The 72089-nt window shown below is 38.0% G+C and overlaps 2 protein-coding genes across 4 annotated transcripts in view; one reads left to right on the top strand and one right to left on the bottom strand.

Annotated features, from left to right (window-relative positions):
* Positions 1-10927, bottom strand: part of LOC115918885 (arachidonate 5-lipoxygenase-like) — a 15957-nt gene extending 5030 nt beyond the window's left edge. Inside the window, exons 1-6 of the mRNA XM_030993398.1 lie at positions 10235-10927; positions 4307-4351; positions 3084-3209; positions 1486-1583; positions 1001-1133; positions 383-478 (exon numbers count right to left, since the gene is read on the bottom strand). Of these exons, the coding sequence (XP_030849258.1) occupies positions 383-478; positions 1001-1133; positions 1486-1583; positions 3084-3209; positions 4307-4351; positions 10235-10735 (999 nt within the window). The 5' untranslated portion in view covers positions 10736-10927. The remainder of the gene's footprint in view (positions 1-382; positions 479-1000; positions 1134-1485; positions 1584-3083; positions 3210-4306; positions 4352-10234) is intronic.
* A 23370-nt stretch (positions 10928-34297) lies between these two features.
* Positions 34298-71440, top strand: LOC581718 (solute carrier family 23 member 1). 3 transcript variants are annotated; one of them, XM_030993383.1, is made up of 15 exons: positions 34298-34435; positions 52157-52496; positions 56320-56553; positions 57157-57314; positions 58321-58412; positions 59196-59293; positions 60006-60151; positions 61079-61199; positions 61815-61971; positions 62423-62676; positions 63139-63268; positions 64785-64934; positions 65718-65813; positions 66812-67024; positions 71119-71440. In XM_030993383.1, exons 2-15 carry the CDS (start codon positions 52437-52439, stop codon positions 71166-71168), a joined length of 1959 nt encoding a protein of 652 aa, XP_030849243.1. In that variant the 5' UTR covers positions 34298-34435; positions 52157-52436; the 3' UTR covers positions 71169-71440. The 3 variants fall into 3 exon arrangements, with proteins under 3 accessions (XP_030849243.1, XP_030849235.1, XP_030849249.1); XM_030993375.1 differs by lacking the exon at positions 34298-34435 and adding an exon at positions 39505-39617; XM_030993389.1 differs by lacking the exon at positions 34298-34435 and adding an exon at positions 39969-40237.
* The last annotated feature ends 649 nt before the right edge of the window (positions 71441-72089 follow it).

Here is a 72089-nt window from a genome sequence, read left to right as displayed (position 1 = left end):
TGGGGAGCATTCCAGCCAGTCGTTGCTTGACGCTCAAAAACTGTTTGACCAACAATGAAACATCCAAATCGTTAATTGGATAGAATTCACAGACAAGCCCCCCCCCCCCCCCCCCAATAAGTTCACATTCAGTGATCAGGCTGAGATGGATGGGAATTTGATGATGATGATGATGATAACGATAGCATTTATATGGTTCCATATTCATATTTAAAACGCAAACGGCAGGTGGCTCATGTACGTGCTCAGGATGGGAGGGGGGGGGGGTACACATTAGTAGGAAGTGTCGCTTTACAGGACAGTCTGTTGAATAAACAAGTTTTGGAATGAATGATTCTCTGCTCCCCCCTTGCCACTCTGTCATTTCTTTTTATAAACTCACCGGGTTATTTTCTGAAGGATCTTGAAAGAGTTGAATTGCAAGGGGCATCAGGTTCCTATTCTTGTTGACGACAAATAGGCACATGGGCGCGCAGATCTACAGGGTGTTGGAAAATGAAAAGTGAGAAATAAAAAACGATACGTGTTTACAGGGCCTGGTGAGTATATCATATTATCTTGCAATTCTGTTCTTTATAATCTCAATCTTTCTCTCTCTCTCTCTCTCTCTCTCTCTATCTATCTCTCTCTCTCTCTTTCTCATTCACGCACCCTTTCCTCTTCTTGCTCTTTCTTCTCATCCCCCCTTTCTCCCTCTTTTCTCTATTCCTCTCCCATTTTCCCCTCACACACTCTATCTCTCTCTCCCCCACCCCTCTCTCTCCCTCTCTCTCCCTCCATCCCTCCCTCTCTCTCTCTCTCTCTCTCTCTCTCTCTCACTTGTATAATTATTTGAATACATGTAACAAATTAATTGGATGAGATATATTTATTCATTTTCTACGAAATAAGAGGCAGTTTTGAAATCCTGCAACAGTTATAACATACACTCTCTGAATGTATCGAAGTATACAAAATACATCCCGGGTTCCGTTTTGGCGGATTTCAAATTGCAATATACCTTTCTGCCTTTTGTGCAAGGAAGATCGTGGAGAATCTCGTAGTCTAAGATAAACAGTCGTTTCTTTGATAATGCATCAGCTATAGTCATGCCTTCTAATAGGGGTTCTAACATTGCGTCTGTCACCGGAAATCTAGGCAAAGAACAAGGAAGGAAAAAAGAGACCTCGATATTCCATACTTATGATAAAGGGGTAATTAGACATATCTTTTTTACAAAGATTTTTTTTGAAAGACTGAAAATACTAATTATAAAAAATTGGCAAGAAAATTTGTTCTTTTTCGCAACCACCTCATGTTGAATCACTCATCCTTTTGAGATAGCCTATGATGAAAATAAATTTGAATAACATTGATCCTATCTTCATTTTTATCGGCATATTTAAAACGATGATTTGAACTGTAGTAACCAATAACTCTGATTCAGATATTTTTACATTTTCCATGGTATTATCGGTCGATCAACCGGGAAAAAAGTTCACTTACTTTGTGGGAATTTCAGTGCATAGTCGGATATTTGTCGCATTACATCCGGTCAGCCGCTGGTAACCGAACTCTTTATCCGATCGCCAATTGTTCATGCCCTGTATAATTCAATGAAGAAGGAAAGGGACAATCAGAGGGTGTTCAATATATAGACAGGGAGATGTGGGTTAAATACAGCGTAAGTAAATCACACTTTTAAATGAGGCGTTGTGGCGTGCGCCTGTAATCCAGCTAACAGTGGAAGTTACAAACTGATTCAGCCGAGGACGTAGGTTCGAAACTGAGTCAGATCTTTCGGATGGTGACGTTTAAAGGTCGGTCCTCAGACGTAAATATTCATATCTGATTGACACACGTCTGTAAAAACACGACACACACACTCCTGAAGCCATTGAAAAAAACCCACAAATGGGGTGGAATGACTTTTAAGGGAGGGTGGGAAATTTAATTACGCTATGGAAGTTTAACCAATTCTAGAGAGATGGTCTGGATATATCTATAAACATAACATTAACATCTTTAAAGGGTGGTGCAGTATTTTTTCCTTCAAATAAATACTTTCTGTATCTGATCAAACACAAATAAAAGCAACTCAACTAGTTTCAAACAAATATGACATAGTGGTTGAAGCAAACATGGTTACAGCACCCGTACGTGTGTCAAATGTTTTGCTTTTAAAATGATATTATTAGAGCTACATTGTTTGCCATCTGCGAAACTAAACAAAATTGATTTAAAAAAAAATCAAATGCAATTTATTGTTTAGGAGAGAGATTTTGGAAGTTATTGATGAGTAAAAGGGCAGTTTCAAAATAAAAGTGAAATAATTTCAACATGGATTATTAAAGGCTAAGTCTACTCCAAAAATAATTTGCTTTAAATAGATGCTGAAAAATAGGGGAAACAGAGCAACAAGTTATTCATTTGTGAAAAAGTATGAAAAAGTATGAAAAAGTATGGAACTTAGAAAATCACTACACAAATTGCCAAGTTGGTTATCAGATTGCGACGTCATTGCCTTATCAATTGCTTTACATATTTTTATCCCATTAATTTCCCTTTTTATCCCCCAAAACTTGATGTCCCTACGCCTTTGCCCAGGTTATATGATTTGTATCATATTGCGTGCATGACGTTTCACAAAATCATATATAAACTTTGAAGAATTTATACTTTTTTCTGCATATTGTATATTCATAATCATTGATTTTTATTAAATAGTTTATCAAAATTAGCATTTTTCATGATTTAACTGAAAAATATTACTCTTTATTATAAGAATTTATGAGAATTGGATGCTTGTGTGAGGAAATAATATTTTGATGGCGAAAATTGGAAATTTATATTATCAATACAAAGAAAACAATTAGTGGATAACGAGGCAATGACGTCATAGACTCAAGAGTGAGTTGCCAATTTGTCTTGTGATTTTCAAAGATTTTTATGCATTAAAAATTCATAACTTTCTTATTAGTTATCCGATTTTGCTCAAACTTTTTTGATTGATTTTTCTGATTTTTCTGCTTCTATTGAAAGTAAGCTATTTTTGGAGTGGACTTGCCCTTTAAGCAAAACGTACAAAAGGGCGGGGTACTTACATAAGGTATTGGCAGGATCCCGGTGTACAGCTCCCCAATGTCATCCAGCTTTTCCCAGGATTTGCTGGTCATTTTGATGGTTGCTGTTTGAAGCATCAGTTTAGCTTTAAGTGTTACGATGTCCCACTGAGAAAGAAGAGAAGATGGAGAAAGAAATGTATAAGAATATGCGCAGTGCAATCGCACTTCTAGAATTCCATATAAATAATACATTTTTGAATAAGCAATCAATATTTTTCAACCGCCACCCTAGTAGTTATAGCAGTGAGTATGGGTTTTGCCATAGGGTTTGTCTTACACGAATTTTTAACGAAAAAAAACAAGTCCATAATAAAAAATCCTTAAGTAAAATTCAATTTTATCGAAAAAATGACCAAGTCCAAAATGAAAAATCCCTATCTAAATTCAAAAAGTCAAGACCCCATCAAAAACCCCATAGACACTCGTGTTATAAGTCCGTTTTTCACAAAAATAGACTATGTCAAAACTGTTGTACACGAGTCAATTAGAAATAGTATAAGTACGAACAAATTCGTGTACAAACCCTTTAGCAATACCCATACTCACTGCTATAACTACTCATCCTAAAATGCACAGAAATACGACTAAGCAAAACAGTACGACAATAAAAGATCTAGTAATGAGGAATGGTTGAGTCCAGTACTACAATTCAAACAATGCTGTGGCGCATACACTTTGTAAAAATAATCCCCACAAAATGAAGATTTCACAATATCTCCTTTCATACAATATCTGGATGATTTTTTTGCTTAATATCATGGACTAGTTTATTGTATGAAACCGAGTTTTGATTAAATTATATTCTTGCATATTAACTACTTTAGAAATAACGTAAAGATGACTTCCAAAAAAGAAATCGGATTAATGAACTCATTTTGCGATACCCCTAGAAATATAATTTCCATGGAAAAAACTTTATAATAATAATAATAATAATAATAATCTTTTAAACCCAAATAAAAATTCTTTTTGCCCAATTGATCGTGAGCCCGGCAGCCACTGAGCAGCGCCAGATCGACGTTGCTCTATCCCTTATTGTTGAGCGCCAAACAAGGTAGCAACAACTCCCATCTTTTAACGTCTTTTAGTATGACGTGGCCGGGGATCGAACCCACGGCCTCCCGGTTGTGAGGCGGACGCTCTACTGACTGAGCTAACACTCCGGTCTTATTATAGTTATGTAATTCGATTTGAATACATACCTGGTAATCATTTGAGAATGATTCATCCATCGGAAACGTTTTGATCTAAACGAAACAGAAATAATTAGTTTCAAGTTTAGTTTCAAATTTATTTGTTTAACCTTTAGTTTCAAGTTTATTTGTTTCACATTACACGAAACGGAATTCTCATAAATGACAAAATTATAACAAATATGAACTGTACTCAAAGTATGACATTATATTATAAAGTCTTTGTAAAGACGTCGAAATTAATTGTTTTTAATTCAATTCAATTCAATTTGTTTAATTAAACCATTTAAAAAACAAAATACAAATCTTGCATGTCTGAACATTATACAGTGTAAATGGTCAGGGTGCCCCTAAAAGCCAAGGCTTGATTAATTGGGCACCCAATAAATGAATAAATATACATAGAATAAACATGAGATACAAAACAAACTTAGTTAAATCGTTAAGCACTAAACATATAGGTAAAAGGAAATAGGAAAAGGTGAAATAAGAAAACGTGAGGAGGAGAGATGAAATTACATGTTTATTTGACATAGGTAGTTATTATTGAACGTTTGAGTTTGGTTTCGAATGAAGTAACATTAGTGCTGGAAGTTACATCAGAAGGGAGGGAATTCCATATTCGAGGACCAGCAGATTTAAATGCAATAAGAGTTAACTGACTGAGTTAACTGTCCAAGTAAAATTATCATATTAGATATAGGGAAGTAATAAAGAATTATAACAAAGCATTAACAGGTGTTTTTCTGCAAGGGTACTACGTTATTTAGATACTATACCTATGTTCTTTGACATCTTATTTATAAAGAAACGGTGTTCCTTAAATGATAGATTATCATCAAGTATAAATCCTAGTAATTTGACAGAGTTAACCAAATTTAGAGTAACATCTTTCATTCTCATATGAAAATCTAAAGAATTTTGTAATACATGATGTTTTTTTAAATACATAACATTATTTTTTTCATAATTAACAATCAGTTTGTTAGCATTGAACCAATCGGCTATTTTACAAAATTCATTATTGGGTTTTTTTTCTAACAAAAAATGAAACTACTAAGTGTTGAAATGATAGTTGTATCGTCATAGAATAAGACTTAATCAAACAATGAAGATGCTGTACATACATCATTAATATGAATTAGAAAGAGGAGCGGGCCCATTATGGAGCCTTGGGTGACCACATACTGGGCTGTCGAGTATTGGGAATTACAATTATTAAATGACGTATAGTTACGTCGATCAAGTAAGTAGCTCTGAAACCAGTCTCCCACTGCTCCTATTATACCATAATAGATAATCTATATAAAGGTATGTTATGGTCTATGAGGTCGAAGGCTTTTGACAAGTCTAGAAATATACCAAATGAGTGATAATTATTATTAATATTAGTTCAAAGAGTGTTATTTAAATCAATTAATGCATGTCCACAAGAATGTTGTGCCCTGAAGTCATACTGAAAATTATTTGAAATAAGAAATAATTCTTTTGGTGTCAATGGGTGTATCCATGTTTCACTGAATCCATTATTGAAAAATTTGTATTTATATGTTTCGTAATAAAATCATGTATATTATCAACATTTTTGTTTAGGCTTCTTGCGTTAAAATGGATTAAATCATTATCAAAGTTCATTTCAGAACTAAATTCAGCTGATAGCCAGTATCCATTTGGATTACAGGACAGGACAGTTAACAACAGGGTCAATATCTGATAAATTATCTTCTTCAGTCGGGTTCATATTCGTACCATACATGTTGTTTTTATTACTATAATCAAACTCATTTTGCGTATCTTGGAATAAAAAGTCAAATTCTAAGGTGGATATTGGTTACTATAAGGGAAAGGGGAGTCACAAACTACCACTATTTAACTACGTATAAAGGCAAAAACAAAGCAAAAATAAAGTAAGGTAAGAAGGGATAACGTAAAACGTGTAAAAGTTATTTTGCATGCAAGGGTGCAATTGAAGTAAGAAATATTTAGAACATTAACCACAAGGATATTTCTTAACCATGAAGGGGGGGGGGGGGGTACTCATAAGATTAATAAAAGAAAGCAAAAGATCATTCAGTCACTACCCAATGATAAAACAGAGTTCAACGACCAGTATGTGCAATATGACGTCCTGTAGCGTTCGATCCCTTTGTCTGACTTGGGTGAATGATCCTATAGCTTTCCCTGAACTATATAAGGGTGCTTTCTTTATTTGATCATTAACAGAAACAAAACTCTAGGCCACGATCGAAGCGTGACCAGATTCAAAGTATGCTTAAATGGGGGCATTGATGTATGTAGAAAAAACAGGATTAAGATCCCATGCAACGCTCCGAAATGTAAAAGAAGAATAAGAAAAAAACAAAGTTAATATTCGACCTTTATGTCTAGACGTTGCATAATGCATTTCGTATTGATCTTCCATCTCTGAGTGTGATATACGTTATTAATCTGGATAATAATGATTAAGCTGTCAGGTTCTTGGAGGATAATGCTTCAAAACAAATCGACCGAGCTGTTTTTTCTTTATTCGGGGGCTATTTATACTGTTTATTCTACTTTCATTGCCGACCCTCGAAAACGAATTTATTATGCATTTCATGGAGGAAAGTTTACATAGGAGAACTATATATATTTATATACATGAATTATTTAGTAGGCTTATTTTGCTTTCTGATGGATCCGTACAATATGGCAGCTAAAGCTTGAGGGGCATGGCAGAGCCCCTGACGGGGGTTCCGGGGCGGAGCCCCAGGAAGCTTTCGAGTTTATTTGACTTTCAAGAGAGAACTCGTTTTAAGAGAGAAAGAGAGCTAATTTTAGAAATAAACTCTAATCCATCTCTTGATATTTAAATTGCAATGCTCCTATTGTGTCCTCTTTTTAACACACTCTCTGATCTATATAAAGGTGCTTTCTTTATTTCATCATCAACAGAAACAATAATTTGGCCACGAACTTTTCGAAGCATGACGAGATTCAAAGTATATGCTTAAATGGGGGCATTAGTGATTTTTGTAGGAGAACAAACAAGATTGAGACCCCATGCAACGCTTCGAAATGTAAAAGAAGAATAAGAAAAATAAAGTTGAGATTCGACCTTTTGATGGACCGAAGCGTATACGTTTTTCTTGTCCAGCCAAGGTCTCTTTATAATGAATGATATTGATAATAAATTTATATAGCGCAGCTTTTATACTAAAATATATTCAGCTGCACTGGTTCAGAGCTCCTTTTTTTTAAACTAAATTTTACAAAATAGAATCTCTTAATTGAAAAAATATGTTTTTATTATGGATTTGAAGACATTAAGATATGGAGTACTTCGTATTTCTAATGGCAAGCTAAAATCCATAGTTTGGGGGCAGAAATAACAAAAGCACGGTCCCCGCCTGAGAGTTACTTTACTTTTGCCATGGGGAATCTTTAGATCATTTTGGGCGCCATTTTTGTAGTTTGAATAAGGTCTAATGTGTAGCATCTGAAACACATTATGTGGATTTTGACCAGTCTTCGTGCAATGATGAGCTGGATGCCCCTATCTCGGTTGATGAAGTTATACAGATTGGTGTAGATTTGGTAAGAAATAAGTTTTTGAAAAATTGTTCAGCAGCTGTCACTGGTTGTATTACTGGTTATTTTAATGTATTACTGGAGAGTGGTCTAGTACCAAGAGACTGGTGTCTAGGTAGTATAGTCCCTATTTTCAAAAAAGAGGGTAGGATACAGATCCAGATAACTATCGTGGGATAACACTTTTAAGCTATTTGAGCACCAGGGGGAGGGGGCCCGTGTTTAAAAAAAAAAGAAAAAAAAAAGGTAAAATCACCGTGTTTTACCTACCCTTGTATATAATTTTTCTTCTTCCAGTATAGACAAAGTACAGACCGCCATATGCGTATAAAATTGTACCTTGGCTTGTCAAATGCCGAGTGTACAGCAAGTAAAAAGGTTCTACAAGAATTCTATGTGCAGCTAAAACCAGTCTGAAGGTCAACAGATCAAATATATTGAATACATTTATTGAATATTGAATAAATTTTCTCTGGAAAGAAAAAAAAAAACACCAACCATAATAATAGTTATAATAATAATCGTTGTCATCATTAGCCTATTGTCTTACTGCTGCTAATACTACTCCTACTACATAGAAGAAGGAGGGGGAAGAGGAAGAATCTTATTTGTTTATTTTCTGTATTATCGAGTCATACAAATGCACATGGAGGTAAGAGAGGGAAAAGTAAGGCCATAAAGAGGGAGAGAGGGAGAGAGAGAGAGAGAGAGAGAGCGAACGAGGGCGGGTTCAAATTCTTTTATTTATTTAACCCAGTACTGATGATCATAATTTTATCTACCATGTGATTGCCATGTGTACGCCACACCGAATAGCACCTCATTTTTGTTTATTGTTGTAAAGAACTTGAGTTTGATTTTGTTATTGAAAACAAGATCAATCGCATCATCATAATCTACAGAGTGCAACCAAAAATTTCTTAACAACAATTGAATTGAATTGAACTGAATTGGGCAAAAAGAATTTCCGTTTCGGTTCAATAAAATTTGGAGTGGACTATTAGGCTATTATTATTATTATTATTATTATTATTATTATTATTATTACATGTAGGAGACGATGAACAAATAAGAATAATAACACAACGTCGTTAAGCGTGAGATCGTTCACTTCCATCTCTCCCCTCCAAATAATCCGAACAAAAGAATCAACCGAGGGTAAGCAACTGTTAAACGAATTTATCATGAGTCCTTGAAAATTAATTAATACTGCTTGTCAAGTATTATTGCAGAGCAGCAAAGGCGAACGCGATTGTCGCTACAATTCAGAAATCGTTGTTTGGATTGCTTTTCTCTCAAAACTACCATAAGATATCAAGCTACATAGGACTATGATCGACAACAAAGATATTGTCTTGAACACAGTCAGAAACATTAGTAATTGAATGAATAAAACATAATGCAAACGAATAAGACTAGAATAAATAGGACACAAGTTCATTTTTACCATTTAAATCATCCAGTACCAAACACCTAAGCAAAATTCGAACCAGATGCATATAATGGTAAGCGTAAAGACAATGATTCATGACAATTGTCAATTGCCCCCCCCCCCCACCCAATAACACCTTGTTGGTGGGAAATATCGCAACTGATCTCCCCTACCTTTCTTCTTACGTCGTCAGATATTTCGTTCAGTGGCCGGGGGGGGGGGTTGAACACTTTTAATTTTTTGTGCTTTCTTTAGCACCCAAAAAATATATATATAAAATATTTCCCTCTTTTTTATCCTTCCCTTTTTCCCTTCTTTTTTTTTGCCGGGGGGGGGGGGGAGGGCGGGCCCCTGCCCCCCCCCCCCTGGATCCGCCACTGGTGTTAATGTACGTTTTGCTTGAAAAGTTCCGAAGAGGTGCCATATTTAAGATAATGTTGAGTTCTTGTCATGCGATTGCTTGTAAATGAAACGATGTGGAATCGATCAGAAAAGGTTGATCATCTAGCAAATAAATATTGGTGTGTACTGCACGGTTCTGTAATCATCAAAATGATAAGAAATTTGGCCCAGTCTTGGTAAAGGTACTAGCACTGTACACAAACATATGGATATGGGATTACACAAACATGTGGCGTAAAAGTCTGTCCCGATTTGTATGCTGTTACATAATGCCATATTTAGAATATGAAGGCATTTAAAGAGCCATGCTTTTCAGGAAACATGTTTTATCTGATGTTCTTCTACACTTGCATAATAACAATGATAATGCTCACAAATTAGTGTTCACCTCTTCCAAGAACTCAACCTTCTTTTTAAGCGCTATAAATTGCTATGTTAACTATTAATGATACTAATAATACATGTTCTATATCATGATAAGATTTGATAAGAATGAGAAAAAGGGAAGGCCTATAATGCAGTATTATAGTTACCTGCGGTATCAAACCTTCTGATTTACATTCAAACTCATACAGGCTCCTTTTCTTGAGCAGCTCAAACTGCCTCTGCTCCTGTTTGAGATCGTCCTGTGGAAGACTGATGTCGTTTTCATTGATGAACAACTTCATGACATCCCTTACCCATCGATGTAGAGGAAAGATATACCTCTCCTTCGACCGAACATGGTCTACGGTCACAGAATCAACGTACCAGTCATCATTCAGGCCAGCATCATCCCGCCATAGTTCAATCATCGAGATCCGCCCGAAATTCGGAAGGTTGGAGACCGGGTACGTGTCGACCTTGCCACGCTCGAAGTCGTTCTTGAACTTGCAATCGAGCTGGATGTCGCGCGAACGCTTCCCCTGGTCGTTGTGGAGGGCGATATAGACGTTGGCATCGGTGCCAGCGCCTTTGCGGTCGCCAGTCTTGACATGGATATTGTAGTCTTTTGTCCTGCTGAACCCGGATGATTTAGAAGATCCCGTCCCCATTTTCTCCTCAAATTGTGAAATTAATTCTAGTCGATAATGCCACGGAGACACCAACAGAGATGGCTCATCAACACTTGAAACAGTATAGATATCGTGGTATGCTAATATGTATACCACGTCCAGTTATATCCAACCCAATCAATAAAACTCTTCATCCATTCATTTGGTACCGTCCGAGCATGCATTGTTTACAGCTTCGGGTTTCCACGGTCACAAAGCCTATTGATGAATCCAGGGCTTTTATGTTTGATCGTTGAACGGTATCAATACAACTAACTATATGTATTGGCTGAGGAAAGGTGAACGTGATTTTTCAAAACGTGTCTGAGAATTACCCTATTTACATAACTGCAGAATTCCCGCACATTGGAGCTGAGCATGCGCACACATGGCATCCGGTAGCGGGTTAGTGATAGGGTATATTAATATGCAGGATATTCTGCAATTATTGTTCCCCCCAAAACGAAATGAATTCCTGCTTTTTACAAATATAAATGCAGATTTCTTGGCATGATGACTGTAATGCCTTTTATCATGACATGGGCGCAGCCATTTCCTTGAAAATGGGACGTACCAGGCGAAAAATATGCACAGGTGGGCTGTACATGTATCATGCACCAATCTTTAGTTGGAAAGACTTTTGATTAAAAAACAAAACGTTTATTTTTCAATGAGGGAAAATCATAGCCAAGAAGGTAAAAATTAAATTTGGTGAAAAATTCATAATATGGCAACAAATGTAACTCATTTATTTGAATAAAGCGGTTGAAAAATCTATTTCATTTATGCGAAACCTTCGCCCAAGAACAGTACCAACTTAGTTATACAATTTGCGTTATGGCAATTGGAGTACAAAGACTAATAATATAGCAGGTGAATGAAATGCATCAACACCACAATCAGGTGGTGAGAAGGAAGCATCCATCTACTTGAACACATTTAGTTGATAAACTACTCCGGATATAACGTCATGCAATCAAGAAAATGGCGATGCCCGTCTCTTGCTGATGAGGAACTGTACCTTATAAGGGAGTTTACAGATAGCACATGGTACAAATGACCCCAAATATCCACAGATCTTTTACTCAAGAAGAAGTTCCACTTTGAGCATATTAGAATAATAACTGCCAAAGTCCTAGATGTGCTTCATGAATACCTTTTGTTTGCCATCTTGAAAAGAATACTTCCACCTGTGTATCATAGAATGTACCGTTGGTGCATAAATGAATAATGTTACATCACTCTCATGAGCGCATATCCAGTATTCATCTCTGTGGGTTTTACCTTTTTGGTACAAATGACCTGTATCTGCCCATGCGCAGATTGTATTTGTAAACTCCCTTATTCTTGCTGGCTGTATGCCTTTCTGATACACTAAATTGGTGGGGAATCTTGTAGATTAATGGGCAAGAGTGCAATAAATCTCTCACAACAAATAAAATTATTCTTTGGGGTTGGTTCTCCTTTAATGAGGAAGGAAAAAGAAATAACAGATAAAAACTAAAAGTGGCAGAAAAAGTCGTAAACACTTTTGGAGGTCTTAGACATGCATGGTTACGATTGTTTCACTTTATTGTTCAAACTTGCACAACAGTAGAATATACAATAGCCCAGGACACTTCCATTTTACTGGAAAATGCAGGGCATTAAAATATATAATTCGTAAAGACGGGGACAGCGAGGCGGCAAGCGGGCGAGCCAACCAAAACATTAATTACATCCAAACCTCTTTAGACGGGGCCATGTCATGATCTTCATTGTATTGATACAGTGAAGGATAAATGGGACAGGGAGAGAAATAACAATTATTTCAAAGAGAGAGAGAGAGAGAGAGAGAGAGAGAGAGAGAGAGATAGAGAGGTGGATATACAGTTAGATGGAGATAGATAGATATAGAGATATATAGGGAGGGAGAGAGAGAGATTTGGGAGGGGGTTGTGTAGATAGATCAAGATAGCGATCGAGAGAGAGAGGGGGGTATATAGTTAGATGGAGATAGATAGATATGGAGGGAGAGAGAGAGAGAGAGATTTGGGAGGGGGTATGTGCAGATATATCAAAATAGCGATATATAATAGATAGAGAGAGAGAGAGACAGAGAGAGAGACAGAGACAGATGATGATGATGATGATGATTCACAGCATTTCTATGGCGCCATATATCTATTTAAAAAAACATTAAAAGGCGCGAGCTCCTCCAATAAAGTTAGCATTTAAATGTCTGAATTAAGATGTGAGTTTTGAGTACAGAGAGGGAGAAAAAGGAAGGGGGGGGGGGCTGAGTGGGCTGTTAGAAAGCCTCACCTCAGACTTAGAGGCAAAACATTTACGTTACTTTAATCAAAAATAGAGGTGACCCTTGTCCTCAAAATAATTATGAAATCTGCTTATCAACTTTTTAGTTTCGTTTGGTTACCTTAATTGATACGAAACCAAATTAAATGTTCTATTTCGATCGTAACGGACTGATTCATCCATAGGGTTATCCAGGCGCGTACGCATGATTTTTTTCGAGGGGGGGGGGGTTAAAATTTAAAAATCACGCCGAAAAATTGGTAACGACTCAGCCAGCCGCTGAATAAGCGGGGGGGGGGGGGAGGGGTTTAAGAGCACATTTTTGTTGTGTGTCTCAAAATTTGGCCGATCGATATTTCGTTTCGTTGGGGTGGGGAGGGGGGGGGGGGGGGTAAGGTCAATCAATAGGGCAATCAGTGTTATCATTCGAGATATTAAAACAAAACTGAGTCAACAAGGAAAGTCAATGGAGAGACAAGTGTCCAATTACGAGCCCCTTCACGCTCTGCTTACGATGTCGAAAAGGCGCTATTATTAATGGGTGAAGGACGTAGCGACGGTATTGAAAAAGGTATGAAAACTAAACAATATAGACATTGAATAGGCAATGACGTTAGTCTATGAATACCGATGAATATGCATGGAAGGGGGTGGGGGTGGGGGAGGAAAGATATTAAATGAGTGAATGACGTAGTGACGGTATATATTTGAAAAAATATTTCTGCCAAAACTGAACAATACCCAAATATAACAAGGGGAATTAACTGTTTGGATGCCCTAATCCACGTTCAAAGTTTTTTTTGTTTTTCGATTTCATATCAAATCGGAATAGACTAAACCAACTGCATCGATCCATACGGTTAAAGGTAAAGACCAGTTTTGGAAAGCCCCCCCCCCCCCCTCTCAAAAAATGAAATGGAAGCTCTTATTACCAATCATGTGAAAGAATATGTTTTGACTAATACGTTACGGTATAAATTTTGCCGAGAAACCGCCTACAAATTGATATATTTGGTAAATTATTATATCTATTTGGACCTGATATATATCTCGCACATGTCGCGCACCTGGTGCGTAGTCCCATAGTGCTTGTAACTTTACCAAGACTGGGCCAAATTTCTTATCATTTTGATGATTCCAGAACCTTGCAGTACACACCAATACTTATATGCTAGATGATCAACCTGATCGAATCCACAACGTTTCTTTCACAATGTTATCGCATGGCCATAACTGGTCTTTATACTTCACTTCTCTCCAATCGAAAGAACCCACGATGTACCATTTCCATTTATTTGATGATCCCTTCACTAAACACCTTGACCTACCGTCCGTTAGTACTCTCAGTCTAAGAATGAAGAACAAAGAAAAGTCAATTACTACGTTCACTCTCCTGCCTTAAACCTACGAACTGTCAATACCCTATGCCAGTGGTCAATAGCGCATTCTTTGAGATACCTTGACCCTGTTATTGTTGTTATATAGGCCTATATATATATATATATATATCATTCTTTAGTATACCGGCATACAAAGAACAATAAAACCAGAAAGGTCAATAACTAATTTCACTATCTGGCCAAATAAAAAAACAAACCATATGGGTTCTCAATACCAGCGGTCAATAGTGCATTGTAAAACCCTTCTCAGTGAAACCTCGACTCTCTACATCTACCTCTACCTCGACGACTCTGCGCATTTGCGTCTCTGTCACGTATCAAATTAACCTTCGTTTCGTGCGGATAACTCTCTAATTTTTTTCATAGTCACTTAAAACGATGAAATAATCTGCATCAAGAAAACTTCAATTGAACGAATGCACGGGTCAGTGCCAGTGGCGTTGCAGCAAGGGACATGGGGTATATAGGTGCCTCCCAATCGAGAGTTATAATACATAACCAACAAAAGGGAAGGGAGGAAGGGAATAGGCAGAGAAAATATGGAGCCTTGACAAACTCCCGTAGGCTACACCCCAACACCCCTCATCCGTAGCCTTTAAATTCGCATGTAGTAGTTGTAGTGGTTGTATAGCGGTGGTTATTCACCTGACTGCTAAGAAAGCACAAATGCTTGTTAGTAAGCAACCAGAGGACCGACGTCTTAAGGTCCTCTCCGAGAGACCTGGTAATGAGAATTAATGCCTTACCAAAGGGCAGTAAGCGCATCGCCTTGGTTTCGAACCCGAATGTCATTTTGCGAGTAAGAAATTATTATAAATGGTTTGTTTTATTGAAAATCATCTCGCAGCCCGAAGGCTGAATTGTGTGACTTTTTACAAATTGATAAACAAATTACATTACAATAAATACATGTGAAATCAGACATTACAAGATATAAATTCAAAATTCGTTCAAGTTCATAGTAAAAATATATAATATAAAGATATATATAAATATGAACATGCAATAATATTTCCTCTCCGATATTCATTGATTTTAAACGGGTCGTGTCTGTTTGTAACCAGACAGGTTTATGAAATAGTTGCAATAGATTTAAAAAGTGAATAATTGCGTGATTTTAACAGATAAAATTTAACAGATTAAATTAAATATGCCCCAAACGTTCCACTGCATGCCCCCCCCCCCCTGATGGGCAAACTCGGGCTACGCCACAGGTGGAAATACTTTGTCCGCTCGGATGACTGAACAACATCTCTATAATAAATTATTTTGTCTATCCTCAATCTCCTGATGGCGTCGTTGTTTTTAGCCAAATTAATTGGCAAGAATTCCTTTTGGTCAAGCTTTCTGGGGGGGGGGGGGCGTTTCACAGAACTTGTCATCAGTGTCAAATGACAGTTTTTGTTATAAGCTACTGAAATCCTTGCTTCTGATTGGTTATCAGCTGATTTGTCACTGATTTTTGACATTTGTCATTGAAAAAATGTCTTTGTGAAACGGGCCCCAGGTCTAACCATAATATGGTGAGGCTTTACTCCATTTCATTTCCCCTCTCACACAACCTCTAAGTTTGGATAGAGCTACTCAAATATTTTTTTATTGTGACGAACTCTCATCAGGCTTTTCTCCTAATGGTACATGTATAATAACAGGCCATCATCAGGTGTAATCTCGTTTTTAGGCAACAGTTTGGGGAGTAATATGGTGAGTTATTAATTTAATTTTAATTCAGTTCAATTTAATTTGAGTCCGATCCAATTCAACTCGATTAATTACACTTCACATCATGTCAGATCCGTTAGATTAAAGTTCATTTGAAAGGTTCAACCATATTCAAATTATTCTAGTTTTTTGCATTAAAGTTAATTCAATTCATTCCAGTATGACATAAATCTCAATTTGCCACACTCGACCCAGGTGATGTAAGTATGTACCTGGCAGGAATTAATTCCTTGAAATACTACAGTGCCATAATGACAGCAATGCTAAAGCTGAGGTAATAATGTTGAGCAACAGGAGTGTCGAGTCCGACAGACAAGAGCGCTGTACAAGAACTCACTATTATTATTATTATTATTATTATTATTATTATTATTATTATTATTATTATTATTATTATTTATTCAAGTCAACTCAATTCGGTTGTACAACACAATGCTCCGGCGAAAACAAAAATCATTCCGCGGTCAATATAATATAGCAACAGAATTCCGGACTTCTAATCTGGCCTAAACACTTTACCTATATAACCCAAAGCCTAACCCTAACCCTTATCGAAACAAAATAAACCTAACCGTAACCTTATTCTTTTTATGAAACAAAGCACGGAGCAATTGTTGTAGGGGCAAGTATCGGAACAATTGCTCCGGGCTCTATTTCGTCAAAAATGAAAGGTTAGAGTTGGTGTTGCACTAAGGTATTATTATTAGGTTTGGGATTTACCAACTTTTCCTAAATATAGAGTACCGAAGCTGTGACGTCATAAAAATCTATTTTTAGAATTTCTCAATTTTTTCTTCATATTCCGAAAGAACATCAAAAATAATGTCGAAATGTCGAAACCAATTGAATATGTTAAGTATTGGCTGAGATATGACCATCTGAATAAATATACTCCCCATAGGAACTCAGTGTTATATGCTCTGGCTCCTAGTGGTTAGGAGCCAGAGCATATAACACTGAGTTCCCATAGGACATATATTCATTCAGATGGTCATATCTCAGCCAATACTTAACATATTCAATTAGTTTTCGACATTTGGACATTATTTTTGATGTTCTTTCGGAATATAAAGAAAAAATTAAGAAATTCTAAAAATAGATTTTTGATGACGTCACACTTCACCACTCTATAGATACTTCACAAGGCCATTAAAATTGCCCCATAGGTTGATTTATCGAAAGTATTTGCTATCGAGTTACATACATCTGGGGGGGGGGGGGTGTTTCTTTCTATCTATCTGAGTATCTTCTCCCGGTTCGGAGGTTGATTGCAACTTCTCTCCATTTCACTCTATCTTCTGCCACTCTGGTGCACTCTTGCAGTTTTAGTCCACTCCAGTTCTTGACATTCTCTTCCCAGTTGATTCTGGGTCTCCCTCTAAGTCTACTTTCTTCCACTCTTCCTTCCTATACATCCTTTAAGAGGCTTTGGTGCCTTTTAACATGACCAAAGTATTTGATTTTCTTTCCTTAACTAATCCTACTAGTGCAATTTGTTTACGCCCTGCCATGTGCAATATCTCTTTGTTGGTTTTCATTCGTTTCCAGGATATTTTCATCATTCTTCTGTAGATCCACATTTCAAAAGATGTTATTCTATTTTCCATGGCCTTGTTAATTGTCCATATTTCCTCTCCATGCAATAGGACAGACCATACATAACAGTTTACTAGTGTCAACCTAAGCGCAAATTTCACCTTTCTATTTGTGAATAATCCTTTCATGGCCAGAAATGTATTCCGAGCAATTTCTATTCTTCTTTTTATTTCTGCTTCGCATCTGGCATCGTCTGTGATATTTTGTCCTAAGTAGATGTAATTACTGACTTGCTCTATGATATGTCCATCGAGTTTTAAACATATTCTAGGCTTATTCTCTGTTCTACTAAAAATCACTGACTTAGATTCTTGACATTCATGCTTAGACCAAACTCTCCACTTTTGACTTTTACAATATCCAATACATGTTGTAACCCTGCTTCATTCTCTGCGCAAAGTACAGTGTCATCAGCATAACATAAATTATTAATATTTACACTCCAATACTCACAGCTTTCATATCTGAAATTTCCCTGAATACCAGCTCTGTGCACAAGTTGAACAGATTTAGATATTACGTTCTGTCAAATTTGACACTCAGTTTTTCATTATCTTACAACAACAAAAAAATTGTGTAGCGCCCTCTGCAACAGAACTCAACTATCCCTTTAACTACATTATTCATACCCCTTTTGAATTTAATGTTTTTTTGTGTGTTTTACGTAACTCAAGAATGAGAGGTGAACGGGTTGAATTAGGGCATTTGTTGAATACCTTTGAATGTAAGCTTTGATATATTACATTATCAAAAAACATGAATCGGGACAAATACATTTTTCATCATACTTCACAAAAATACAAAACTTGAAGGCGGGTAAGGGTATAATTGACTTAGTAGTTAATTATATATCACTGACTGACATTGGACTGATTTTCTCACTTTCTCATCCATAGGCAATCGATGGAAATAGAACTCATTTCTTTATCATCGCCGTGCTAGCTTTATCATTTAGAGGTATGTTATTATGACAGAGATAATACAGATAACTTATTAAATGTTCTTATAGACGAGAAGATCGCTTATAATTTCAACTGGACAAAAGGGGAGTTGGGCAGCGGTTTGATTCAGGACTCGGAATCCACGCCTGGTCATGTTATGAAGAAAATATGTTTTATCATGAAAAATTAATGAATTTTGCCTCCAATATATTATTTTAACATCCTTATTATACTACGTTCATAAGCACATTCACAATATTGGTGGATATATGTATACAACATAATAACAGCTCGATCAAGTCTGTACCGTGTATTGTAATTAATGTTATGTTTATTTTAAAGATCCTTTAATATGAATGTTTATTAGAAATTAATTATTATCACAATAATCATTATCATTTCAATCCCATTGAGAATATTTTAAAAGTCTGCCCGGCATTATGTTCCTCTCCACTACCAATAAACAAATTAAATCCTCTATAAGAAGATCACTGAAACAACACGTTTATTTTTTGTTTTCAGCATGCCGTTGTCATGGTAATCTGAGTTGCTACGGGTCATTTCCAAAATGCCCATCGCTGGTGCTGGCCAATGGATTTTCAGTTGATCTGGTTCAAAAGGTCGTAAACTCCTCTGGATATCTTGGGGTTTCGACAAACCTTCCAGGATTGGCGAGTATCTGTAGACTTCCTGGTAATTATCACGAATTTTAACAATTCTGAACTTATTCTCGATTTGATCTGTGGTTTTGTATTTGTGTTTGTTTTACAAGGAACAATGGAAGAAGTGTACCAAAGTATTCATCTTGGATACGTTCTTCTATAACTTCTGTGTTTCATGGCATTGAGATAAATTTACAAGCGATAGAGACAGAGGACAGAGAAAGACAGACAGACATACATAAATACACACACATTCTAAATATAAATATTAATATCATATAATGTTGAAATGTTGTCATAGGGTGAATCATCAAAGTACTGGCAGTATTCGATTGTATATAGTTTGAAGAAATGAATGTTATGTGAACTTTGTAATTATCCAAATTTATGAACCCCCCCCCCCCTTTCTGAACGTACGTTTTTCCGAAGGTTCATGATTCCGAACAATGAAATAGGGTTCGTTACTTCAAAGGTTCGTGATTCCGAGAAAAGATAAGTCATTTCCGGAAATATGAACGTTCGGACTTATAAACGAATCTTTTTAGAATTATGAAAGATGGTATGTAACTACTTGTTCGATTTTTGGTATTTTTTAGATTGTATCAGCAACCCTTGCGTGCACGGTGATTGCATTGAGACCGACTCTGACTACTTATGTCGTTGTCCGAGCAATTACAGAGGCAAAAACTGCGACCAACCGACAGGTAAGGTTTTGCAGGCTAGTGGAAGATTTTTTTATTAAAAAAAATAAATTAATTGTCATTATTATTATTGTTATCATAATTTTTTTATTTGTTATTATTATCATTATTATTTTTTTTTATTTTTTTATTTTTTTTGGGGGGGGGGGGGCAGGGGGTTTGGGGGGGGGGGAGAACCGGCCTTTGCTACCTGAAACCTAATAGGCATACCTTAGGTAAAAACAGACAAAGAACATTGGCCCATCAATGTGGAATTTTTCCAAGAATGTACCATCTTGGAAAATTTTGTGACTGAGTGATAAGATGACGAAATTATGCTTATCATGGCTATGGAGAAATAGAGAGAGAACCCTTTTCTTATTCGTAACATAAATTTCTATAACCCTCTAATCAGGGGCGAGATCCTCCCCGAGATACTGTCCTTGAACATGTTGTGTGTGGGCACGGGGATAAAGACATATATGTTATAGACTTAGATCAAAGTTTGATGCCCTAAAACTTTTTTTGTTGTTGTTATAAACCCAGTGTTTCATTCAATTTATTTTTAATTTACAGATAGCGATCGTGAGTGTTACAATTTTTATCAGGTGCAATGTAGTGTCAAATCATCATATAAATTCTCTTTGTGTTTCTATAGGAGAACCGTTCATGTTTGTTACAGATGCAGACAGGATTTTCGTGTCAGCTCTCCCAGACCTCAATTTCACCGCATTCATGAGTCTGGAGATTAAACTAAAGAATTTCGTTTTTGATTACCCAACACAAACACTGTACTGGACCGACAATAATGGCACTGATATTTGGCGAACAGACCTCATCCGAAAAACGCCAGAAGCTGTTCCGAATGTACCCAAAGGCCCAGGTAAACATGTAGCTTACTTATAATATTGCAGGGGCGAATTTCACCGGTAACACAAGATGGGGAATCTTTGGATAAAAGTAAAATGATATCGAATTTGCAGAAACTGGTTGAGCAGTTGTTTTGTTCTAGACGCATTTTCATGCATCAAATTTGGAGACACCAACATTGCAGAACAGATACAAATAATTTTTATGACATCCTACTTGCATTTCTCTTATATATCAGGTGCTTTTAATGACTCGTTAAACACAAACAAACAAACACGAATTGTCTCAAATGCAGTGCCAGTGATACCGGAAGAATTTGAACTATATCTTTTGAACGTATTATTCTTTTTTGAAAATGTATGGAAATTGGACATCTGATCTGAACACCGAGGGGATGTGAGTTGGTCTCGTTTCTATGGTACGTTCAGCTCTCTTTTTTTCGCCTACAAAATGATTCTGATCGGACCGAGATTCGAAGCTCACTCACGTTAATATATTTATAATCATTTTGATTGATAGACGTCTGTAACCCCTCTCCCCCCCCCCCCCCATTATACTCATACACAACATGGAAGGATAATGACGGGGTATCCAAGTCTTCAGCATTTATAAATATAATCACATCTAGTTCCAACTACAAGCTTGAGCGAACCACCCCCTGCCACCACTACCTCCTAGGAAAATGTTCAATATCTTTTTGACGTGAAACACGGGTATGATTATTTTTCCCTTTGATTTGTTGTTGTTGCGCCTGTCTGAGAATTTTTGTGGGGGTGTAAACTGTCCGCCATCCTACGACATGTATTAGGGGCCTCTGTAATAACACATTCCTGGATATGCCCTTTGCGGGAGGGAACCCCCTTTAAATAGATTGTACACCCTTGGTATAACACTTACATGTAGATCTGTAATCATGCACAGGAATCATATTGGATGTGTACATCCCAGAACTGTCCCGGATGCTCTTCGTTACCTACTTTAGCTCGACAGGTAAAATCGGCGCCCTGTCTCTCGATGACGATCGCGTAGGAAATTACAAGGATTTCGCCCTGGATATAGCTTTCTGCAAAGCCATGGTTGCTGATGATGCCAACAAGTAAGCTTTAAATTCGTTTGCATGATATTAATTCCTTTAACTTAATACAGTCAGACCTGACCGCCTAAGAGAAACACGAAAAGTGGTCTTTGTAGACAGGTTCCTTTAGTAGGTGTTTCAAAGAAAACCATTCTCAAGGGTAAAACATGTGGTCCGCTTTGTAGACATGTAGTTTTTCTAGACAGGTGGTCACTAAAGCAGGTTTGGCTGTAACTTCACTTGCCTTCTATTTCTTTAGTAACGTTTCGATGGGCCATATTAGCCATTAGGCAAATTCGTTGGGGTGCCACGAGTGTCTATCGGTGCAAATATTAGGTATTGATTAACAATTGTAAATTTGCCACGTATTTCTCCATATCCTCAAACACTGATATGCCAGAAATCCACTCTTAAATCACTTATGGAAAAGCAATTGATACGTTCTGTAAGAAATATAAGAGTACGAGAAAAGATGAAGATAAAAAATTATTTTAGAAGAAAAAAAGTGGCACAATGATATTTCGTTTCAGTGGCACACAAAGAAAAAAACACTTACATGTTAACATAGGTCCAGAGCCATGGTTGCGTGATGGAGAGTGGAGGAGGGGAATCGAACATATTCAAGATAAAGTTGAGTTCTGGTCGTGCGATTGTATTGTGAAAGAAACGTTGTGGAATTGATCAGAAAAGGTTGATCATCTAGCATTTAAGTATTAGTGTGTACTGCAAGTTTCTGGAATCATCAAAGCACTAGGGGGGGGGGGGGGGAGGGTTCATCAGTGTAGTTTCTTCTTTTCACACTCCCTTTCCCCTTTTCCTTCTGTTTCTCTCTCTATCATTTTTCCTTTTAGTATTCCCTATCTCTCTATTTGATCCGGGGAAGGGGTGCGTCCGTCCGGACTCCGAAGGGTAATTCTTTCAAAGGTTCAAGAACATGAATTTCCCATATACCAGGGAAATAAAGTTCATAGTTCCGTATATTTATTGCATTAATCCGAGGTTCATTAATCCAAAGGTTTATAATTCCATAAGTGAAAAGGGTCCATTATTCCGAAGGTTCGTAATTTCGAAAATGAAATATGGTTTGTTACAACGGAGGTTCGTAATTTCGAGAAAACGATGTCGAATTCCATATCATTTTCGGAATTATCAACCCTAGTCCATTTTCGGAAATACGAACCTTCGAAATGATAAATCTTTGGAAAAGCGACATGTAACCCGTGCAAATATCCAAATATCCTCCCTCTAACTATGTAACGATTGCATTTATGGATTTGTTTTAGCTATCTGTACTGGACCAAAAAAAATGGCATCGATCGTAAGAAACTTGATGGAACAGGAGAAACAGAAGAGGTGTACACAAATCTTGCCATCCACAACTTCTCTGGACTCACATTCGACGCAGAAGGTATAGAATCCAAAAGCGTAAATTCAGAGGGAGGGGTAGGGGTAAACATCCCTTCACAAATTCAATTCAATTCAATTCAATTCAATTCGATTCAATTCTTTAGGGAGGGAGGGGAGAAAACACATTCTATCCCACATTCAAAGTAAAATTAAAGGAAATCTGATTTTAAAATAAATCAGTTGTTGAAAATACTAATAAAGGTGACTCTAATATTGGTGACAATTTCTCTTTACAATGCTATTTAATTAAGGGAAATTTTGATTTGAATTTGATTTGAATTTATTTCCGTATAAAGAGAAATACAATATTCGAAACATGACACAATATGTACACATACGAGATAAACGGTTGGATGGCCCTGCTCAGCATCCACCAACATGGTGGCGCTGTTCCACCGAGGGATCCAGAATTTGATACAAATATATAGAAACAGGTATAGAAGGTCCTAAAATGAGTCTCTTTTATGGACAAATTCTCACATCCATCTCTTTGAAAGTCGTGTGTCAATTTTTTCATTTGTCTTTTCTTTGACTGTTCACGGTATGGTCGTAGGAGGTCGCATCTTGTTCTGCGATGGCAGTACGACAGATCGTGCCTTCTATCAGGACGTATCCACGACCAGCGGGGAAATCGGTCCTGCTGTCGAGCTGATCCCTGGTCATTCAGGGATCTCCTTAACATTCAAACCGAGGGATGTTGCCATCTTCAATGGGAAAGTCTATTGGCTTGAGGCGCCAGCAAAACTTGGAATCATGACCCATTACGATAATGTAGAAACACTCAGCTACACTGAGTATAATATTACAGCTTTCCAAAGTGTCCGTCGTTTGTGCATCGTATACGTAAACTAACAATTTCCAGCCATAACCTAATCGGTTGCTTTAAACAAAATTGAGAAACTGATCAAAAAATTGTTTGAGGAAAACCAGACATCAGCTAAAAATTGTTATGAATGTTTAATGAAATGTAGATCTGCTATCTTATTGAGAACAATTGGCAACTTTTTATATAGAATGAATAACTCTGAATACAAAAAGTATCCACAATATCCCTTTTTAGTGTTTATAGGTCGAAAGGCTTACTCGGAAGAACCATGTTGGGCCAAATGCACAAATCAGGTTCGTGTGGAAAAATATGATATTTAGGATATTTAGGATATTATAGGATATCAAAATCGGACATCACGGCTGCTGAATAGAGAGCCTATGACCCCCACAGCCTCATGACAGAGTTGCCCATTTGTCTGCATAAAAATGGCGATCTAGTATAGAAAATTGGTCTTTTCCTGGTTGCTTTTTTGAAATTTGCATGTTTGTATTGAGCATATAGCTCCGAATAGTCTCATTGGACAACGCCCCCTATCGTCAGAGTCCAGCAGCCTAACATGTTAGCCTGTGGACTTTTACCAACGAAATCGATATAAATTCATTTTTTGTTTAAACGAAAAGCACATCCACCCGACGTACGTTGACACCAGCTCTTTCATTGGAACCCTCATGTCCCATTGTCTTTTGAAAGTTTACCCACCGTAATTTGGTCAAAATAGGTCGCCAGCTCGCCATTGCCTATATATATAACACATGTGCAACAAGTCGAACTTTAGACGCAATTTTCCACGCGAATGTAAGGTTATAGGTCAAGCACATGAAGGATAACAAGCATGAATTATCCTAGATCATTTCTGACTGGTCCACTTCAGCCAACCCCCACCGTATTTTTTCCATTTTGTATAGGCAAGCATTTTGCCGAGGTAAGCAAAAACATGAATATTCATGAACGCCATGGACTATTCGATTATTTACAGAGGGGTGCAATTGTGCACCACATCAAACTCCCCTACATTAAGTCAAGTATTTCATTGTATTATTAGTTTGATAGGTTTATTTTACTAACTGTTTAATTATCAGATATCAATGATAGTTTAAAGACATGGAAAAGATTGTTGTATTTTCTATTTAGCAAAGCAATCTCACATACAAAATCACTATCAAGTGTCATCTGATCCGCCGATTGCCGTCTGCTACATACGTTCAGGTCACATGTATCTGTGGACTGTGATGTAGACAGTTTACTCGTTAGTCTTGTTATTAGTCTTTAAGTGTTGACACACATACAATTACCACACACACCCACAAACACCTTCACTTCCCTTCCCCAACACACCATTTCCGCACACCCGGTTCACCCAATGGCATACACACCCTGCAACATAGTGGAACATTCTAGTTTGGTAGTGCCGTCGAACTAGCTACATTTGTGCTGGCAATGGTCCAGCGAGCGAAAATGAGACAACCGGAGCAATATGTTGTAGAAATAAAATTGTTTGAATTTAAAAATGGCAAATCTACAACATTTTTAACCTTCATTTTGTAAATCTAAAATTTTTATTTTGAAAATGTTATCACTCCTTAATTATTGAGTATTAGCGTGTATATATTGCGTTTTACAGTAATGATTAGTGACAAGAACGTTGAATTTTTATTTATTAATATCAATCTTTGTTGTGTGCAAATAAATTGGAATACGGTGGAAATTCATTCAATTGAATTCAGTATAGAATTACACTATTTTCGTCAATTTCTTACTTTTTTTATAATAACAACATTGTCAGGTAATACATGTATTCATACGTAATGCTATGCGCCTAATAGGCAGACTAGGCTATTTGTTGAGCTCCGGCAATGATCGCATTTATTGCGATAGGCTATATCGTGTGTTTCCTCCCCATTTACTGAATGTATACTGAATGTACTGAATGAATACAATACAAAATGCTTTAAAAAATGCTTTAAAAAAATGCTTCAAAATTGTTTTTTTTAAATATGAATACCCGACATTCATTACCTTTAATTTTATCAATGTAAATAATTTTATGTAATTTGGTTTTTAATTCAATATTTTTAATTCACAACTGCAATTTGCACTCATAACGTATTTTAATCTTTGTAAAAACCTGTATAATTCAGTCTTCGTACTGCGAAACATGTTCAAATAAACCTTATTGAATTGAATTGTATCGAATAGTTTATTGAATCTACACAAGTAAGAAGGCATATATCCTAGGAAGCATAGGCCTGTGTATATATATATATATATATTTTCTCCAAAGGTTCATTTTAAGTTTTAGGTAATGCAAAGTTTTGGTATGGGGTCGTGAATTTGGTTCAAATGAACATATTGGAAGCATATGCGATCCTACAATATTCATTGAATTTTGTCGCTGTCGAAATCGACTCTAAAGTTATGAAATTGTAAATAATAAACACTTTATGTTGTATAGCTCCCTCTCAAGGTCAAGTTATTAATTTAACTATAAAACAATGTTTCTTGACTAAAATCGACCGATTAGCTATCCCCTTTCGGAAATTGTATACCTCAACTACATATTCTGAGATTTTCATGGTGGCAGCTACCATTGTACGGCCTTAGGAGCTATTTGAAATTTATCAAAATTTACCGGGAGCACCGGTAAATCTTTATATTCAATTTTTCTCAAAAGCAGAAGTGTTGTAGGGGCTAAAGATTCTAGTGTTTTTAATACATGTACAGGGGCATCCAAATATATCAAAATTGTAAAGAATCACTATCCACCCATTTTTCAAAATTTCCCAAAACTTTGTAATACCTTTAAGATTTTTTTTTTTTTTGAGGCCGCCATCCTTGTCAAGCTTCGCTAATGATTGCGGTCTCCTGCACTTTTCCAACAGAATAGTTCGGATAATACTTTAATTTATGATAATATGTTATGGAAATATCAAGCAAAAAAACATTTTGACATGAAGAAATTATTGTTTGTATATGTTGTATTATACTTTACATTTATATGTACTTTGTTATTCAGTTATATTGTATTTGGAAAAAATGCAGAAATAAAATCAAATCAAAATCAAGTCCAAAGATTCGTTTAAATACTCGTCGTCGTTCCGAAGGTTCATAAATCCGAAGGTTTGTTTTTCTGAAAATGAAATCGGAACATTCGTTTCGTTAATTTGGAGGTTCGTATCCGAAGGTTCATAATTCCGAAAGTAAAATAGGGTGCATGCTTACGAAGGTTCGTAATTCACGAATACGATACAAGGTTCTATGTCACTTTCGGAATTATGAACCCTCTGGTATTTGATATTTGTGTTTTGGAATTACGAACCTTCGGAGAAAAAAAAACTAGTGCTATCCGTATATAGGATCCGCCTTGTAGAATGGTACGATTTAAATATAACAACGGAAGACTGACGTTAATAAATGAGGAAAAGAAAGGAAAAGGAAAGAAAATGAAATAAATGGAAAACTAATTTAGAGTGATAAGATTGGAAATGTGCTGCAACAAAATACATGGTAGCGTAAATGGCTGAGCTGTATATAATGGCGATAACATGTCAATATTTGAGCGAAGAGAACACCATTATCGAATGATGCTGGGAAAAAAATCAAGTAAAAGCAAAGGCCCCTTCCCAGCCAGTCAGCCAGCTACGTATTATACGCCTTAAAGTAATTTGGTATTGATAAGAGGTTCACATTAACAACTCATTTCAACTCGCAAAGCCTTTACTTTTTCCTAAAGTAAGTTCACAGAAGTAGTCTTTTGAAATTTGTAAAAACACCTTTCTCTTCATATTTTTACTATAAGGTTAAAGGTCAGGAAATTTGTCTAGAAGATGTTTGTGATAACAACCATTCCCATGGCTCACAGTATGTAGACATTGTGAAGCTGTTACCATGGTATTTTATGCTTTTATTTATTTATTTGTTGTTCTATAAGAACGGACCAGTAGCGAAGTGGTCATCCATATGCTCAGAGGAGTCGAGCAACCTATGAAGAATTTCTAACACCAGTATGGTATTGAATTTTTTTGACACCATTGGTGTTATTTTTAACACCGGTCAGATTTAAGCATGCATTAATAATTACTTGCTGTTAAGTAACATGGTGTTGTTTTATGCTCGGTGTTGAAAGTATCATCACGCGATTATTTTAAGGTGGTTGATTGGTCGAATAAGTTTTTACTTAATGATTACTTCACACGTGTTCAAAGAAGAATACATTTATCATGATTTGTTAAGCAAATTATGACAATGCACATCAATTTTGTGATTTGTATTTTCCTTTGGCAATTATTGACCAATAGATTATTTGTCCGATCTTGTTACAATTACCTTAACGTTTTAGTAATAGATATATTGATTATAAGATTACCAACCAAGAAACAACATGCATATTTATTATGTATTCGTGTACCAGCCTGTATCATTTAAATGTTAATCTTGAAATTACTTCAACTGATCTATGTGATGGAGTTAATGCAATGGAGATTAGAGTATACCTATTGGTGGACAGTTGCCAACATCGATTATGAATTATCAGTTTACCACTGGTTCTTCTACCCTGGTCGATAATGGTCGATAATAGGAAATATGGAATGTAGGACCATTGGATCAACAAGAATACAAACACCAAAAGTGGAATTAAATTTGTTATGATTCCAGATATTGTTGTTAATCTACACCAGTAGGAGTTGTCAAATATTAACACCAAAAGTGGAATTGAAATAACCTAATTCCAGAAAATGGTGTTTTAATAAGTAACACCAGAGGAGTTGTCCGATATAGATACCAAGAAAGTGTTAAATTGAACACCCTTGGTGTTAATTTTAACACTCTGATTTTTGCAGTGTGAACGGCTCAGTTTACAACTAGAATAATACAATATATAAAATAATATTATAAACATAGAATGAACAAAAGAAATGTAATACAGACGAAACGAATATATTCTATTCTATCTCTTTTATGATATCCCTCACGTATTAATCACACATTGAAAACCGTTTTACCTTGCATAATTCTCCTCTCAGACATTTAAGTCCATTAATATTTGTGTTCTTTGTTGAACTTTGCCGGGTTGAGGGGGGGGGGGATTTTGGGGTACCTGAAAATTTGAGGGGGCATAGTGCCCCTCCCCCACCGGGAGAGCCACCTCTGGCATAATGGGCAAAAATGAGAGAAAAAAACCGGAAAATCATGTCATTTCAGCAACATTTGTAGATCACTGGTATCAAATTAGAAAAAAAAACACGTTTAAAGTTTATTTGGGGGGTCAACTGCCCCCAAACCCCCTATCAGTAAGCCAGTGAAAACGATTATGAGATCATGATAAATATGCCGAGTGATCTTCCAAAAAATAATTTAAAACATTATAAATCGTAATGAAAAAAGGAAGAAATGCAACCACTCATATATCAGGTTGGGAGATATTTAATCAGAAACATTGTTTAAAATGAATGTCATCCTCTACGATAGGACACATACTAAAAGGCCCGAATTCACAAAGCAAGGTTTGAGCTCAGACCAAGGTTTGAGCTCAAACCTCCTTTTGTTTCGCCAAACCTCCTTTTGTTCTTTACAAACCAGGTTTGTAAAAAACGCGTAAAACGCGTCATATGACGTACGAAAACCAATGTTTGTCGACAAACCTCCTTTGTGAATTCGGGCCAAAGTGTTTGACTGCTGAACGAGGTACATGTATATAATTATTGGGAAAATACACTCAGGACCACCTGTACCGGACAATTATCCACTGGACAAACGGATTCCTCGGACAACCACTCCCTAGAACAACTGGCCACCAGACAACTAATACAGTCACATTGGGTGAGTTCGGGTACGGTGTTCGGTGTTGGTGTTGATGTTGAGAGTGTTGAAAAGCTGCTGAACCGAGCTTCAACACCGATGGTCAGTTTTATTTCAATTTTTTGTATAAGGTGTTTAATGTTCCCAATACCTGAAGCAGTACAGTATAATCAAAACCAGGCAATTCACATCATACATCACATTCAGAAAAATCAAAATACAATACAAAAGTATAATTCTTAATTAAATTGCTGAACAACAATGATATACATTTAAAGAAAAAGAACAATACCAAAAATACCACTAAAAGTACAAAATACTAAATTCAAAATACAAAATTACAATGTAAAAGTATATTTCTGAATTTACATCAATTGCAAAACAACTTTTTCATGCATTTCCTTATCCGTTTAAAACAATAATGGTAATAAGAATAATGATAAAGTACGTAGTCATTTCATGTTCATTTTCTTTCTTTTAAAGACGCTTTATCTGTCGAAGTAAAGAAAATAAATAAATTTGTGTTCATGAATTGGCGTGGGACAGGGGAGGATACACGGGGGGTCCGACGGCCCTGCCCCCCCCCCCCGCCCTTAAAAAAGGAGAGGAAATGAAAGGAAAGGACAAGGGAAGAAAGAAGGGCTCAAAACACGAGTTAGAAGCGGACACAGGGCACTCACCTATAGGCCAAATCCCCGGTCCAGCTAGCCAGCTTCTGTTTCCTGATATGGTATTTTTCATAGAATAACGCCAAGATCAATATCTGTAGCATCCGTCGTGAAAGATATTACATTTCTTGCTGTTATGACTAGCTTCTGATGATTTGGTATATCCCTTGTAATGAAAGAGGATCTCAAGTATGCTTTCAGCACGTGTGTTTTCATCATGATTTTAAATGTCTTTTGAGAGCCAAACGGCATTTAAATCTATGTTAGAGGATGAGTTAGCACCCTTCTAGCTTTCAAACAAACTGTGTCTGAAATTGGCCCAGGATATAAGTTACTCTACCCAACTCAAGATTTCATGACTGGTTTAATACCACCACTCTAATTGCTGCTCATGAAAGGAAAGGAAAGGAAAAGGGGAAGAAAGAAGGGCTAAAAACATGAGTTAGAAGTGGACACAGGGCACTCACTTATCCAACAAAAAATGGGCACATACAAACTGGGAAACTACAAAGTTAACATACATCATATTTAGACATAGGTATATACCCCCTACATCGTCATGATTGTGATTACACTACCAGGGATGACATCAATATTTTTTGTTCTATCTTTACGTGGTACAAGATACTGATTAAGCTTCTCGCACATGAAATGGGACAATCAACAGAGATGAAAAAAGGCACTTGTGAGAATGGAAATGGGGCATCTGTTGATTGAAAAGGGCACCTATCAGAAGTGAAAAGTGGCATTTAATATAAAGGGAAGGGGTTCTCTATATTAGAAAGGGGAAAGGGCACTTGTCAAAATAAAAGGGGCACTTATCAGAGGTGAAAAGTGGCATTTAATATAAAGGGAAGGGGTTCTCTATATCAGAAAGGAGAAAGGGCACTTGTCAAAATAAAAGGGGCACTTATCAGAGGTGAAAAGTGGCATTTAACATCAAGGGAAGGGGTTTTTAGTACTAGGAAAGGGCACTTATAAAAAAGGAAAAGGGGCACGAGTCAAAGTAAAAAAAAAAAAAAAAAAAAAAGGACATATTAAATATCATGGGTGAAAAGGGGGAAGTTCTCGCACCTGAAAAGAAACACTCTTTAGAGATGAAAAGGGGCACTTGTCGGGATGGAAAGGGACACTTATTATAAAGGAAAAGGGGCACCAGTCAGATTTTCATAGTGGAAATTATTGAGGGTGCAAAAGGGGGTATTTATGAGAAGGAAAGGGTGAAAAGGGGGAAGTTCTCGCACCTGAAAAGAAACACTCTTTAGAGATGAAAAGGGGCACTTGTCAGGATGGAAAGGGACACTTATTATAAAGGAAAAGGGGAATTTTTAAAGGAAAAGGGGCACCAGTCAGATTTTCATAGTGGAAATTATTGGGGGTGCAAAAGGGGGTATTTATGAGAAGGAAAGGGGGCACTTATCAGAATGAAAAAGGACACATTTTAGAAAGGAATAGGGACACGTTTCTAAATAAAAGGGGCTCTCATCTGAAGGGGCACAGGGGCACTCATGAAACAGAAAAGGAACACTTATTACAAGGGGATGGGGGCAATTATTACAAAGGTAGGAAAAGGAGCACTTGTCAAAGTAAAACGCGTACCTGTTACTTGTTAGATTTAAATGGGGGGGGGGGGGGCTCTTATCACAGGTGTTTCGGGCCGGTAGATCTCGTATCTAAAAAGGGACACTTACCAGAGGTAATGAAGGGCACTTATAAGAATGAATAGGGATACTTATTACAAAGGAAAAGGGGCAGTTGTCGAAAGTAAATGGGCACGTATCTGATTTTGATAGAGAAATTTTTGAGAGGTGAAAAGGGACATTTTTGAGAAAGTGAAGGGGATCTTATGAAAACGATGGGGGTGCACTTTTTACAAGGAAAAGGGGAACTTATTAGATTGGGAAGGGGCGGTTTCCACAGAGGTAAAGGGGCAGTTGTCGTATTTAAAAAGGGCACTTTGGGAGTACCTGAAAAAAGGGGGGGGGGGCACTCTGCCCCCGGGAGTGCCGCCTCTGTATATTGCTTTAAAAAATAAATCTGCCACAAACTTTAGAAATATGTGAAAGGATGAGTTGGTCCTCGCTTGTATTTTATTTTAAACAGAAATTTATTTTTCACCTATAAAATGTACTCATAAAAATAAAAGGTCAAAGTTAAATTTTCTAATCTTTAGTAAGTGTCTCATTTGAATGAAATAATGCTTCAGACCATAATTTACGTCACTACACAAATATATAGTGATCTTCCAGTTTCACAAATAAGTTATCAAAATTCGCTAATTTGACCGTAATTAAATGCTTAAAACCAAGAGCCGCCTGAGCCGGGGCACAGTGCCACCACACATTTTCGGGTACCCCTAAAGTGCCCCTTTTATTTCAGATAGGAGCCCCTTTTTATATATAATAGTTGTCTCTTTCCAAATTCTTATAAGTGGTCCTGATACCACCTCTGATAATTAAGTGCCCCTTCACGGATGACTTTCCCTATTCAAGAGGTGCTTACTTTACTTTAACAAGTGCCTTTTTCTTTTGTAATACGTGCCAATTCTCACCTCTGATAAGTGCCTTTTTTATTTTGACACGTGCCCCCTTTTTCTTTCTATTAAGTGCCCTTTTCCTTTGCGATAAGTGCCCCTTTCAATTCTCACAAGTACCCCTATTCATCTCAGGTGAGTGCCCCTTTTCTGGTACAAGAAGTGCCCCTTATCCTTTCTAATTAATGTCATTTTCCTTCGGATAATTGCACTTTTTCCTAAATAATAAGTGCCCCTTTCCCGTTGTCATATTGCCTTTTATCATCTCTGGTGAGTACCAGATCATTACCAGAACTCAAGCTTATGTTTAAGTAAACCTTCGATTCATTCTCTATGTCACGTTACATGCATACACGACACGTTGTCAACCAGGAAACATGTATAATCATGTAATGATATGATGGAAACAACCAGCATAAAATCTTTACGAGAAGTTTTGGAAAATGGATTGCCTACGTGAAAATTAGAGGAGAGACAGAGAGAAAGAGAGAGGGGTAGAGAGGTTATGAGAGAGAGAGAGAGAGAGAGAGAGAGAGAGAGAGAGAGAGAGAGAAAGAGAGGGGTAGAGAGGTTATGTGATGGAGAGGGAGAGAGAAAGAAATAGATTGGTTGAGATAGAAGAAAAGAGAAAGAGAGAGAGAGAGAGAAACAAACACACACAAACACACACCACCACACACACCCACACATAACAGAGCGACCAAGAGAGATCTTGCGGGGGGGGGGTGGTTTTCTTAAATTAGGGCCCATGATTGGACTGACTCCAGATACACCAGTGCAATACTCCAGGGAGGTCGTTCCCACGTTCCCTGCACGTCGCTGCTCAACAGCGTTCTTGGTTACCCTATACCACGTACCATGCAGTTTCATTCAGAAGTTTTGAAAGCAGCTTGTCAACGAACTCGGCGAAAAACGAACTCTAGCCACGACGCGCCCGACAATTTAGGATCAGTTTATATCACTTTCATTCAGAGATCTCATTTCATTTTCTCATCAATCGCGAACAGGGAAACAGTAGAAACCTGCCTGAGAGGACTGTGGCATAAGACGGAGTCGTTGTCTCATCACAAATTTGAATAAACTGAAGATCAAACAGGTAGTCTGATAGTGTACACAGCTTTGCAATTGCAACGAGAAGTATCTAATACTTAAAGTTAGACTGCAAATAAAGGGACAATTTGAACAGCGCTGAAGGCCGTGCAAAATAAACACCAGGACATCAGAACGTAAGTACAGAACTTCAATTTGTACATGTATGTAATTATTGAGGAATAATTGAGTTGAATTGAATTGAATGATACTACACCTTTTGAACCCTTTACTAATAAATAATGTGAATATATTGATGATTTAGACCCAGATGATATTTTATATACATTTGATAATCCTTCCAAATATTGGCTAATTTGTGATGAATTTAATTATGACAAAAATATAACTGAAAGAAAAAAAAACACTGTTTAAGTATATGCTTCACTTTAATTCAAGAAGCTCGTACTGACTCTAGATAAAAACATGTATAAAATACGCGTTTGAAGAAGTTTTCTGTTTACGAAGGCAAAATGAATTTATTCATATTGTGATCTCTGTGGCCTAGTGGTAAGGTACCGCTTACTGTACGAAGGTTCGATTCCTAATGGAGGCTTATCAGGTTTTTTTTTCTTATTCAACTTAAGTGGTTGAGGTAGGTTGATCGATAGAGGACGTGTATATGAGCCAGATTAATGAGCGCACCATAATTCTTAGATGGCTTTCAAAATTCATTCAGTTCTTGACAGGGATGCCAATGATATATAATATTCCCAACATTTATTTATTTGCAAATACTTATCTCAAAACTTTCGAAATTGTAATTTAGTCGTACCCACAATGGTCATAATCAGGGGCGGCGATCCGGGGGAACGGGGGGGGGGGGGGTCGTCCCCCCGGAAATTTGAATAAAAATGAGAAGAAATGAAAACAAATGTACGCCAAACACTGACTAAAGACTGCAACACACTTTTAGACTCTGGGAGACTCAAGAGTGCCAAGTTTTGACTAATAAAAATGCAAACATCCTCTCGTTCGGTCGCTAACCTTCCTCGTATACTATCCCTCAAAATGTACAAGTAAATATTGTAGAAAATGCACAGTTTACACTATGTGTTTATTACAGAAAAGAATAATGACCTACCAGCATCACAAATGAGGTGTCAAAATATGCTCATCATAACCGTAATTAAATACCTAAAACCCCTGAGCTTGCGGGGGCTTCACTCCCTTGACCCCACAAGGGGCCTTAAGGCGGCCTCTGGATGCTCATCTGACCGTAATTTAATGCCTAAAACCCCTGAGCTTTTAGGGGGCTCCGCCCCTGGAACCCACGCCAATTAGTGACCTGCCGGTGTCACAAATAAGATATCAAAATATGCTCATCTGACCGTAATCAAATGCCTAAAAACCCTAAGCTTCCGGGGCTCCCCCCTCCCCCTGGGCCCAATGCAAATTATCATTAACATTTTAGCCCCCCCCCCCCACTTTAAAAAAACGTTCCGCGGGGCATTCATATAACCAGGCGCGTACGCAGGATTTTTTCAAGGGGGGGGTTTTAACATTTATAAATCGGTCCGAAAATTTCGCAACGACTCAGCCAGCCGCTGAATAAGCGGGGGGGGGGGGGGGGGGGGGGGGGGGGGGGGGGGGGGGGGGGGGGGGGGGGGGGGGGGGGGGGGTAAGAGGACACATTTTTTTTTTTTTTGGTCCCAAAAAAATCGCAACGACTCAGCCGACCGCTGAATAAGCGGGGGGGGGGGGGGGGGGTAAGAGGACACTTTTTTTTTTTTTTTTTGGTCTCGAAATTTGGAAATTTGACATTTTGCTCCGTTGGGTGGGGGGGTAAGGTCACCTTTTTTAGGTCGGCCATGGGAATAATTTATTTATTTTTTTTTTTTTTTAATAATTAAAAAAAAAAAAAAAAAAAAAAAAAAAAAAAAAATCCAAAAGGGGGGTTTTAGGTTTTTTTGAGGGGGGTTTACACACAAAAAATTTCCAAAGGGGGGGGTTTAACCCCCCAAACCCCCCCCCCCCCCTGCGTACGCGCCTGCATATAACATAATATAAGAGTGGTGGTGATGCGGATTCCCCCCCCCCCAAAAAAAAGGCGTTGCTATCCACTTGCTCCGAAACTGCCAAAAATGACCTCTAAATCTTTTCCTTGACCTAACTGCGGGCACTTTAGGTGTTTATAGCCTGCCAGCAAATAAAATGATTTTTTTTTATTTTAGGAAAGATAATACTAATTTAAAACTTTCCTTAAAACGAAAGGGCTTGGAAATGTCTTTTAGTGGGAAAATAATGACCATTAGTTGTCGAATCGACTTTTTAAAAATTGCATTCAATAAAGTAATAGTCACCCCAATAGTGTCTGACAGTGAAGTCAAGGTAGTAATACTAATGATAACATACCGTAGGCCTACTTGTATAGCGCATATCACAATATGTATATATATATATGCGCTGTAAGAAAGAGTAAGAAGGAAAGGTGGATCGAGTAACATAAGAAGAGTGAGATATGCTCAACCTACTCCTCAACATGCGGGTTCCCTTGCATAATTTGAATATTAGGACACTGATAACGTTTAAATTTCAAAGTTCATAATTCCTGCAAAGTTCTACAGAATTTGATGTTGGCTGCAAATGGGTCTTGGAATACCTTTTAAGGGAATTCCAAACAGATAGACAAAGAGGCTGTTCACACCGGCAGAGATAGCGCGCGCTAGACCGCGCTATCTCCGCGGTTTGGAAGGTACAACGTCGTTTCGGTCCGCCCAACAGCGAGTCACGGCGAGCCAACACTGGAGCACCTCTAGCTTGGGGGTGGTCCACGAGAGATAGCGCGGGCTAGCGCGCGCTAGAAAAAAGGGGGTGCTACGATAGACCGCGCTATCTCATTGCGGTGTGAACAGCCAAAGACCCCCTTAGATCGGTCTAACGGTGAGTGAGAACGGACAACCGTGTCTGGAAGCGATCTAGTCGTTCTGCATGACCGTGCGTGAACTTCACAGATAATAGGGACTTTTAGATTTGCGTGGGCTGATACGTGTGACGTCCATTGAAGGCAGTGCATTAAAAGGACGTCGACCGTAGCAATCCCCATTGTGTTCGTGCGAATCTAAAAGTCCCTAGTTGCTCTAATGAACACACACTTGTATAGCTCAGAGATTGCTTAAACTCTTTCATGACAAAACCTTTTGATATTTGACATAATCATAATGGATGGTACATGTTTTGTCCACATGGCCTCTACCCGACTTTATCTTGAAGGCTTCAACCTAGCTTTTGTCCATTGATATGTACCATCAATACATGTATAATATGATGTCAATTGTGTCATGTTTTGTACACGTGACCACTACCCGACCTTATCTTGAAGGCTTTAACCTAACTTTTGTCCATTGATAATATGTACCATCATTATAATTATGTCAAACGTGTCGTGTTTTGTCCACGTGACCATGCACACCTGACTTTATCTTGAAGGCTTTAACATTTTGATCATCGATGTGTACCATCATTATAAGTATGTCAAACGTGTCATGTTTTGTCCACGTGACCATGCACACCTGACTTTATCTTGAAGGCTTTAACATTTTGATCATCGATAATGTACCGTCAATATAATTATGACAAATATCGATGGTTTTTTGTCATGAAAGAGTTTAAGCATTTTCTGAGCTATATACATATTTGTAAAATACAGTGTGTGTTCATTCGAGCAATTATCTGTGAAGTTCATGAACGGTCATTTAGAACGAATATTTCATCCACGGGGGGGGGGGGGGGGTACTCACATTTGACTGGACTGGAGTGTGCCGCTCAAGTCTCGAAATCCGTACCAATTCTTAAGGGTCAAGTTTTGGCAGATTTTTCAAAAAATATAGGCCCATCTTTCACAATCTTCGGGTGTTCACCATGCAAGACATCCGAAATGTTTTGAAAAACGGACCCATGTTTAGTGATAATTTGTAAAAAGTGGAACCCATGTTTAGGGATTTTTTGTGTGAAAAAGCTACCCATTAGAGTGGCACATCCCCGTATGTGAGTACTCCCCCCCCCCCCCCCCGATTTCATCAGCGAGCAGGGTCGTCACAAAAATAGTTAGTATAAGGAGTGTATGACCAAATTTGCAGACAGAGAATAAGATTCACACCCCCCCCCCCTCCTTCAAATAAAAAGGCAGCAAAAGATGGAATTGCGATTAAATCAGAAGAAAATTATGAATATATAAAACTGTATAAAAAAAAAGGGCAAATAAACTTGAAGTGCAGAATATATCGCCAAGCTCAGCACCAAATATTAGTGTAAGGTGTAGGATTAGGGTTAGAATTACTTTGTGTGGTATTTGAGCGTATGGGATCTAGGATGTCATATCGTCTCCCCCCCCCCCCCCCCCTCCTCCCCTTAACCCTCTTGCGACGCACTAGTTTACCATAATGGAGGTGGTTGGGCGATAGAAAGATCCAAAGTGCAATGGCTTAGTTAATACCTCATTTTGAAAAGTCGCGATGTTTCGCGCACCCGTTTACACTTGTACGGAAACATCACCGACTGAAAAGCTCAGTGAAGCATAGTTTTGTTACCTTGGCAATCGATGACATATTCTGTCTACCATTCAAGTTTGATCAAATAAAGCAAAACGTCAAAACTCAAAAGGGCGACAGTGTATTGATTTGGAGGGGTGGGGAGGTCATTGGGCCCACCACGTGGAATCAAGTTACAGTGGCAGACCTAGGTATTTTAGAAAGAGGGGGCGGGCACCTCCAACTCCTGTGTGCTAATATTTCATTCATCCATTCGTATGGGAATTTGTGCTATAGATTGGGAGGGGTGTGCTCCTGAAGCCCCCATTCAATTCGCCATGGAATGAACGAATCCTATAATATAAATATATATATATTAAACAAAACATCAAAGAAGTATAGGTGCATCATTCATCAATCGTTATGTTCTCCGAAACAAACAAACAGACAAATAGCAAACAAAACAAACAAACGAGAATAATAGTATAATCTATCGTTACTTATACAAGCTGTGACCCATTACCTAAAAAAAATCAACAACAGGAATTAACAGTACTATACAATAATACTCCTCTCTAAAAAATATCAACGATGAACATGAATGACATAAAACGGGTTTATAATTAGAAAACATGTATGTCGTTGATAATCATTAGAGCATGGAAGAGCAAACAATTACACACGGTTATACCCACCATTGCGTTAGACCAAGGATCAAGGAGATATTATTGCTGGTAACTCCTTGGTTAATTGACACAAACATCGCCTTTTAGTAGGAAACTATTTAGGATGTTATGCCATTGTCCAAACGCTGAACAACATCCACGAGTTGTACTTGCAACGAAGTAAGGTAATCAACATTATTTCAATTTTGTTTACACTTATTTTTTGAACGTCGTTAGTGTGCAGTTGTTTCAACATACACGAATATTATTATGATAATAGAGAGGATTGTTGTTGAGTGGTTTAAACTCTTGACATGATATATTGAGGTCGTGGTTCATTCATTATGATGAATCTGCACAATAGAAAGTTAAATGTTAAATTAAAAAAAAAATTGCCCCCCCCCCCCGCTGGTTATTCACCGGCTGGCTGTTTCGCCGCTAAATATTTTCTCATGAATTGGGCCCCCTCTTTGGCCCCTCCCCTGCCGCCGGCTGGATCCGCCCCTGGCATTAGTGTACAATATGAAATGGAGACGGTTGGGCGATAGAAAGATCATTCGTGCAATGACTTGGTTCATCAATGAAGGATAGGTTTGTGACCTTGGCAATCGATGACATATTCTGTCTACCTACCATCCAAGTTTGATCAAATAATTACAATCAAGACGGAATTATTATTGCTGGTAACTCCTTGGTGTGACCCAAACATCGCATTTCAGTAGGAACCTAACTTGGATGTTATGCCATTGTCTAACGTTAACAAACGCTGAACAACATCCACGAGTTGTACTTGCAACGAAGTAAGGTAATCAAGGATACTACTTATATTATTGCAATGTTGTTTACACTTTTTTATTTGAACGTCGTTAGTGTGCAGTTGTTTCAACATACACGAATATTATTATAATAATAGAGGGGATTGTTTGAACCGAATTCATGACCCCATACCAAAACTTTGTATTACCTTTAAATGCACTGAGTGCAACGGTTGTCAGAGCTTTAGCAGGGGAAATGTTATCCACATTTGCATTAAAGCGCATAGAAACGTTTTATCATGTAATGTGCGCTGTACAAGATAAACATTATTATTATCATTATTATCATTATTATCATTATTATTATCTCTGTATTTGTTATTATTACTATTATTATCATTAACATCATTATTACTGTCATTATTATATCAATTCATTGATTCAACATTAGTGACACGCTTATCATGTCCAAATAGTGGAATAGCTTGTAGGTAAATCATTCATGTAATCTTGTGTAAACATATAGCTCCATGTGTTTGCAATTTGGAGCAGAATAATAAGCATTTATCATAAGTATAGGCTGAAAGAGAAATGAGTTTCCTGTCATATACTTAAAGGCCTACAGATAATTAAACAACAAAAAATATATTAAAGTCAGTATGCTACCTTTGTATTCAAGGGGTGAAATCAGTCTGGTATACAGTGAACTTTTACTTACATATTCTGCTTACTTCCTCATGTTCATATATTACAGTTAGACTTAGAGTGCAATGCTCCTAAATGATTTTCTCGACAGGGGTGCAGCCGACGGGGTTCTATTCATGATATTCTGAACATCACAACAAAACTGGTTGTATCATACCATTATGATATATCTGCACAATAGAACATTAAATGTTAATTTTTTTAAGTCCCCCCCCCCCCCCTGCTTGACTTCACCAATTCTATACATCGTTGTGTATTGCCGCTCAATTGATCACGATGATTCATCTGCTCAACAACAATGTGAATGTTTTTTTTTTTTACTCCCCAACCTCGATCAACATTCCTTTCTTTATGAAACTTCATGGGCATTGTCACGACAATATTGGAATTAGTACGTCTCTGTTTGCTTTTACACATTTATGAATTGGTGAAGGTCTGATAAAGCCATGTAAATGTGTTAAAGGATTCATGTAGGTGATGTCAACGTTCATTATTCGTCCCGAGTGTTGTAGAAAAATACCATTAAAGATATAATTAAAGGGATGAATATAAATCGCGTTGGTTGCTTAAAGATAAGCTTGAGTTCTGGTAATAACATCAAGATGACAAATAAATGACATGTGTCAAACGATTTCGGTAGAAAATGTATAGGACTGAGTAATGAGCATAGAAAGATAAGGAAATCAAGGTAACAAGGCCCGATACCATGTGCATAACAATGTGCAAATGAGATTTGGGGTTTTATTGAAGATGATTTCAAGCAAGTTTTTTCGTGAAGTTTTTTATTTTTATTTTACCGGTTCAAACGATCAATCTACTGCAGGATAAACAATCCAGAAGGAATTATAGCCATGTTCTCTCGACATACAATGCCCACTGATTCCAGAGCTCAAGATTATCTCCCAGTTTAAGGAAAGGTTACCTAAAATCTGCTGTAATTTTGCAGAAAGACGTGGTGTAATCCTGTCCCCTTTGTATAAAAAATGTAAAGGAAATTTCAATTATGACAGAGGTACTTCGGTAAGAAACTTTTCGGGGAATACCTATTAGCGGCAGAATCAAATTTCATTCTGGTGAGGATCTAGAACGAAGAGAAGTTGAGGCCTGGGGGACCGATAATTCTCTTATTTTCCACAATGAACCAGAATGACTCACATCAGGCACCTACGCAGGGGGGGGGGGGGATGGGGTTGTGGGTTAACCCCCTCCCCCTTCACTTTTTTTTATGTGTGTATTTTGGAGCAACCCCCCCCCCTTTGTGTTTTTTTATTTTAAAAAAAATAAAAAAATATGCCAATGGCTGACCTAAAAAAAGTGACCCCCCCCCCCCCCCACCGGAGCAAAATGTCAATTTTTCAAATTTCGAGACCAAAAAAAAGAAAAGTGTCCTCTTACCGAGGTACGCGAGGTAAGCCAGGTACGCTAAATATTCAAAGATAGCACCATGCAACAGACGACAGGATAATCGATATTTGCTCCAACGACAATTCTTCCAAGTTCCAGGGGTGTTCCACAAAGATCCTAAGTAAAATTATCTCTAAGTTGGACTTTACAATGATGGAAGGCTGTTAGCGTCTCTGAAAATGTTTGTTTAAAGTTATTTTAAAAGGCATAAAATGTTGATTCAAATCATTCATTTTTTTTCCCTATTATCAAGGAGATGTCATGTTCTTGATGTGGAATTTATGAAAAATCTAAAATACTCGAATTATGGTTAGTGACCCGAACTCGGAAATACGAATCAATTACTCCTGTACTACGATCTGTGTTAGGTCCCATTTTGTTTACGCTTTATATTTCTCCACTGGAGTCCATAATAGATAGTTTCATATACAAAAGATGTTCTATGCGGATGATACGCAACTGTATGTGTCCTTTAAAAAGTCTAATGATTTTGATCCAACTACTGAAATCTTAAACTGTATACACGCCATCAAGGAGTGGTCTCAGCTAAATAGCCTGAAGCTAAACAGTAGTAGAACAGAGTTCCTCCACATTTCTTCACGTTTTCGAGAAACGCAATCTATTCAGTCTATAGATCTAGATGGGACATTGTTACATGCAAACAGATCTTGTAGAAACTTAGGAGTGATTTTTGATTGTCGGTTGACATTTGAGAATTTTATATCTCAAAAATGTCGCGCTGCTTCGTATGCTTTGTATAGGATTGGAAAAATACGTGCTTTTTTGGATAGGTCCACCACTGAAAAATTAGTCCATGCATTTGTTTTGTGCCACATTGATTTTTGTAACAGTCTTCTTTTCGGTCTTCCTCAGCGACAAATCAAAAAATTGCAAACTATTCAAAATTCAGCGGCAAGATTAGTGACCCGAACTCGGAAATACGAATCAATTACTCCTGTACTACGAAATCTGCATTGGCTTCCTGTCCACTCCCGTATTTTGTTTAAACTATTAGTTTTTGCATACGAATGCTTTCATGACATTGCCCCTTCTTATTTATGTGAACTTTTATCATTATATCGGCCTACTCGTACTTTAAGATCAAGCTCAAAATCATTATTTATTGTTCCTCCCACCTCAACAAAAACATACGGTGAACGTTCTTTTATGCACGCCTCCTCAGTCTTATGGAATTCACTTCCAGATTCCATGAGAAATCACAATAATTTGAACAAGTTTAAGGTTTCTCTTAAAACGTATTTATTCAATGTTAAAATTGTACACTCATGAACTCAGCGTCCAACACTACATGTACTTCTTTGTTTCTAAGTGGATTTTCTAATGTGTATGACTTTTTCTTGTAATTCTTTCCTTTCTATTTGAAGCGCATAGGGACATGCTATACTGTAATGTGTTATGCGCTATAAAAGAACTGAGTATTATTATTATTATTAAAGATAAAGTTGAGTTCTGGTCATGCGATTACATTTTGAAAGGAAAGGTGTGGAATCAATCATAAAAGGTTGACCATGGCATTAGACATATTGCTGTACTGCAAGGTTCTGGAATCATCAGTACCAACATCAGTATCAGTGACCGGATATATTTTTCTCTTGCTCTTCAAGAGTTCAAGTTCACTTCGCGGTCTAATTACCTTGACAGTTGAGAGTAATTGACCCTGTAAAGTAATGGACCTCGTTTAGATAATTCAAAAATGCGCTTTTTTCGTCTCTTCTCCACAAATTAAACACAAAGAAGTACTTTTGCTAGCCGTCACCGGTGTCAAGGGCATGAGCGCCAAGGAATCCTCTAGAGACGTCGGTGTGATTGTCTGCCATTGTGGAATAACTGTACTTTAAACAGTGGCGTATCCAGGATTCTCTGGTGGAGAGGGGGGGGGGGGGTGTACACAACATTTTCTGACATGAACATGAATAATATTGGATAAAGCGCACATAATTATCCACCACGCGAGGTGCTCGAGGCGCTCCACTGTTAAAGATAAACTTTAGTACTGGTAATGCGATTGCATTGTGAAAGAAAAGGTGTGGAAAGGATCAGAAACGGTTGATCATGTAGCATGTAAGTATTGGTGTGCACTGCAAGGTTCTGGAGTCATCAAAATCATAATAAATTTGACCGAGTCTTGGTAAAGTAACAAGCACTCACATAGAAAGCTAAATATGGGACAATGCACATGGTGTCGGGGCTAGTACTACCTTGATTTCCTTGTCTTTCTATGCTCGTTACTCAGCCAGTATACATTTTCTTCCAAAATTGTTTGGCACATGTCATTTATTTGTACTCTTGAACATTCAGTGTAAGTTTCGTTTGATACTGTGAGAATTTTTTTTTTTTTTACCAGTACTGGAGTTTATCTTTAATCGTAATCTGCTAGGCTACCGATTTCGGTGATCACAGCATTCAAAGGAATCCCTTCCAACCACAACCCTATCTGGGTGAAGAGCAGCATATATAGATTAATGTCTAGCCAAAGGACATAAGTGCCGCGAAGGGACTCGAACCGTGAATCAAGTCTGACAACTTATCAACTTGACCACGACACCAGTAAGATCATCAGCAACCATCACAATCACCACCACCAGCACCACTACAACAACAATATCAATATGGCCATCGAGAATTTCAAAGATTCTAAGGCCAAAAAAAGAAGTAAGAAAGGAAAGATGAATAGTATTGAAATTTTAAAAAAGTATGAAATTTTAGTCATTGTGATGCGATTGAATATTTAAGTGCGCTAAAATTGAACAAAAAGTACCATTGTGAAAGGGCTTTCAAAAACACGCATTTGGAGAGAAACCAATATACAAAAACAAGAGTAGAACGATAAGAGAATATCTCCCCCATCGCCTCCCGGGATCCGCCGCTGTCTGACACTTTTGTGACCTTGGAAACTGAGTGAAACAGATTCCTACAAATGTTTTCTGTTTTCTTTCTAAACACCAATCCTTATATAGGTCTCAATCCCCTTACAAAATAATACCTCCGTACAATAAGGTGTCGGGGACTTCTGTAAGAGGTGGATCCCGGCAAGTCAAAGTCAATACTGGATTGTGATGGAAACACATACACAATTGAAACCACACAGCCAGAAAAACCGCCAAAGTTCTTGGTCACATTTCATGAAACTGATGCCTGTCAATCAATTTATTATCAGGTGTTTCTTGCCATGGTGATAAGAAGAAAACTTTAAAGCCCCACTGTCCTACTTGTAGCTACTTGCTCCCTCTATATAGAAAAACTTCCCCAATCGGTGCCTGTTGGTCCCCCATGATCCTCTTTTTCTTATGTTAGTTGAGAGCTGAGTTGATGAGATAGCCACCTGTCAGTGACCTGGCTGGGTGATCTAATCCCTTCTGGCCGTAGTATTGACGGTCTTTAAAGCTCATACTATGTTTTAAATTGAAAACGAAATGGCTATCCTTTGTCATGTGTTGTCTCAATTTCGAATCGTGCATTTACATAATCTAAATATTATTATCAACAATATACTTTTCAACGATTTTTCATACAAAATGATTATTTATATTTAGTAAGTGTGAGTTTTATAATTGGTATGCAGTTGGTTCGTGTGTTTTTAAGAAATTGATACGTAAGGCGGCACTATGTCCCATTTGCAGCCAGCATCAAATCCTGTTGAACTTTGCAGGAATTATGAATATGTCACATATGTCCTATCTGTGAAATCTAAACTTTAGCAGTGTCCTGATATTCAATTTTAAGGAAACCCGTTTACTTTCTACAGTGGCGGATCCAGGGGGCCGAAACGGCCGCGGCCCCCCTATTGGCGGCGCAAAAAAAAGGAAAAAAAGAGGAAGAAAAGAAGAGAAAAAAGAAAGGAGAAGAGAAGAAGAAAAGGAGAAGAGGAAAAAAAAAGAGAAGAGAAAAGAAAGAAGAGAAAAGAAAGAAGAGAAAAGAAACAGAGAGAGAAACAAAAGGAGAAAAGAAAAAGAAGAAAGCCCCCCGCCCCCTCGCTTGTGCTTGTATTTGAACTCATGTTGGTAGTAATCATGGACAGGGGCGGCAATCTTGGGCCCGATAGGGAGACACGTCCCCCAGGAAATTTAGAAATATAGCGGAAAGAACGTACATATTGGGCTTAGGGATTTTCTAGAATGCTTAATTTCAGCATTCAACATTGCAAAATCTCGCTCGGTCGCTACGCCCCGGCCCTCGCCCGATAACACAAAACTTCTTTCATTTCTACATTATTGCTTCTATCACAATCATAATTGTTTCATTTTCCCTTTAAAGCAGGCGCGTAGCCAGGGGCGGTAGGGGCAGTAAGAGGCTTAGGACAAAAAAGGAGCAGACAAAGAAACATTTTTGAAAATTCTGACAAGTTGAGAACGGTACAACGAAGCGTCTTCTTTCTCTAATAATTTTATGAAACATCAAAGCTACCACGCTTCGCGCGGGAGGGGAAAAACTGCATTCAAACAAGGATTAAGAGTCGAGAATGGTACAACGAATTGTCTTCTTTTCCTTAATAATTTAATGAAACGTCAAAGCTTCCGCGCTTCGCGCGATGGGGGGGGGGGGGGGACAAGGATTAAAGAGTCGAGAACGGTGCAACGAATAGTTTTCATTCTCTAATGATTTAATGAAACCTTAAGCTTCTGCGCTTGGCGCGGGAGGGGAGAAACTGAATTCAGAGAAGGATTAAGAGTCGAGAATGGAACAACGAATTATCTTCTTTCTCTGATAATTTCATTAAACTATGAAAGTTCAAGCTTCAAGGGGGGAGACTGAATTCATTAAACTATGAAAAATCAAAGCTTCCGCGCTTCGCGCGGGAGAGGGAAAACTGAATTCAGACAAAGAATACGAGTCGAGAATGTTTCAACAAATCATCTTCTTTCTCTAATAATTACTGAAAGGTCAAAGCTTCCGCGTTTTGCGCGGGAGGTGGGAGGAACTGAATTCAGACAATAAGGATTAGGAGTAGAGATTGGTACAACGAATCATCTTATTTCTCTAATAATGTCATTAAACTATGAAAGTTCAAAGCTTCCGCGCTTCGCGCGGGAGAGGGAAAACTGAGTTCAGACAAGGATTAAGAGTCAAAAATGGTACAACGAATCGTCTTCTTTCTCTAATAATTTAATGAAACGTTAAGCGTCTGCACTTTGCGCGGGAGAGGGGAAAATGAATTCAGAGAAGGATTAAGAGTCGAAAATGGTATAACGAATCATCTTCTTTCTCTAATAATTAATGAAAGGTCAAAGCTTCCGCGTTTTGCGCGGGAGGGGGGGGGGGGAGGAACTGAATTCAGACAATTAGGATTAAGAGTCGAGAATGGTACAACGAATCCTCTTCTTTCTCTAATAATTTCCTGAAACATCAAAGCTTCTGCGCTTCGTGCGTAATGGGTGGTGGTAGGGGGGGGCAGCGACCTGCCCGAATATGAATTTTGATATCTTTTCTCGTTTATTTTGGTGATAAATAACACTTCCACAAAATACATATTATGCTCAAATTTTTTCTCGCTCGTTTCGCTCACTAACCGAATTGTGAAACAAAAAAATACCTTTTCGGGCAAGATGGCTTTAGCCCCCCCCCCCTTCCCCCGATGAAAATGTCAAAAATTGGGTATGGTGCTTCTTATATGACCTTGTCAGTATTGGTATGTTGAGTTGAAAAAACGGTCTGCGCAATTTTCTATTTCCGGCCCCCTCTATTGGAAAATCCTGGATCCGCGCCTGTTCTAGACTCCACGGTAACGACCAGAGAATGTCTAGAAGGGTTTCCTTGCATAATTTGAATACTAGCACGCTGCTAACGTTTACATTTCACAGATAGGACATACATGAAATATTCATAATTCCAGCAAAGCTCTACAGAATTTGATGTTGGCTGCAAAAGGGACATAGTATCTGTGTGAAGCTAAATATCCTGCAGCCGGATACAATGTTAATTTTGTGTGGCAACAACAGCATGTCTCTGGCTAATATTTCTTGGAATGTATCATGTTTATTACCGGATGTCATAATTTATGTGTATATTAAGCATAATAGTCTTCTGCCAAAATTGATATGAAAAAGCGAGAACCATTCATTAGTCGTTGCTATGCATGGAAGCTTGTTGATAATAAATACAATTATTTCACTGTATCCTATCTGGTTTCTGCTGAATGAAAAAAAAATGGGGAAATTGTGTGTAATACTGTAAAAGTGGAAACACGTTTGTCCTTTGGTCTGATGTATCGTTGAATTTGGTTACCATAGAAACTGGCATATGCCATAATTTACGGTTTCAAGATCAACAGGTGGAGAGGCGCACCCTGTGATTTATTCAGCTCCGCATATACTTGTGGAGAGAAGCGAGGGGGCCTCCCTACCCCCCCCCCTCCGATTTGTTGCGGAAAAGAAAATCATGTTATATTTTAAATGTTTACAATTAATCCAACACCTAACCCTTAATCTTTAACCCTTTCCCCACCTCTGCTGATGGTTGTTTCTAAGGTTGCAAATCATATTGGGGGGGGGGGGGGGGCGGGGTGATGTCGATAAGAATAGTGGTGTATAACACCCTCCCCCTCCTTTCTTCTGACTATCTTGGAACTGCCCTTTACTCTGTATGGAGTACATTATTTAGTTCCATATAGTATAATATAAATTTGGGGAGGAGGAGCACAAGCAGGTCATGCCCATAACAAAAAAACATATCAAAGACATTATATTAGGTGCACGTCAGAAAGATTGCCCCTTAACTGTGTAATTCTTCGGAATTGCGCCCCCACCATGCATGAGTGTTTTGAAATTAGTATCGCTTATCATCAGACGAGTTTATCATATCATTGACGGTTGTTCCCAAATGAAAGTGACAACAAAAACCCGAAGAGATCAGAAGGTCACCTAAATTCGTCATAACAATAAATCACTAATATACTTTGACAGTTAGTGGCGTAGCGTGCTGTCCTGGCATCATGAGGGGCGGCTGGGGAGTAGAGGGGCCACCTGACTCACTCGAACGCTGATTTACAAGGTGTCTTAAAGCCCCATTGCGCTAGTTTGGCCAGGAGGGATTAGACCTCCTTGCATGCTCACTGACAGGTCGTTAATTATCTCATCAAATCAGCTCTCAATTAACATAAGAAAAAGAGGATCATGGGGGACCAATGGTCACCGGTTAGGCATTGTTTGCTACATAGAGGGCGCAAGAAGCTATAAGTAGTGCAGTGGGGCTTTAATAAGGGTGTGGAAGGGAGTCATGTACATTGTAGCCTTCCTTTCTTGTCCTTTGTCATTTCTCTCATTTTCTCTATTTTAATATTTAGTATTTTTCCTCCCCCCTATCATTCGATTCGGGGCGCACCCCATGTGTCATCTTCATCAGTACGCAACTATAATCTGACGTGAAATATAAAGTGGGTTACGTTTTAGAAATTGACCTCTGACATGAAGACGTGTATGACCTCTGATCACGCTGATGACCCCAATTTAAATGGTTTCTGATTCTTAAACCGTTTTTATTCTCTGCCTCTATCTCTATACACCTTCTATTCTCATTTATTGTTTTCACTAGAGATGTAGAGATGTCAAAATAAAACTGAAAGCTAACATAAATTGGACATAAAGCGGACATTTTTTTTTTTTTTTTTGGAGTCCCGAAAAAAAAATCGCAACGACTCAGCCAGCCGAAAAGTCGCTCAGTGGGGGGGGGGGGGGGGGGGGGGGTCCTCGAAAATTTTAAAATTTGCACCCCCCCCCCCCCCTTGAACGCAAGGGGGGGGGCCCAACCCCCAAAACAGGTAAAAATCGCGTGATTTTGCATGATTTTTTTCTCAAGGGGGGGGGGGGGGCCGGCCCCCCCCCCTGGATCCACTGCCCCCCAAGAAAATCAACACAACTTATAGGCCCCTATTATAGATTTAAGATATGTGTGGTTGCCCGTATTGGCCTCAATGTACATCCAACTCTTCCTCCCCACCGTCTAGGATTGTACACCCCCCCCCTTATTGTCTATGAATATAAGGGATAAATGATATATTATTATAATTGACAAATCCAGGAATACATACCTTCACGCAATCTACGGTCATCTTCACAAATAATTAAACCCCGTGTCTACTTCGGTGTCAACTCTTTCTTATTATATGGTCATCACTCTTTTTTGCAAAGATTCTGCTGAACTTTGGAGCAAACTACCTATAAAGGACAAGTCCACTCGAATTTTTTAGATGTACCGGTAAGCTTTAAAGCCCCACTGTCCTACTTGTAGCTATACTTGCTCCCTCTATATAGAAAACTTCCCCAATCGGTGCCTGTTGGTCCCCATGATCCTCTTTTTCTTATGTTAGTTGAAAGCCGAGTTAATGAGATAGCCACCTGTCAGTGACCTCACTGTGTGGTCTAATTCGTTCTGGCCCAGTAGTAATGACGGCCTTTAAATGTTAAAAAACTGTCAGACTGCTATCCAATTCAGAAATTGTCTTAAGACACATTAATTCAAAATTGCTTTTAATGATTAACTTACTCTCTTCACATTGATGTTTATTTCATATGTATTTTAATTTGTAGGTTTATTTGCATTTTTTGTTTTGTGCTGTTTAATATATATTTGAATGATTGTATTTTTGCGTAGTATATTGAGAAAGCGATATATATGCGACTTTATCTTCCCCTTTCTAGTCATCGAAGCATTCCCCTCCCAACTTTATCTATAGCCACCTTACTCCAATATGGCTAGTCCCCATTCTCTCATTCCATCTGACCTCTACATCCACATTCCATCCCTCACCTCTCTGACCTCTCTCTCTCATAAACCACTATTACGTAAGCCCACATGTACTGCGTACATGCATAAGAAGATGTATTGACCATGCACCAATAAAGTGCAGACGTGTCTGTTTTGTGTACCATAAGTTAGCACACTTAACAGTATGTTATAGCGCTTGGAGACTTCGGTGGTAAGCGCTTTATAACACCGTTTTTTTATGTTATTATTTGTTTAAGGCCCACTGTACTACTTGTAGCTACTTGCGCCCTCTATATAACAAACAATGCCTAATCGGTGACCATTGGTCCCCCATGACCCTCTCATTTCTTATGTTATATGAGAGCTGAGTTGATGAGATAACCACCTGTCCAGTGACCTTGCAGTGTGGTCTAATCCCTCCTTTACACTGATGAGCTGTAATATAATAGTCCTACAGCAGGTTAAATAAGTACAAGTTAGAATCAATGCTAGTCCTTGATTTGTTTATGATGAGCAGATCCAGCGGTTACTGCACTCCGTTTGACATGCCCTATTCATACCGCAAAGGTGTGGCCTATTGAACAATAGACAGTGCGAATAGATACGTTTCGGCTATTCAGGGACTCGATAGACATCCCTGGGCTATTCAAGCGATATTAACCAGTACTCTTTATCAAGGTTCATGGTCACACCATTTGTGATATGTCTCATCCATACTGAGCCCGATTCAGCGGCTGTTAGCGAAGATACCGAAGCCATAACTGAGGTGCGAACGTACTATTTTGCACTCTACGCTTTGCGTGCCGACTTATACTAGTATTATGAATGAAAACAGACCTGTTTTTTCCGCAGTGCCTCAATCATCTCTTGATTTTCCAGGCTGACTCAGGCAGAAAGGTGATAAAATAACCGGAAACCATTTTTAAAAAAAAAACTCTACGATCAGCACTCTATAGCGGTTGCTGAGACGAGGGCAAAATAGTCATAGCTCGCATTCAGTTGTGTCCTCGGAACCCATGACAGGTACAAACAGAGTGGCTTTTATTGGTGAGAATGTTTTGTTTCGACATACTGAAACGGACGTTTTAATGTCATTTGGGCATGATTCATTCATATGTTGTTTTTTTCTCGTTCAACAGGTGTCCGTTCTTCTGACAGTCACTGATCAGTCACGACAGACTGAGGAAAATCATCTAGTGAACATTTTTAGGGTTTGAACATAACTTCCTGACTAATCACAAGAGAGTGGCATCATCTTCTTACCAAGCACACCCGAGATACGTCATCTCCTAACCAATCACATCAGAGGGACATCATCTACTAACCATTCACAGAAGCCGAACATCATCTTCTGACCAATCAGAACACAGGACAATCGTCGACTGACCAATCAGAACAAAGGAGCCTACCGCTGATGCTATGGATGAGCCAAATGGACTGAAGAAGAATGGAGTTATTGAACTTGCTAGTCATTCGGGGGTAAGTTTTCCTATTAGTTTGTTCTTCTTATTTAAAGGGGAATTTTCACGGAAATATCTTCTTCTATTTGTTAGAGGTTCTATATGCCCGTATAATATTGACAAATACAGTGAGTGGGAAGGAAATTGCGCCTAGAAATACGTAAATTTTCTTTACTATACAAGAATTTTTGCGAACAACCTTGAACATTTAAAAGAACTCTGAAACTTGTTTTCACTAAAACATGACAATGGTTTAATCCTGCATCTATATAGAATGTCTCTAGGCAAACGAGTGTTGTTGAATTTATTTTAGCAACAACTTGCCTCTTCTATAATTTCAGTGACTTCTTCTTCTTCGTTAAAGGTACTATGTCCCTTTTGCAGCCAACCTCAAATGCTGTATAACTTTGCAGGAATTATGAATATGTCATGTATGTCCTATCTGTGAAATTTAAACGTTAGCAGTGTCCTCATATTCAAATTATGCAAGGACACCCGTTTACTTGCTAGACTTCACTGTCAGACACTATTGAGTGACTGACTGGCTTTTTTCTTCTTTGGTAATAACATACATGAAAAGAGTTGTAAAGGGTACATGAGCATTTGTCTAAATCAATAACCCACTTCTTGTGATGGCCAAGATTAAACTGATTGAATCTTTGCACAGCATAAAACGTATGACCATTCGGTACAATTGTCTGAAAATCAAGACTATTACTTTTGGGCTCTATAGCCCTAAAGTCGATTTGACAACTAATAGTCGTTATTTTCCCACTTGAAGACATTTTCAAGCCCCACCTTTTTTAGGGAAGTTCTAAATTAGTATTATCTTTCAAATGCAGTTGGAATTTAACTTTTTCATTTTTTTGGCCTGCAAATGGGACATAGTACCTTTAAGTGCCAAATCATGAGACGTTGGCGACCATGGAATATGCCACAACTCTCTGTCCCATATTCTATGAAGTAATTCATTCTCCCGAGATCAATTCCACGTTCAGAAATCCCACTCTTTAAGTTACTCATCCACAGAATCCTCCTTCTACCCCTACTCCTCCTCCCCTCGATTCTTCCAGTCAGTGCAAGATTTTCCAAACCATTCTTCCGAATAACATGACCCAAGAAGAGAAGGTCAGCTGGCGACATCTTATATAATTTAGAAGCTTTCGTCTTGTGACTATTGAAATCATATTTAAACCCACTCTCGGCATGCAATGAACAGGAAGGGACAGCATCAACTGCCATTTTCAGAGAAATTTCAACCGCTGTTCGTTTCAATCGTTTGGTGTCGCGGCCATTTGAATTTATATCATGAAATATTCTCTCATTCTAAAATGTTCCGCTACACATTGGGTTTACTTCTGTTCGTGTTTTTGATATTCTCTTTCAACAATATATATGTTTCGTATGTGAAATAGATACAGATAGTTTATTTGTTTTAATGTCCTAATTCTGCAGTAAAGAAAACATTGAGGATACCTTGTTAAGCTCTTTGTAGTAGTAACAGAAATATAGTTTGAATGCTGTCATATTTGTTCTATTTCTTTTGAGCCAAAACGGGTAAAATAAAAATTGACCAGTTAGCGCTCTATACTCTCTCTCCAGTAAAACAAAAACAAGTTAAATGGGCACTTTAAAGATATTATGTCCCTTTTGCAGCCAACCTCAAATTCTGTAGAACTTTGCAGGAATTATGAATATGTCATGTATATCCTATCTGTGAAATGTAAACGTTAGCAGTGTCCTTATATTCAAATTATGCAAGGAAACCCGTTTACTTGCTAGACTTCACTGTCAGACACTATTGTCAGTATTGAGTGACTGACTGGCTTTTTCTTCTTCTTTGGTAATAACATACATAAATGAGCTGTAAAGGATTTGTCTAGTACAATAACCCACTTCTTGTAATGGCCAAAATTAAACTGATTGAATCTTTGCGCAGCATGAAACATACGACCATGCGGTACAATGGTCTGAAAATCAAGACTATTACTTATTGGCTCTATAGCTCCTAAGTCGATTTGACAACCAATAGTCGTTATTTTCCCACTTAAAGACATTTTCCAAGCCCCATTTTTTAAGGGGAGTTCTAAATTAGTATTATCTTTCAAATGCCACTGGAATTTAACCTTTTCATTTTTTGGCCTGCAAAAGGGACATATAGTACTTTTAAACTGTGAAATTCCAAATTCAAATACCATTAGATTTTTAAATCGTATTCTTCTTCCCTATGATACCGTCATAACATCGTTGCATATAACGAACCTGTATACACTGGAATTTAAGTGGGTTAAGGTCGTTTCCTATCCAGAGTTCATTCCAACTTTGCAACCTGGATCTGTTCCCATTCCAATTCCCCGAAACCCTGAATGATTTCCCCTATTGATTGATTTATGATGACTTTGTTTAGCCTTTTAAATTCTTTCTTTCTTTCTTTTACATTCTGCTTTAAAGGCACACTGTCCTACTTGTAGCTACTTGCTCCCTCTATATAGAAAACTTCCCAAATCGGTGCCTGTTGGTCCCCCATGATCCTCTTTTTCTTATGTTAAATGAGAGCTGAGTTAATGAGATAGCCACCTGTCACAGTGACCTCGTTGGCTCGCTGTGTGGTCTAATCCCTTCTAGCTGCAGTATTCCTCTTGTAGAAATAAAAGGATGAATCTGTTTTGTATTGTGTGTATATTTAATAGTTCCAAATGTGGCTATATGTGTGTGTATGTGGGGGGGGGGGTAAAGTGTCCATTATCCACTTTTAAGACTCCCCCCCCCCCGCAGGATTTCAGATATCATATTCGTGGGGAATATTATTATCTACTGGAATAATTTCGTCCACCCTGATTTGACAGTAATACTAGATCCTCCCCTGTATTCATCATTGACATGTATGCATGGTGACCCCCAAAATAGCAGTTTGAAATAGTCACATAATTTGCAAGTCCAGGTTTGTCGTTGCCCCGTACGTTACCAAGTACTGTTTTGTTACCAAAAACAAATGCATTCAAGTCTACTATTTTATTTCACATTTCGTCGGTTCTGAGCCATTTAAGAATATCAGTTAACGCCCCTTTGGCTCCAAAAGACGACTTGTTCTGGCCCAAGCTCTATATATCTATATAGACACTGTTGCCAATTCTATGGATATAGTTGGAATATATTTATTCTTTTAAACCTCCTTTCATGAAGTTATGAGAAAATGATTTATTATTGGTAGATAAAGTTGACATCTGCTCAGAATGTTATCATGGTAATCAATCAATCTAAATTATGAAAAAAACAATAAAGTTCAGAGAAGATGTCTTTAATTAATCTATCAAGCATAAATCATATACATGTAGTCACAATAATTTCATCAAAAAACATTTGAGCTTTATGCGCAGCAGTGTATTATTCTACTAGATATATTTGGTCTGAGCATGGACCTAGGCCCAAGCTCCAGTAGAAGCTATGTTTTCCCGCCCCCCCCCCCCCACTCAGTGTTATTTAGGGTACGCATTTGCGTGTTTCCAGCACCCCCCCCCCCCTACTTCGGTCATTAGCCATACGTTTCAGCATTTCATATCTTGATGCTCCACGTTCCGCAATCAAATCATCTAGAAAGCCTTTACGAGGTCTTCTCCTCAACTTCTTTTCATGTAATCTGAGATGCGGTTGGTTATATCCTGGGACCCGTTTCACAAAGCCTTTTTTCAATGACAAATGACAAATATCAGTGACAAATATGCTGATAACCAATCAGAAGCAAGGATAACAACAACTGTCATTTGTCACTGATGACAAGTGTTGTGAAACGCCCCCTGGACCTAAACTTGCCTATGCATACTTCTCTTACCTTGCCTATATAGGACAAGCATCATGCCGAGAGTGCAGATGAGGCGGCCGCTGACATGATAAAACCGAAGGATAAACATGGTAACGGGGATGTTGAGTCGGGTGTCGCGGAGTTTGGAGATGACGACCCCACCCCGGGATCCCACCAGGAGGAAGCCGATGCGATCCTCACCAAACTAAAGGGGGAGCTCAGCTACGGGATAGACGATGTGCCAGCCTGGTATACCGCTTTTTTGCTTGGTTTTCAGGTAAATTTGGATGAAATCCTTTTTCTACTCCGGTCGCATAAAACGAGTTTTGGTATGGTGTAAACGCTGATGATCTTTTTGACTTTTTTTTAAAATCCAAAAATCCCGTGGTGGTAATCGAGGATAAAGTTTCTAGTAGGAGAAGATGTCGGGGGAGGCTCTCGGGAGGGGTGGGGGGGGGGGGGGGGGGGGGGGGAGGAGGAGGTGGGGCTATATCTTAACAATTTCCTAAAGGATTTTTTTCTTCGGATTTGCCATCGACCTAAACATAGCTTTGATGACAAAAAAATAGTATGGATTATGGTGATGGTGAGAGGAGGGTGGGGTGGGGGGGGGGGGGGGTTCCCATCCTGAGAAATCTCCCCTAGTTTCCCTAAAATGGACACTATCCATCTATGTTTAATATAATATGTGAATAATTATCTGATCAAAGCGAATGAACTGTTTTAATCTTTAAAAAAACGAAAACTGAACGAAATTACAATCTACTCTCCGACGCACCCTTGTACCAGCTTAAATGGAAATTTAGTTCAGTCTTATTAACTACCGCAGGAGACATGTTAAAATAATTTAATCGTGCATTTAATACTTCTATCAATCCAGCACTACCTAACGATGGTTGGTGCGACGGTCGCTGTCCCACTCTTTCTCAAAGGAGGGCTGTGTATCAGTGACGATTACGTCACCCAAGCCGAACTCATCGCCACCATGTTCTTCGTTTCTGGGATAGCTACTCTACTCCAGACAACTTTTGGTTGTCGGTAAGTACGCCTCAAAAGGGGGTTACCCGTTTCCCCAAAAGATTCTTCTTCTTTTTCTTTTTTTTTCTTCTTTTTTCTTTTCATAATGCCGAAAAAACAAATTTCCCAAACGAGAGAGGGCATCATACTTATACCGAAATCAGAGCCATCTATACACAGAGTTCGGTCAGCTTGGTTTCACTGGGTCACTTGTTCACTTGTTTTGAGCTTGCCCAAGCAGTAATCGCCATATTGTGTCCAACTCGAACCGGGTTGGCCAAACTCTCCTTATCAATGACACTGACCGAAATGAAATAGGATTCGTTTTTCCGAAGGTCAGTAACTCCGGAAATAATACAGAGCTTTATTTAATTTTTTCCCGGAATTGTGAACCATCGGATTTATGACCTCTATTTCATTTCCGGAATAATGAACCTTTGGCAAAGCGAACCTTCGGAATAACGACACTTTGGAATATAAATACAACCTTCAGAAAAAAAAGAATCTTCGGAATAAATGCATGTAACGGCCTAAACCCTTCATAGGATGCAGTAAGGGCAGAGACGGCTAGAAACCATGGAATGAGGGCAGAAGGGGGGGGGGGGGCTAATGTTCGAATTTGCCGACTATAGTTAACCGACTGAGGGTCAAAATTTACGATGAACATGAAAAAGACAACTAGGGCGGGGCACATTTTAAAACAGTGCTAACGAGGAAGAAGTTTTGATGACAAGATCAAAAGGACTTCCAAGGGAACAACTTAATTTCAATTTCGTAACCCCCATTGTAATGCCTATGGCGTTCATGTTGATTGGGATTATGTAATATGAATCGACCAGTTCACACGTCTCCATAAGCTTGATGTATTTTCGATCGTGTCAACATTAGAAAGCCACGAGCATGCAAATGTAAATTGTATCAATATCGAGTGTTTCCCTTTTCTAAATCTGTAAATTTGCTTACACTCTAAAGTAATCATTATTTAAAAATGATGATATTCGTCTTTTGTTCTGTTCACTCTCTACAGACTACCAATTGTCCAGGGCGGAACTTTCTCTTTCTTAGCACCCACATTTGCCATCTTGAGTGTGAAAGGGGCTTGTCCACCGTCTCCCTCTGGTAAGATATTAGTAGGCACATTCTAACCCTCCTTCAGACTACCAAAATTCATCGTACGGTTATACGAAAGTCCGTACAGCTACACGATTCTTTTCAGTTTACAATAATCGTGTGAAGAAATATTGCATAGCGAAACGCATGTTTAGCAATCTTTCGTAGAAAAAAATAATCGATGAAGATTCAGGGTCCGCTCTAGTCTGAAAGTCGTATCGAAAATGTTATCAAAGGGCACAAGAGACCGACCCCGTGTCCACACACAACATCTTCCGTGATTAGGCGTGATTAATTATACCGTTTCGGGATAGTTATACTGTTTCGCGATAGTTATACGATGAAATTGTGTGTGTAGACGCTTACTAACGATACGTCGTATAACGAAACGTCGTATAACGAAAAGATGCCCAAACTTGCGTTTCGTTATACGACGTATAAAGAATCACGCCTAATCACGGAATGTGTTGTGTGTGGACGTAACTATAACTAGAACGGTATAACTGGACGGGGCTTACTGTGACCTCGAGCGAAAGGAGACCTGACCTCTCATTTCCGCTTCCATTTCATGATCGCAGTAGCAAACTGCACACCTATACGATATTTCGCTGTAGCGTTTCAGGATTACTTTCTTCTGTGTGTGGATACCCTGGAATTTATACGATGATTCTTTATACGACGTTTCGTTACAGAGTTTCGGGATAAATTGTTTTGTGTGTGGACACGCTGCGAGATTAATAATACAATCTTACTTTTTTAACGACTTTATCTGCTTATTATTTTCTGTTCAAGTAAATGCTTCAATGGAAGAGCTGGCAAACCAGACCGAGGCTTTTCAGGACAGAATAAGAGAGATACAGGGTGACATCATGGTCGCATCACTATTTCAGGTACTTCCCCTTATTTGCAACCTTATTACGTCACTAGGTGATTCAAATTCAGTTCAAACGAATAACAGAGATACAGGGTGACATCATGGTCGCATCTCTCTTTCAGTTACTTCCCCTTATTTGCAACCTTATTACGTCATTAATCAATTTCGAATTAAAATTCGAATAAGGTAGGCACGGGATGGCATCATGGTCGCATTCCTTTTTCGAGTACCCCCTTCTAACCGCAGTTCGTCATTTAGTAACCATCCCTCTTTCAAGTACTTCCCGACCCTATTACGGCGAGGTAAAGCATGGATTCTTTTTTTACATTCATGTTCTTCTATTTGTAAGCTATTTGCGAGCTAGACTGAGCGAATGAGCCAACATTTTAGCCGAGTTGTACATCTTACAAGGCCCATTGCACTATTTATTGCTACTTGCGCCCTCTATAATTACCAAACAATGCCTAATCGGTGAACATTGGTCTCCCATGATCCTTTTTTTCTTATGTTAATTGGAGCTTATTTGGTGAGTTAACCACCTGTCAGTGACCATGCAAGGAGGTCTAATCCCTCCGGGCTAAACTAGTGCGGTGGGGCTTTAAATCGTTGCCTCTGTATAATGATAATTATATTGTATGTATATTTGCGATAATCTAAAATTATCGATTATATTTCAATAGACAGAATTGATTTGATTTAATACAATTTGATTTGATATGATTTTGTAGGTGTTGATCGGTTTTACTGGAACCATTGGTATCATGCTTCGCTTCATCGGCCCTCTCTCCATCACCCCCACCATATGCCTCATCGGGCTGGGACTCTTCAAGGAAGCAGCGGACTTTGCAGCGGGGCACTGGGGTATTGCGTTCATGTAAGTCGATATCAGGGGAGTATCCAGGATTGTCAGATAAGGGGAGGGGGTACACCAAGACTGTCAGATAAAGGGGCGGGGGTACAAAGGACCCTCTCCCGACAATAGCTTCTCCGATCCACAGGTCGAAATTCCAGTTGATACCAGTTGAAACCAGTAAGGATTTCCAACTGGTATCTACTTATTTGAACTGTTGTCAACTGGTGTCAACTGGTACTAGTTAATACACAATTTGGAAACCAGCAGATATCAGTTGGAAATCCTCTGTAATACACTTCAAATGATCATTGTGATAGGGGTAACTGCAATAGTGTATACATTATGGTCTTGTCGGTGGCCAAATCATGCCAATATTGATTATTGATTATCACAATATCAGTTAATTACTGATCTCAACTGGTAAATCTACTGGTAAATCAATTGGAAATATCAACTGGTCTCAGATTGACGTCAACTGGTTATTCAACTGGTTTGCCAACTGGTCCCAGTTGGCGTTGTTTCAATTTCCATATTAAAAACCAGTTAACTACTGGTTTAACTGGTACCAGTTGTCAAATTGCTTAGTGGTTTTAACTGGTTTTTCGACCTGGGGAGGAAACTTGATTTGGGGAATCCCACCGGCCCTCACTAAGCTCTCTCGGGTGCCCAGTTGTTCCCCAAAATGCTTATTTTCCTGTATTTTTGTTCTTCAATAAGGTAGTCCGCTGTTGTTTCGATTATTAATCAAGCGATTAATTTACTTTTGCTTACTGATATGTACGTTATTGATATGCTACAAGAACTTTTCTAGAAGTTATCAAGCCTTCTAGTTTAATCTTTTGACTTTCCAAAAGATTTATGCGCTAAAAAGTGCTTCATCTTAATGTATCTCAAGAAAAGAAAAAAAAAATTAGCATCGAAATTTCATGTGATGTTCTCAATTTGTAGGACTATCGGATTACTGACTATTTTCTCGCAGTACATCTCAAGGTTCGGAGTTCCATTCTATTGCTATAACAAGGGACAAGGGTGCCACTCAAACAAATTCTTCATCTTCAAATTATTTCCGGTGAGTTCATAACTGATCTCAACAAATTTGAGTTTAAAATGTGTATTGAAGGAAAATGAGACAATTATTATAATGTGCAAATACAGCATTTTTTCTCATACTATAGCTTTCGATATTTCGAATTATCGCGGCAGAGTATGTGAAAACGCTCAATGAAACTCTCGAAATCATAAAATGAATTAACGAGGTTGATGTAAGCTGTGGTCTAGCGCCATCTACGGTATTTATAGTAGCCATTGTATCTTATTTGACAAGGCTTTGGTAATCTTCCCGGCAAATCTTTAAAAGTGTTCTAGGTTTCTTACTTGCTTGCGCTACACAGATATGTAACTACGTGCAGCACATAACCGAATTTAATTTATTAATGCCACCGGAGTGCGTCCTGATGACATAAATTCATTTGATAATTATTGGGGCTTGGAATGCTCTGTTGTTGCTTATCATGTTGTTGCCGTTGATTTCGAGGGTAAAATAATGTTCCATATCAATTAAACTGATATGAACTATAAATGTGTATTCTTCCTGACGCTTATTGTTTGCAACGTATATTTTTCGCTTAATGATTAATGAAGACATATTAACACTTTTGTTCTATTCAATAATGAACTGATTTAGGTGATTTTAGCAATTCTCATCTCTTGGATCTTCTGCGCCATCCTGACCTCGACGAATGTCTTTCCAACCGAGATCGATGACTACGGGTTCCAGGCCAGGACCGACACCCGATTTCAAGTGCTGCAAGAGGCGTCGTGGTTTCGATTCCCTTATCCTGGTATGAAGCTTACTTGATCTGTTGCACTCATTAGATCATTATTTTTTTCTCCACCCCTCCGACTACTTTCTATGTCTCTCCTTCTCTTTCTTTCTTTCTCTTTCTCTCTCTCTCTCTCTCTCTCTCTCTCTCTCTCTCTTCATCTTTCTTTGCCCTCCATTCTCTATTATCGTCAATATATCATCTGTATTATGATCTCTTAAACAAGTCCTCACATCAGTCACTATAAACAAACAAATCTGTTAATGAAAGATTTTCTTCAATCATTAACAAACAAAAGCAACTCACTGAGTCAGTGAAATTGGAAGCCAATTAATGTTTGAAAGGCAGTGACGTTTCGTAGAGGTAGCTAGTTTTTTCAATAAGTTTCAATAACTTTGCATGAATGAATTGTATTTAAAATAGATGAAAATATTTATACTTTCCGATTCCTGCTTTCACCTACCCGCAGGTCAATGGGGTCTTCCCACCGTCACGGTCGCCGGAGTCTTCGGCATGCTCGCCGGTGTCATAGCCTCCATGATCGAATCCGTGGGCGACTACTACGCATGCGCACGTATGGCCGGAGCCCCGCCCCCTCCCAACCACGCGGTGAATCGTGGGATAGGTATGGAAGGTATTTCATGCCTGATCGCAGGGATGTTCGGATCGGGAAACGGAACTACATCGTACAGCGAAAATATTGGCGCCATCGGTATTACAAAGGTATATAATACCTGATTGTGAAATTACTAGCTTACTATAAATAAGGAAAATGTGATTATTAATGATACGCGAGCAAAAAGAAACCCTTGTATAATTCTAAAAGATTGATGAGACAAAGACATTTCTGAATTAAGATATAGTAGTTTCTGAACCGAAGAATGGCAGAATGGAAAAATGGTTTCCATGCATTATTGGAAAATAGATTTGTGAAAATCTGTTTTGATCCAGGCTATATACATCCATTTCATTTCCTGGAGAGGGCAACTCCACCCCCCCCCCCTTCCCTTTGAACGCAAGAATTAACTATCCCGTCCCCCTTTTTTGTTAGTCTACTTTTACCTAACTTGAGCTACTTTATTTTTAAATATCTTTTCATAGACTAGCTTTAATTGGTACATTTATGGTTTTCTCTCTCGTTTATTTGTTTTCCCGTTTTTCTTTGAATTCTTTGATCCTCGTTAGGTTGGCAGTCGGCGTGTGATTCAATATGGAGCTCTGATCATGATTTTTCTCGGAACGTTTACCAAGTTTAGCGCCATCTTTGTCATGATTCCTGACCCGATTGTTGGAGGAATGTTTTGCGTCATGTTTGGTAGGCATGCTTTCGTTTTCTTCTGAGATAATTCGTAATGCACTAATTTCCGATTTTTGTTTGTTTGTTAAAGGTAAAGACCAGTTATGGTCATGCGATTGCATTGTGAAAGAAACGTTGTGGAATCGATCAGAAAAGGTTGATCATCTAGCATATAAGTGTGTACTGCAAGGTTCTGGAATCATCAAAATGACACGAAATTTGGCCCAGTCTTCGTAAAGTTACAAGCACTGTACACAGAAAGATGTATATGGGACTATATGCACACATGCGCGACACGTGCGTTTATCTCTCACAGACCATGTAGATAAACTAATTTACCAAATATATCAATTAGTAGGCGGTTTCCCGGCAAAATTTGCATCATCATGTATTAGTCAAAACATATTCTTTTACATGATTGGTAATAAGAGCTTCCATTTCATTTTTTGAAATTGGGGCGTTTCCAATACTGGTCTTTACCTTTAACGAATTCATCGCTAGCATGTCAAGCCTCGCCATTAGGCCTACCCGAATCTCTATGCCATTAGTATCACTTATTATATATGCAACCAAGGGATCATGATTTAAACAAAAAATATTTCATAAGTAACTGATTCGAATTTCATTGTCAGAAAGCCGCAGCTTTTGGGGATTGGGATTCATTCGTAAACCTCTCTTTTATATATTCAAAATATGTTTATCATGTAAAGTTGAGGAGCTAGTAAAATCCAGTATATTTTGCCTGTAAGAATTCCCCCCCCCCCCCCCCCTCGAACCAGTAGACATCTTTCTTCCACGTAAACCTATTACATAAATCTCATGTTGATGCCCGTGTATAGAAATTTATTTCGAGGAAAAAAATTACTTTAAAGAATTCTGAACTGATTGCTATCCATTTGTTGTGTTTTCAGTACCTGTAAAATAGTATTGAAGTAACGGAAACTTGGTGTGAAAAAAAAATCATTCATTGAAATCTACAACTCACCTTTTTGCGTAATACGCATATTAAGTATAGACCACGTGTTATGCATGTAAGTCGAAACAAGGTCAGGGTGGTTTTATTATCTTTCCTTGCTCAGTCCTTTGATTATTATCCATGATATTTTCTACAAATTTTTTTTTAGGCAAATATCATTTGTAGTTTGTAAATTCATGTCATTTTCTTTTGAAACCAGGATAATGTATTCTCCGTCAGTACCAAACCCATGTTTACTGATTAATTCCAACTGATTGCCTAACACTATGTTTTGTTTATCCATTTGTTTAGTAATTCATTAATATTTTTTCTTTTTCAATTCTCATTTATTTCATTCTCAATTAAAGATTACAGTGATACAAAAGATTCATGAACAAAATTTAGAAAATTAAATGGGGAACTACATAAATAAACCACTTAGGCCTTGTACAAGCGTAGTTCCCAAAGCATTCATAGCATGTTGTATACAGATAACTTATTCATGTATTCAATCATTCAATCATTCAATCATTCAATCATTCATTCATTTATTTATGTATTCATTCATTTTATTTCCAGGAATGGTGGCAGCGGTGGGATTATCCAACCTACAGTTCGTTGACCTCAACTCCTCACGAAACCTCTTCATCCTGGGCTTCTCTCTCTTTATGGGCTTGTGTATCCCGAATTGGGTGAAGTCTGGAACTAATGATCAATACATTAACACTGGTAAGAGATTGTGTTCCCTTCTCTCGAATTATTTTTCGCCACCTCATACCCCATTTTCTCACTTATGTTTTTTCTACATTGTATTTCAATAATATGGGGGAAAATACCCTCTCGCTAATTACTTGTCTCCATGTAAGTCATATCGTAAACAAGATGTTCTCCCATTGCCATCTTAAACCTTAGCAAACATGCCAATCTATTACAAATTAATAATATTTCACGAGGCACGGTTTCACTACCCCTTTTATAACAAAAGTCCTCTTTGATGTGATGAATTAAAGGGATAGTTGAATTCTGTTTTCAGACGGCAAAAGCCTTCAAGTGCATGATTATTGCTCCTATTCTTATCTATGACATTTCTAGAGCCCTTTTGGGACCTAAAATTGCTATGAAGGTAATTTTAGACCCCAAAATGTGCTAAATTTAGCCAATATACGATCATACCATAGGGTTTCAACAGCTTTTTCAAATTATCGAATATTTGCGGTGGTACACAAATTAATATGAGAAATCGATATATTTATGGATATTTCAGCCGTCACTGAACCGATTTTGATCAAACAAAGATGATTTTGTCATTTAGATTGTATGTTCTTTCAAATTTGACACTCAGTTTTTCATAATCTCACAACAACAAAATATTTTGTGTAGCGCCCTCTGCAACAGAACTCAAAGAAAATAACCCTCTTCCAAGTTCAAGCTTAGGTAGACCAGTTTTGTTTTTGATACTTTTAACCGTCAACAGCTCTAAAAATGTTTCTGCTTTGTATTTTCCTGTGTTAGGTGTGAATGAATTGGACCTGATAATAGTTGTCCTACTCAAGACCGGTATGTTCGTAGGAGGATTCTTTGGATTCGTGCTGGATAACACGATACCAGGTGAGACAAACGATGATGGCAGAGATGATGATGACGATGACGATGATCATGATGATGATGATGCCGTGTACTTATAAGGATGGTGATGGTGATATTGTTGTTGCTGTTGATGATGACGATGCTGATGATGATGATGATGATAGTGATGATGAGATGATGATGGTGAGATTGTGATGATGACGATGATGATAGTGATGATGACGATGCTGATGATGATGATGATAGTGATGATGATGAGCTGATGATGGTGAGATTGTGATGATGAGGATGATGATGATTACGATGCTGATGATGATGATAGTGATGATGGTGAGATTGTGATGATAGGATGATGATGATGATGATGATGATGATGATGATGATGATGATGATGATGATGAGGATGATGATGTCGTGTGCTTATAATGGTGGTGATGGTGATATTGTTGTTGATGATGATGATGATGATGATGATGATGATAGTGATGATAGTGATGATGATGAGATTATGATGGTGAGATTGTGATGATGAGGATGATGATGGTGATGATGATGACGATGCTGATGATGATGAAGATAGTGATGATGATGAGATGATGATGGTGAGATTGTGATGATGGGGATGATGGTGATGATGATGACGATGCTGATGATGATGAAGACAGTGATGATGATGAGATGATGATGGTGAGATTGTGATGATAGGATGATGATGATGATGATGATGATGATGATGATGATGAGGATGATTGTAAAGATGATGCTGATGATGATGATGATAGTGATGATGATGTAGATGATGATCATGAAATCTTAATTGATGATGATGGTGGTTTTGATAATGATCATTAATTTTTATTCCTTATTATCGTGGTGATATCTAAATTGTTGTAATTGATGATGATAACGATGTAAACGAGGATTAGAACGAAGTAAATCAACACATAGAACATATACGTTTTAGGTTTAAGATCACATTAAGTCATGATATTGTGTCTGAATACATGTTAACGTTGCAGGCACTAAGAAGGAGAGGGGCATCGGAGAGTGGCAGCGGTTCTCGGGAAGCGACGGGGAGAACGAAGTCGTGAACGACCTCGTGTTTCGCTGCTACGACTTCCCTTTTGGAATGGCATGGATACGGAGCAAGGACTTCTTTTCTTATTTGCCCTTCTCGCCTACCTTTAAGGGCTGGAGGTGTCGGGGGTGTTGTCAAGGCGGCAGGCGGTCAGGTATTTATATTTCGTCATGAAATTAGATTTAAATATAACATGATCGCAAAGACCTTCAAGATATCAAAAGCGTGTGGGGACTGCCTGTATAAATCATGTTCGGTTTACGTGGTATGACATTGTCATGTTTTCACGTATCAATGTTACGCGCAGGGCTATGAAAGTACCTCAGGCTGATTTTTGGGGAAAGTATGTGCGCTTGTCTTTTTTTTCATAACTTTGCTTATTAATTTGCTTGTCCAATGTTCATGAAGTTTGTACGAGAATTGAAGTCTATCGGCATGACCATCATGTAGTAAAACTCTAAATTCTGATTTGGAGCGGTATAAGTCGACAAGGTTGTGAGGCAGTCAATATCACACATGTATTCAAGAAAGTCACTGTATCTTTCGATGAGTCTGATGCAGGTGCGATTCCAGACCTTTAGGCAATTTGGATGGGGCAAAATTCCGAAAATATATGACAAGAATATCAAAAATGAAAGAAAAAGAAACAAATAAAAAGACTAATATGTTTTTTTTAAGCGTTAAATTATATTTTCAGGCGCCTTTTTGATCAAATATTCGAACCGGGTTTTCCAAGACCTCCCCCCCCCCCCCCCCCCCCCCCCCCCCCCCCCTGCACCAGCATGCGGTCCACAAGCACAACACTAATGTGTATCACTTTTCGTTTTGGGGGTCGGCAGTGAGCAATTGAACGACCGTGAAATATTGTACCAGAACGTTAACGTCATTCGAAAAGAAAACGCATGACCCCAAATCAAACTTGTACTTTTTCAACATCCCAACGATTGCAAAGAAAACATGTATTGCTTAGTTTGTCAACAAAAATAAACAATGTTGTTTTTCCTGCAAATATTCGTCACGGGTTGAATAAACATAATACAAACACGATCAAACAAAAACATTTCGATGAGTGACATTTCAAAAACTTTTTTACAAAATCTATTTGTGGCATCTCACATAACCTTGCAACATGACCTTGCATATTTTGCTTGAATCTGTTCGTTTTTGTTTTCGTTCCTTTTGCTTTTGTTAACATCTCTAAAAAATTTCCCATCGTGTAGACACTAACGAATAAGCAATGCTTTCTTCGTGCATCTGTATAATTGCTAAAATTCTCTACATTTCTGATGTATGTCTATCCGTCCACATGTCTATGCAACAATAATCTTGAAGGCGTATTCAAAAAGCAGAAAAAAAAATCATAATTAAGAAATCGATGAATCAGGGTATAAAACGATTGCGAAGCATGGGTGTTTACGTGCCCACGTAAAACAAAACGCAAAGATGACAAATCTTTTGATTCAAATGATACCAGCTCTTTCATACGACGCAAGTAATAGTGTGGTACGGTATGTCACTAAAACATCTCCCGTAGGATTTTTGTGCCAAAGTTGATTTTTTTTTTTTTTCATTTTTTTCATTTTTGGGTTCATTGGGATCCAAGCTATCAGAAATTGCCTGGGGTTCAAATTTTCCCGAAGACACCAAATTTCCCTATTGCGCGTTATATAAGCCATTTTGGCCCCCAATATGGACCCCCATGGAAATGAAGGAGGGGTCTGAAAATTTAAACCCCATCATTTTTGGCCAATTGGGACCCTTTTGAAGCCAAAACAGCAAAAAAACAAAAAAAACTTTGGCACAAAAATCCTATGGGATTACACACCATACCGCACTATAACTCCTTACGCGGACTGAACTCGAACCGTCAACAAACATCATTGCGTCAACCAAAGACATCCGGGCTTGTGCATGCCCAGACGCAGCACGCACTGCGATGAAATTTCTTCAGATTGGTAAATTGGCTTTATGTCGGAAAGACGGTGTGGTAGAACAATGACCTAACAGATAACCGATGCACTTTGCACACGAGGCGTTCTTTCCAATGCGTTATTCCCTGCGATAATCAAGGAAGTGAAGACAATTTAGTCCCATCACCAGTAATTCAAAGAAATGCTTGTCCTGTTCATGTGCCATTTATATTTCGTACGATATCACCTTAACACGGACACGTCAAAGACTGCGCCAGCCTTTGACGCAATCCTACGTCAGTGAAATGACGCATCAATGTACAACGGGCATGAATGCATTCATTTGAATTCGAAGAATCAATTGACGCAATGGCCAGACGCCGCATATGCAGTCGGCTTCATATTTGCCCGTGCACATCTTTAGTATCAAATGAACAAAATGAATCCTCAAAGTGAGGTAACATTATCATGTATTCAGAAAAGTCAAAACTCCGAAATTATTCACACCCTTATATATTTACTCTCTTTTTGTGTTGAAAAACACCTGTGGGTGTTACAAGCTGTGCAATGAACTTTGCTTCCATTTTTATGTTTTGAGTGCGGTTGCAAATCTATTTACATACAAACGTGAATGTACACATGTTTTACAATTCTATTCATGTGATGTTTATAAATTCCGTAGACATTGTAGATACATACCAGGAATGAAAACCAGTGTGAAGATATCATGATGTCTTGTTAAAGCAAAGCAAAGACTGATGAAGAAGAAAAGAAGACAAGAAGAAGAAAAAAATTAGGAAGAAGAAGAGGGAGGAGAAGAAGAAGAGGAAGAAGAAGAAGGAAAGGAAAAAGAGAAAGAAGATGAGGAAGAAGAAGAAGAAAAAGAAAAAGGTTTGGAAAAAGAAGGTGAAGAGTAAAAGAAAAAGGAAAATGAGAAGAAGAAGTAAAAGTAGAAGAAGGAGAAGAAGAAGAAGAAGAAGAAGAAGAAGAAGAAGAAGAAGAAGAAGAAGAAGAAGAAGAGGAAGAAGAAGAAGAAGAAGAAGAGGAAGAAGAAGAAGAAGAAGAAGAAGAAGAAGAAGAGGAAAAAGAAGAAGAAGAAGAAAAAGAAAAAGAAGAGGAAAAAGAAGAAGAAGAAGGAGGAGAGGCTTGCAGTTACCTCCAACAATGAAAGCAAACTCTTACAAATCATTTATACTCAAACATTTTGGGTATAAACCATGTAGTGCATACGCTAATTTTCATTTCTCCGTCTGATGATAACACTGTGGTGAAAACTTGAAGTCATGTGAGCAAATATCAATGTTTACCCTTGACACGGAACTATAATGTCAATGTCGTCAACAGATTCATGCTTAACATACATCTTTTGTCGCTTTTATTTTTATAACAAAACTATTTAGGTCGAGCGTAGACAGAATTATTTGCGAAATGGTTTTCGTCACGAGCCGAATAAACATTAGTCATTTGATCTTTAGTCAGTCAGAGTCGCGAACGAAATAAACTGACATTAGTGTGATTTTACTTGCTTTATGACAAGTAGTTATTTGATCTTCTTTGATCAACAGAGAGTCTAAGGCGTGTCAAGGATTGTCTTATGTAATAGGGTGGTTAAAAATCACGATATCTGGATAGGGTGTTGCTCACGCAGCGCCTATTTTTGTTTTCTATATTTTCTTTAAACGCAATACAAATATTTCATTATCATATTTGTTGTATTAAAAAAAAAAAAATTCTAAAAATGTGTTATAACTATTATTATTTCTTTTAGTTTTTACTAAATAAATTTTGTATTTATTATATTTTTTGTAAATATTTTATTTATTATTATTATTATTATCATTATTATTATTATCATCATTTTTTTTTTTTTTTTTTTTTGGGGGGGGGGGGGGGGGAGTTGGGTTCAATAGGGGTTAGGCGTAGCCATTTTCCTAATGTTGATCCGCCCATGGATGCCATGCTTTTTTCTCTCTCTACGATGTTATTGATGGCTTGTCTGAATATGGATTGAATAACAAAATTAGAAACAAACCTGTTAATAAAGTTTATTCAAACCTGAATTGAAAAGGTGCCATTTTTTCGATGTATGGTGTTTCCATTGAGTCTATTCGTGGGATATTCATATTAATTAGCCCCTGTAAACGGAGAGATGCTCCAATGGAAATTACTGGGGCCTATTAAACAGGTTCCGATCCAACATTACAGAAGTTTAATCCAGCATGTTAAAAGTATGACTACCATTTTGAGAATTTTGTTTTCAAGCTTTGGCCCTTTTACACGTCCCTTTACCATTTTTAGAAAGTAAATCTTGATTTTCTTCTTCATCTTTATCTTTTAGCGTTGTATCGTCTTGTTCCAGCGCGATTCAGGTCAGCAGATGAAGTTTAGATTTGACCTTGCTGACGTCACAATGTCATCATTACCATCGTCTTCCTAATCATCGACCATAATGCTGTCTTCAATCAGTGTGCCTTGCTGACGTCATCATGTCATCATTCCAAACGTCTTCGTCATCATCGACGATACTGTCTTCAATCAGTGTGACTTGCTGACCTCATGTCATCATTGCCAGAGTTTTTTATTTGTATTTTATGTGGTTTTAATGAGTGAATGAATTGAATCGAAATTGCAAATGAAAGCGTCTTCGTCATCATCGACCATGCTGTGACGTGGTGACGTCATCATGTCATCATTACCATCGTCTTTGTCATCATCTTCGTCGTCATCAACAATGTTGTCTCTGATCAATGTGACTTTCACTGCTCCTTTTACATCACAGTGTCTTTAGGGAGAAGAATGAGTTATGATGTTGTTTAAACCGATTTTGAGCACTCACGATGAAGCTCTATTTTGATACAATTTAACTGGATCAACATCGCCAGGACTTTTATTTTTGAAAATTCAATTCTAGGGCAATTTAAATACCCTGCTGTATTATATCCGATAGAAATCAGATTCTGATTACGTAATACGTTACTGTAATGGTGGTTAGCGATATCTGGCAATCTCCTGTATGTTCATAATAGTTTTATATTTATAGTCTGCTGCTTCACACGAAACAATAAGATGTAACGTTTGTCCTTTTCAAAAGTTGATGGACAAGCCTATTGAAATTGTATTTCCGAAAATCTTTGAGATCGTAAATTTGGGCAAGCCAAGCCCACGGAACCGGCAACATTCCAGTTTTAAGTAAACCTGGAGGTATTTCACAAAGATCCTATGTTAAACTTATCTCTAAATTGGACTTTAAAATTATGGAAAGCCATTAGTATCTTTGAAACAAATTTGTAACACTTATTTTAAAAGGTA

The sequence above is a fragment of the Strongylocentrotus purpuratus genome, unplaced genomic scaffold, assembly GCF_000002235.5.
Source record: "Strongylocentrotus purpuratus isolate Spur 01 unplaced genomic scaffold, Spur_5.0 spur5_contig_848, whole genome shotgun sequence".
Lineage (NCBI taxonomy): Eukaryota > Metazoa > Echinodermata > Echinoidea > Camarodonta > Strongylocentrotidae > Strongylocentrotus > Strongylocentrotus purpuratus.
This window is presented reverse-complemented; position numbering and strand designations above follow the sequence as displayed.

What these genes read in the sequence shown, in the direction of transcription:
- LOC581718 (XM_030993383.1), top strand. Translation starts at nt 52,437, where the DNA reads ATGGATGAGCCAAATGGACTGAAGAAGAATGGAGTTATTGAACTTGCT. An exon ending in CTTTTTTGCTTGGTTTTCAG is followed by an intron (nt 56,554 to 57,156) that starts GTAAATTTGGAT and finishes CTATCAATCCAG; the next exon opens with CACTACCTAACGATGGTTGG. An exon ending in GCGCCATCGGTATTACAAAG is followed by an intron (nt 62,677 to 63,138) that starts GTATATAATACC and finishes GATCCTCGTTAG; the next exon opens with GTTGGCAGTCGGCGTGTGAT.